The sequence below is a fragment of the Sceloporus occidentalis genome, unplaced genomic scaffold, assembly GCF_023333645.1.
Source record: "Sceloporus occidentalis isolate IW3139 unplaced genomic scaffold, rSceOcc1.0.p SCAF_145, whole genome shotgun sequence".
Classification (NCBI taxonomy): Eukaryota; Metazoa; Chordata; class Lepidosauria; order Squamata; family Phrynosomatidae; genus Sceloporus; species Sceloporus occidentalis.
In genome coordinates this window covers 276,427-348,515 of record NW_028317125.1, presented here as the reverse complement: position 1 = coordinate 348,515, position 72,089 = coordinate 276,427, and the positions used below count along the sequence as shown (strand labels likewise).

The following is a 72,089-nucleotide window of genomic DNA, read 5'->3' as shown; positions in this document are numbered from 1 at the left end:
TTTAAACGCTGTCTTTTTTTCTTGATGCGGAGGAGAGAGAGGGGCGCCTAGCAACCCCTCGGCGCCCCTCGTTCTCCCCCGCATCAAAAAAAAGACAGTGTTTAAAAGCCGCTCGCTGGTGCCCGCTGCTTCACTGCTGGGCGCCGAAATACGATATCATATTACGGCGCTCAGCAGCAGTGAAGCAGCGGGCCGTGCAGGAAGACAGAAGCCTTGTGCTCCCGTCGCTGGACCTCAAGGTGAGAGAACTACAAAGGGGGAGAGGGGTTAGACAGTGATAAGGGAGGGAGAGGGGTTAGAAAGGGATAAGGGAGGGAGAGGGGTTAGAAAGGGATAAGGGAGATAGAGGGGTTAGAAAGTGATAAGGGAGGGAGAGGGGTTAGAAAGTGATAAGGGAAGGAGAGGGATTAGAAAGTGATAAGAGAAGGAGAGGGGGGTAGATATAAGTAAAGAGTGTGAAATAATGTGTGGATGCATTGAGTGAATGAGGGAGAGCATGAGTTAATATGTGAATGTATTGTCTGAATGAGGCAGAGCATTAGTTGTCTGAATGAGGGAGAGCATGAGTTAATATGTGGATGAGTTGTCTGAATGAGGGAGAGCATGAGTTAATATGTGGATGAATTGTCTGAATGAGGAAGAGCATGAGTTAATGTGTGGATGAGTTGTCTGAATTAAAGTGTGAATTAGTGAGTGACTGTCAAAGTGTTTGTGTATCATAGATGTATAATTGTGGAAGGGCAAAGATGGCACTAGCAGGGGGTTTGAGCCTTGGGGACCAAGATGGCACAGGCAGGGTGTATATGGGACAAAGATGGCACAGGCCGGACTGTTTGGGGACAAAGTTGACTTGTGCTGGGCTATTTGGGGACAAAGATTGCAAATCTTATGTGTGTTATCTGGGTGCTGGTCAGGTTCTATGTGGGCAGTGTGGACGCCAGGGCTGACTTTGGGGTGTGCAACCTGTGATCTATGCCTGTAATTTAGGGGGTTTTAAATATACCTTTAATGCCGTGTTTTTATGTGAATTCCAATTGATCTATACCTGCAAAGCTGGGTTTTTGTGTTATTCTGTAGATCCATATCTGCTATGCTATGTTTCCATACATTATTTATGTGTACCTGCAAATACAGGGTTAATATGTCTTATTCAGTTGATTAATACCTGAAATGCGGTTTCCATGTACCGTATTTGCTCGATTATAAGACGACCCTGATTATAAGACGACCCCCCAAAATCTGAATATTAACTTAGGAAAAAAAGAAAAAGCCTGAATATAAGACGACCCTAAAGGAAAAAAGTTTTACCAGTAAATGTTAATTCATGTAAACTATTTTTTTTAATAAAAGCTATGATTGAGAAAAATATTTTTTTGTTTTTATTTCTTGTATTTTCCAACCTGTCCCCCAGTTACGCACATCTGCCCCCAGGCTTGCCACTCCAATATGGCACTGTGGCCCATGATATGCCTTTTAACCCTCTATATGCCACTGTGCCCCATGGTATGCCTTTTGACCCCCTATGTGCCACTCTGCCTCCAGAAATGCCTTATACCCCTATATGCCACTCTGCCTCCAGAAATGCCTTATACCCCTATATCCCATTCTGGCATTTAGGGGGTTAAAATGCATATTATGGGGCAGAGTGGCATATAGGGAGGTATAAGGCATTTCAGGAGGCAGAGTGGCATTAAGGGAGTTAAAAGGCATTGTATAGAGCACTCTGCCTCCAGAAATGCCTTATACCCCTATATGCCACTCTGGCATTTAGGGGGTTAAAATGCATATTATGGGGCAGAGTGGCATATAGGTGTATAAGGCATTTCAGGAGGCAGAGTGCTCTATTAAATGCCCCCTTAACGCCACTCCAGAAATGCCCTATGCCCCCATTTAACACACACACACACACACACACACACACACCCTATACCCCCATTTAACTAACACACACACACACTCTCCCCTCCCCTCCCCTCTCAGCCCTCTCTTACCGGTGCTTCCAGCCGGGGCAGCGGGTTGACGTCGCCTTCTGCTGCAGCCGGAAGGAGGTGGAGTTGGCAGCGGGGGTTTGTATCCGTCCGTCGCGTATACTTTCCCCGGCTGTCAGAGATCAGAGTTCCCCGCACCGGTGCGGGGAACTCTGATCTCTGACAGTCGGGGAAGGTTTGCGCGACGGACGCAGACAACCCCCGCTGCTAGCCACACCTCCTTCCGGCTGCAGCGGACGTTGTCTACGCGGATCGCGTAGACGTCAACCCGCTGCCCCGGCAATACAGCAGGAAGCACCGGTAAGTGTGTGTATGATGGGGGGGGGGGTGTGAGACAGGAGGATCCAGGTCCCCTGCAGCGGTGCGGGGGATCTGGATCTTAGTCTCCTAATCAGACTCTATTTGAGGTCTGATTAGAAGACGACCCCGATTAGAAGACGAGGGGTATTTTTCAGAGCATTTGCTCTGAAAAAAACCTCGTCTTATAATCGAGCAAATACGGTATTTATTTGATCTATACCTGCGATGCTACGTTTCATACATTATTATTGTATACCTGCAAATACAGGATTTGTATGTCTGATTCTGTTTATTTGATATATACCTTCAATCCTGAGATCACAAGTGAATTTCAATTGATCTGGGTTTGTGTGTTGATCTATACCTGCTATCGGCAGCAGGGACTAATATTTATATATATATGGGCAGCAGGGGCTAGTAAATTGGTTTTAGATATTTCAACAGGGGCGCAATTTCAGTGCTTGCCATAGGCGCTATTTTCAGTAGATACGCCTCTGTATTACAGATATCATTAAGTGCAGATTAGGGAAAGTTTCTAAAGGATCACATTTGTGCCAAGAAACCTTGCAGGGACCTGTAAAACCTCGAGGCCCCCCCCAAGGCTGCAGAGGCCTTAGCTACGTCTCTGAATTACACACTATAATATGTTGAACAAATAAACATTTGCAAATGTTTTTATTCTTTCCTGTTAAGGTTTAAACCCACAAAACACACCTGTTAAGAAGCCTTTTCAGTTTCTATGACAACAACCTATCATTGCCAGCTTTTGTGCCGCTTGTAAAAATCACGAATGAGACACCAGTGTCCGTGGCAAGGTTTGTCATTAAATTATCCACGACCATAGTACCGTATTTGCTCGATTATAACACAACCTGATTATAAGATGAGCCCCAAAATTTGAATATTAATTTAGGAAAAAAGAGAAAGCCTTAATATAAGACTACCCTATCGGAAAAAAGTTCTTATATGCCACTCTGCCCCCCAGATATGACTTATACCCCCCTATATACCACTCTGCCCCCCCAGACTTACCAATGCATCCCCCGCGATTCAGACTCCCTGGTGTCTACGTGCATCTGCACGATGCACCTAGACAACCTCTGCTGCTAGCCGGCACTTCCACCGGGGTTTCTATCACTGAGCACCGGAAGGTCATGTCACACCGGCAGGCAATCCGTCATAAAAGCCCTAGCAGAAGTGCTTAGGAGCAGTGGAGGTTGTCTGCGCGCATTGCCAGAGAGGAGAATCTAGGTGCCCTGCAGTGCTGCAGGGGATCTGGACCTTAGATTTATAGTCAGACCTGTATTTGAGGTCGTATTATAAGACGACCTCTAATATAAAACAAGAGTAATTTTTCAGAGGAATTGCTCTGAAAAGAACCTTGTTTTATATTTAAGCAAATACGGGAACTGCCCTCCATGAGCAATGTTGGTGCCGAGCTATGGCTAAGGTTAAAGTGCATTGACGTTGTCAGATAATAATATTAGTCCAACCAATCACACCTACAGGCACATGTTTAAGGTACCAAAGAATATTTGGAGGTCTGGTTAAATGCCCCTAAAAATTACTATTTGAATCATCTACCATTCCGAACATGGAATCAGAGCACTGAAATCTGTAGCCTTTTCCAGACAGATTAAAACCAACTTCTGTCTACTCAAGGTAGCTCTGATTCAGTTTGGGTGCGTTAAATTTGCAAGGTGTGTGGGGCAACAAGTCTCTTTACACCCCTGTGTATTTCATTGGGTACACATATTGGCCATAAGGCAGATGGCTCCCCTGACTAGGATTCCCTGCTCCGAGCTTGTAACATCTGCCGCAGGCAAAATAAGAGTCGATTCGTACGCTCGTAGCACACAAAGCACATTTGTACATCTGCCCAATTGTATCTAATTTTTAAAATCAACAGTTACCTTTTCAGAAAAATGCCGAGCGTCCCACAGCTATGTGATAATTAGATGAAGATGCTATTGTACATTCTCCTAAATTGCAAACGCTGTGCGTAAAGCTTGTAGTCATTTTAACAAATGTCTGATTAAATAATTGCATTGGATCCCTCTTCCTCCCCCTCCCCAGCCTCTTGCTTTGCCCTTAGTACTTCCCCGGAGATTACCTTCTGGAAGATAAAGTGACAGAAGATTCCAACCCCATGCAGTGTTCTGTGGCAGACTCCATTATACAGACCCCAGCACAAACGATACAGCTAATGGTATTTAAATTGGCGGCAATGGGGAGGTGGAAATAAATGGGAGTTTTATTGCGACATCTTGGCAGAAACCCTCCATTTTGGACATGCAATATTTTATCATTCAGTTGTCTGCAAATGTACCCGGTTCTACACAATTAACACTAACTAAAATGTATCTGCTAATTACAACTTATTCCATAGGTACCGTGTTGAGTGACAAGTGGTATATCTGGTGGGGGGGGGGGAGTGTAGGGCAGCATACATCCTGAAATATTTAGTATGGGATTGAATATAATTTAAAACTAAAAAACAAGGTATTGTAGGTATTTTCTGGTAGAAATTAATCACAGCAGAATAATATAAATCAGAAACACATATTATCAACTGTTTCCCTGTATTGTTCTACTACCCCAAAAGATTTTTGTGATAGATAGTGTCTTCTTTTATAATTCAGCCCATACCCAGCGAATACCATTCTAGAAACACCTATCTATGGCATAAATATTGGCAATTCCATCACACTATATGACCATATATTGCTTAGCCTGCAACTACGTGAAAGTACCCCAAGTTTGGTGAGCCTAATCTAATTTTTATAGCTATATTGCTTACCAAGCAGCTGAATCATTGGGACTACATTACATTTTAACCCAATGAGACTCTCATGCAGTTCTCTGGACAACATTAATGAGGCACCTGTGTGGTAGGTTGGGTTGCTAAACCCTAAGGTTTGGTCAGAACCTGCAAATATGCACGATACAAAAAAAACACTGAATGTTTATGCTTTTTATGGTTTTTTGGTTGCGCACTCCCCTTTCTGTATATAATATTTAATAATAATGGAGCCCTGGGCAAACTCTCCTTATTGTCCCTATCAGCCCAGTTTTCCTTGCCACATTGCGATAGAGGTGGAGGTCTGTGCAGATGTCAGTAAGGTCCTCTCCAAGAGAACCTCCTTGTAGTCTGTACACAGCCTGATGTTGGATTTCAAAATATAATGTCACAATACAACATCAGACCTCCACATCCATTGTAGCCTTCGCATGTCCTTGACAGCTGTCATGGATCCCCAAAATAGGCCTGGACCCATTTTGGCCATATAAGAGAAGATGTGAGATAAAGTAATTTTTACCTAGCCTCACCTTGGACTCCCCCTTTCTTGGTGCTCACTATAGGCTCTTTCGAAATATTGCTCTATATAACCTATCTCTGTAACCCTCATTATTCCATCACAAGCACCATTTCATGTATCCTATAATTTACATTCACATTCACATTGAATGTATAGTAGGACTGATTATTTTAACTCCAAAAACTCTGAATCAAAGTTCTGTGTGCCCTCGAGGAAAACCCTTGCAACCCTTTTATCCACTGATTGCATGGGATTCTTTAAACGGAAGCTGATTGTTAGTATTGTTCTTATGGAAATCAGCAGCCTATTTCAATCTTGAGAGATATGGGTCATAAATATGATTTATTTTTGAAATCCCTGTCTATCTGTGCTCCTAGCTTGGGTCTCAGCTGTTTTTCTGCGGCTACATAGAAATAATAACGATGAATGACATTTTACATTATTTTGTCAGCTTCTGTTAAATATGATGCCAGACTGGTCAGGTCAGACTTCAGTCGGGGATGAGGAGAGGGTTATTTCAGGGTCATGCAATGAATTCAAGACCTACATAATTAGGGTCTCGTGAGTTAGGTGTTAAAGCACAGTGAATTCATCGGTAGTGTTTTCTTAATGTGGGGGCTCGCCATACATGTCTATTCCCTAGCTAAGCAGTTATTCCTACCGGTGTAAAGTAATCTGCCCTAGACCCACTGACACCAGCTTGATCTGGGTCCTGTTCTATTTCTAGGCCGGAATGGAAGAGCTAGTTTATCCTTCTTCCTTCAAACCCTGCAGGTTACTGAAAAATTTTCTTTCCCATTTTTAATTCACGATGTGAATCTGCCTCAGCACCCACTGGCTGTAAAGTACCCCTTTAATCTTTGCCTGTGGATCTCTGTGCAATCTCATAATTATAATTGCTGGAACACTACCGATTCCAATGTTTTTTCAACGAATACTGGCAGCTCCAACAAAGCATATTCTCAGAACCATTTGTGGCATGTGCTTTTAATGCGACTGGCACAGACATATTTATGGGATGGTTCAATTTAAATGTCCTGTGAGCGCCAAAGATAATAGGGGATGCTTTGTGACATCTGGAGCTGTGATGTGCATTACTGAGAGAGAGAAAAATCTATAACCTCTTATCTTCTTCATATTATTAGTTCATATTACTTACCCCATACGTATCACATTTGTCAACACCGGGACAAGATTTTTATGTTTCAAAATAATTCTGTCCCGAGCATCATCCCGCGCTTTAAGCACATGTTTGTTTTTAATTGTTCAATGGCATATGCTGTGTTCAATGTTTGCTAGCTACTGAGTTGGCCCCAATACGCCTGAGTTTATAGCAAACTGATGATCATTATAATGGGTGTTTAGTTTGTTTTACCTTGACCTATGTATCTTCTCATTATAACCCTTTATGTTGCATTATTTGACCTCTTCCAATAACCAGAAATGTATTTATGGTGGTTCCTGCTCTAGGGTAGCACATAGAACACCCGAATGAGTGTACCCCAATGTCTCTCTTCCTTAAGGGTCCAGCATGGTGGTAATCTATTACCTCCTCCAGTCAGTGCTGACTTGTGCAGCAGCACAAGGGAAAAAGTGACAGAGGTGTGTGCAGCAGGAGCTCAGGGCATATAGGTCAAAATACATGAGGGCCCTTACAACTAGTGGTCATACCCTAACACTAGAACATACCCTCAACATTTCAGATGTCTAAATTGGGACACCTTTGGTAGGGGGAAGGATAGTGGCACAGTTGGAAGTGTGGTTACAGTTTGCCAGGCGGTGTTCAGCATTGATGGGTCATGAGGTGACCAGGTGGGAGGGGCAGTGGAGGTCTGTGACACTACAGACAGGGCATGACCAGCCTCCAACTGTACACTACCCATCGAGCCACCGGGCAGTGCTCAGCATCAATGCTCCACAAATTGGCCAGGTGGGACCTGCAGTTGAGGACTATGTTGCAAAATCATAACACCATTCATTTTACAGCTCCCTGGACCGGTTAGGGGAGATCAGGCAGACAGTGCCTGAAAAATGGGACAATTAAAAGGTATGTTTTGTTTCTCAATAAGTCATCCACCTGCATTGCTACACTTTTATTTTCTAACAATTATTTATTGTGTTCATGTGCTACAATAAAATTATATAAAAGAGAGTAGTATAATTTTTAAAGGAAATTATACACCTACTACTGCTTCTACCTCCCTTCTAATAAAAAGCATGCCTGTGATAGATACCTTTATAAATTCAGAAATAAAAGCCAGAGTATGTCAATTAGATCTCTATTTATGCAGTGCTTAACAAATAATATTATAATGGAAATGTAGTTGCTCAATAAATTGGGATTAATTCATTTACATTTAATTTCCCACTTTACTCTAAACAATACTACATTTAGTGTAATGGTGTGATAATCAATTAGAAGTCCACCCTTTGCATATAACACTGGAAGCAGTTTTGTTAGCTTTCTGTTTTCAGGGTTTCACATCTTAAGCAGTGCTGGATAATGGGATTTGTTGTCCCAAAACGCCTAACCATTTGTTTCCAGTCTACTTGCCCTCATTGTGCTGCGTGCCAGAATGTAATGTCATTTTCTGGCACAGAATCAGCATGTATGTGAGGAAATAGCTGCTGGAATATCGTTTTGTGGCACCTATGTTTATTCCAGGACAGCGTATTGTCTCAGGAGAGGTTTCCTGATCAGGTAGTCCGGGAACCTGTGGTCATCCTAGTGTGGTTGCCATAGTGCATAGTGGGCCTGTTAGAAAGACATGAGCCAGGATCTTCATCTGTGTCGGCCCTTATCTGATTCTGGTGTCTATTTTAACTCCCCATAATAAGGTTTCTGTCCCTTATTATTAAGTCTCTTGTTCTTGCTGATTGGTTCAGGCAGCCTTTGTAAGGGAAGTAGGGAATCTGAATAGATAACATACAATTTAACAGCAGATAAGTACCATTTTGCCCATCTAATCTGTCAATTTTTCCTGATGTAAGGGGTTGAAACCCCTATCAGTCTTTAATAATGGTAGCTTTTTGATTCAGATCTCAACCTATCTAATGTAGTCTATTTTTAAGACAATTATACAGTGTCGGAAAAAAAGATATAGGTAACTTATATGAATAATTTTATTTAGCTAAAAGCTGTAAAGCCAAGTTCCGCTTTAACATTGCAGAACCCCATGCCTTCTACCTGTAGTTTTTTTTAACATGAAGTCCAGGTAATTTTTTTTAATGCTGTATTACAGGAAAAGGAACAGGCATTATATACTCACTGGACACTTTATTAGGTACTCCTGTTCAATTGCTAGTTAACACAAATAGCTTATCAGCCAATCACATGGCAGCAACTTGTGTGGACGAAAATGCCTTGTTGATGTCAGAGGTCAGAGGAGAATGACAGAAAGGCAACAGTAACTCAAATAACCACTTGTGACAACCAAGGTATGCAGAATAACATCTCTGAACGCAAAACATGTCGAACCCTGAAGCAGATGGGCTACAGCAGCAAAAGACCACACCGGGTGCCACTCCTGTCAGCTAAGAACAGGAAACTGAGGCTACAATTCGCACAGGCTAACCAACATTGGACAATGGAAGACTGGAAGAACGTTACCTGGTCTGATGAGTCTCGATTCCAGCTGCGACATTCAGATGGCAGGGTCATCAGACTTTGCCATCCAGCAGGATAAACACATCATGTCACAAAGTTCACATCATCTCAAACTGGTTTCTTGAACATGACAATTAGTTCACTGAACTCCAATGGCCTCCACAGTCACCAGATCTCAATCCAATAGGGCACCTTTGGGATGTGGTGGAACGAGTGATTTGCATCATGGATGTACAGCCGACAAATCTGCAACAACTGCGTGATGCCATCATGTCCATAAGGACCAAAATCTCTTAGCAATGTTTCCAGGACCTTGTAGAAAGCATGAAGGCAGTTCTGAAGGCAAAAGGGTCAAACCTGGTACTAGTAAGGTGTACCTAATAAAGCGGCCAGTGAGTGTATACATTGTACCCATTGTACATTGTTACCAGCTTCTTGTTGCTGGAGGTTATTAACAAATAGTTTAAAAACAAAACTAATGTAAGCTTATGGCCTGATTCTATCTTTTGTTTTAGTCTTTAGGCTTTTTTGGTAATTTGGCAACCCTAAATCCTTACTCCCACTATGCATTGACTTAGATTTGCTAGATTTGGATGTAATCTACAAATTATCCCAAATAATAGTAAACTTTGAGATAAAAAAGGGTAATCTTGTCAAAGAAAAGCATTCTAGCCTTCTGTGTGCCCAGAAGGCATTGCTCGTTATAGTTAATCTGTAAATCCTTAGTACAGGTTAAGGACTTCACATAACACACATAGTCAGGAACTACATTTTCAGTTTCTGTATATCTTGCATGGATTAGGGAGAAAAGATTTAAGTGAAGCACTGTCTAATTCCTCTGTACCTGGGTCCTTTGCTATCGTAGCTGACACCAGATAGGGTAGGATTGTGTGACAGCTGGCTCAGTGACATCTAAGCAGCAGTAACCCAAGTAGGCATGCAAAGCATCAGGGAGATTCAGCTGATCATTCACTAAGAGATCAGTGTAAAATGAGTCATAATAATGCCTTTATCCCTGATGCCGATTCTTTATTTTTGTTCACTGCCTTTCCATCTTCCCTAGTCATTCCCCAGTCTCATTTAACTTTTTGTCACATCACATTTTCTAAAGTACACTGCGTGCTTATCTTTTATTCCTAGCCGTCTATCGTTCTGCCATTTTATGTTTAATTATTTAAAAATGACTTTTAATCCGCAAACATATGGATGATGGGAACCATATGGTTGGTTCATAACATTATTGAATTTTACAACTATATAATGGATAAGCAGGGCATAACAAAAAGTGCATCACTTAACAATTTAGGGTTACAGACCCAAAAAGTAAGGAGGACCCTACTCAAATGAACTTACTTAACAAGATATTGAGACCTGTTTCTCTCTCATGATTTGTGCAAATATAGTAATCCCTTTGTTTTGTCACACAAATCAAAACATACTTGGCAGACATTTGGCAAAGGGTTAGGTGTTTATCATGTCACAAGGTGGCCATACTTGACCTTATGTTATCCACATAGGACATAAGCAGAGAGATGGCAGCTACAGATGTTTCTTACTTGAGGTACCATTTGGTCTAGAACTGGACCCATATTTGTCTGTGCTTAATTATGTTATTTCGATTATTCCTTTGCAGCAGGATATACATGAATAGACTACCCATGCATCTCAGTCTATGGAGCACGTGAAATTAGGACATGTATCTAATGAGTATATACAGAACCAAGGTCTGTTACAACAGCCTCAAATGGTGGTAATATAAGCACACCCATGGTTAACAAAAATGTTTTGTGGATGCACTTAAGGTTAGCTGGAGTAATGCTGCTATTTTTATATATTATACGGTAATACATGGACTATTACTATTAATACAAATATTTTCATTATCCAGTTTTCCACTAAAATCATGGTACATAACTGCACATTTTTGTTTTGCTATTTTTGGTGATTTATTTTGTTTTTATTTTTCATTCTATCGAGTTCCTCTTGTGACGTCATTTTTTGGAGGTATAAAACTATCTCTGCCAAGTTGCTGATTTGATGACATGTACTGTGCCAGATTTCTGTTCCAGTCAGTAAGGAATATTAGCATTGCTGTCTCACTCAATAAGAAAACATGTGGGCTATTGCCACAAAGGATTTCTCTCATCCATAGTCACAGTTTTCTTAAATCACTTTAATGAAGGTATTATTCTGTACAATTGATGGTTCATTGGTGACATATGGCCCAGACCTGCTTGGAAAAAAAGACATACATTTTGTCCTATTACAATTACAATTAATGGTGATCTCTAGGTAATGGAATATGCTCCTTATCCAAATGTGTCTCCATTCCAACTGTTGGTAAACCCAACAAGTTAATGGGGTATCTGCTCATGACATAGAGGTTCACATAATGTGATGTCATGAGGATGTTATGAAGGAACTTGCATAGTGCAGTCTAATCACAGTCAAAGTCTGGTGCAAAACAAGTTTATATGCCACACGCAAAAAACTATTCTATTGCCATATTTGTGAAACTGGGAATGGACATTAATGGGCAGATTATTCAAAATGAATGAGGTCTTTCTCTCTTTGAATAGGAGATAGGGATGTGTATTAATGCGCTACGTTTTATTGGGATCTTCTATTTGTAATTAAATATTATACTGGGAATGTTTTTATAGTCTCAGAGATATTCAGTTGTATGGTGAACGAGCTCACAGCTAACTCAGCAAGATGAAACATTTTGCTAGAAACCAGCTCCGTGTACCATTTTCTCTGACCTGCTATCTCTCTGTCCTTTACTCTTCTTTCCCTTTATGACCCATATGCCATACTAGTTCATGTTTGCTATATATCACATTTCCCTTTCTCTCTTAAACTTCTTAGTTTTTTTTCTCTTTCACTTCTCTTGCTCTCATCTCCCCATATATTCCCTGTGACCCCCTTGACCATTCCTGCTTACCTTCCCACACCAGCTTCCACCTTTCTTTCTTTCTTTCTTTTCTTTCTCTCTCTCTCTCTCTCTCTCTCTCTCCACCACTCTCTCTACTCTATTATCTACTGACCTTTTGACCATCACCCACCCTCTTTTTTCAGATTAGCTTTCTCTTTGCTATACACTCTCTCTCTTTTCTTCCTTCTTTCACACATGGTGGTGAGGAGGGCAAATAAGGGAGCATTTGCCCCATGAGCCGCTCTGGTTCAAACATTTGGGTTAGTATCTGAAGCTACTGAAGCATCTGAATGTATCCACTACAGTAACAAGGACTTTAGGGCTGTAAATTTGAATATTTTTTTCTCCCTTGCCTCTTTCTACCCATATTTCTAGATTTAATTTATTGTTATCCTATCCTTACACAGCTATTCTGACCACTCTTATCACCTAAATCCTAATTCCCACCTTCTCCCTATTGACTCATACTCCATTTTACATTAGTTTTTAAATCTCCACCAGCTTGTGTTGTTGTACCCTTACCCATTTCAACCCTCTCCACACATGAACTGCCCTAGCTCTTCTAATCTAATGGTAAACCCACAAGCACCAGATCTTTTTCCCTCAGCTCATGTATTTGTGACAACAGAACGTCTCACAGGTCACCTTCATCCCTTGCACTCTCCTTACACTCAGACAGAAGAGCAGCAAGGGTTAAAAGCCCTAAAAAACCCCACACAGATCTACATGCACTGCAGGTGGTAGACTACCATTAGCAGAAATGGCAACTTCTTTTATATGACACACACTTTATTCTCATGGTAACATAATTTCTGCAGTGCAGCACCTGGGCTAAAATCCCATTACTTGCAAGAAAGGGTGCAGTTAAACCCCCCATTCACACGCATGCTCATACCAGACAGCCTCTCGTCTCCCCCACCTTCACTAAAGGACTGGAGAGAGAGCAGGGTCTTCCTCTCAGTCTCTCATCCAGGCTTTCCTGATGGTTCCTGTCTAAGATCAGCGGAGGTTCAAGGGTCTGATGAGTGCAGACCCTAACCCCAGGCATCCCCAGCACTGCAGGATGAAGGGGCAGTGAGGGAGCAGTGACGCCGGACCGATTTATTAGACACACACCCCTTGCAAGGACTTGTCCTCCTAGATCCTCTCTCTCCTCACTGGTACCCAAGTAGACCTGGATGCCCGGTGCACCGCTTGCCCGTGTTATGCCAATAATCATCAGGGTAGCTCGGTGATTCTAGTGCCAGCTTCTATTTCTCAGCCTGACTCACAACAGCTGCATCTTGGAGGGCTTTTATCAATGCAATCCTGAAGACTTTAGTCATGGATCGACAGCATCTAAGCAGGTAATATCTTATTATTTTCATTTCTGATCACATATGTGTGATCTGCTAGAGCCCACAGACTCGTATTTACTCTACATCAGAAGTGCTTTCAATTATCCTTCTAATAAACCTTTCCGTGTCCACCGAGGCTCTGCTTTTGGAAAGAAGAAACATTAATGGGATTTTTGTTGAATAGCCTGGCAATTGTATAAAACACAGTCTATTTCAGATTATGCCTTATCTGTTTCATTAGGGTGCTTGCTTTTAAACGAGATACTGTATGTTTTGGTTTTTAATTTCAATTTAACACCATGGGGGAAATAATAATGACTTAATTAAACATCGGTAATGGGATTGTATTGCTACACTGTTAAATAAAATAGCATTACTCTAATTTAATTACAATAAATAATGCCATTTTGTAACCATGCTTTTAAGACTGTGTTGCATATTATATTTACATCCATGTAATAATTTACTATTACATTATATATATATATATATATATATATATATATATATATTGCAGTTAACCCTTTGAGTATCAGTTTGGTAGAAAAAATGCATCAATTCCATGTAAAATAAATTTACAAATAAAAAAGTTCCCTTATTTTCATGGGATAATGAGCTAAAATTGTATTTGCCATAAAGCTGACCTGGCAAAAAAATAAAAATGATAACACATAAGATTCTGAAATGTTAGAACTTAACAGAGCCAGTATAGAAAATTGTGTTATACAATTAACTTATTCCTGCCAATGAGGGCTTTAATTAATTGAAATGTCTTGCTGGAATACAATATACTCTAGGTTTGAATCAAATTGTATTTTTGGCAAATGGTTCTTTATATTGCAGAACAACTTCAGACTTCTCAAGGGGAATGGACATAGATATACATGTTATTTCTTATGTATTCAGGGGCTGGAATGAAATCCATTGTGGCAATATAATTGTCATTTGTTACTCTTGACTTTGTGTGGAGCAGGTGTGCCATTAGAGTACTGTTGGCAGTTATGGGGAAATTAATAGGGGTGAAAAGAAATATGAGCAAGTGTGTGATATTACAAAATGAACTGGGTACTATTTGTCATTGTCACTCCCACTGTATGATTGGAGCTATGGGTACATGCTTCTGTATACATTTTCTATGTAACCAATGTAATCTATCTATAAATCACTCTATATACCTTTAATATGTTTTATAGTGACTAGATCATTTAATAGCCAATGTTTCAGCACATTAGGGTCATTTTTATTTGCACTGAAACATAAAAATATAATATATGTACACACATATACTAATATATGTATACAAAATACAGTTTTCTTTGAGGTGCCAAGTCATCTAATGATAGATAGATAGATAGATAAATAGATACCCATTATACACTTTTGGCACCATCCTCAACCTTACAAAAATGTATCCTATGTGATATATCATTGATATTTATGTTGAAATGTTCTCTTAAAACCTTTATGGCACTTGGGGATAAAAGCAGTAATAAATCCAACCCTTTAGATCATCTTTCTTCAATCCTGGTTTATCCTACCTGTCTGGTGAGCTATCTGTCACTTATGTCACATTAATGCAACATAAGGCAAAGTTACAAATGACCTTATGTTAAAATGAAGTGGTTATTTTTGGCACATCGTGCAGCCTTATAAATACCCCAAGTCTTGTATTTTGTAATTGTAACTGAGATCTTTCCTAACTGAGGTTGATAAATGAGAAGTAAGGAAAAAAGAAAGAAGAGCGAATTAATGTGAATGACCCTGGAGTATATTGGAAATGAACAGATAAGGGGCAGGGAAGGGTTCTGGGTGGATATGAGCCTCCAGGTTAATTTATCTAAAGAAAGGAAGACGAGACAAGGCTGTAGCATTATCAGCTGGAGAAAGAAAATATAGCAATTTGGCGCCTTCATTTCCATTATAGTCCTGCAGCGAGGAGCCTCTGTTTCATTGAATTCTTCCTTAGTATGTAGATAGGGCGATGACCATATTATGATTGATTGAACTCCACTTAGCTAGAGTTCTGCCCTTGGACTTGATAAATGTTGGTAGAATTCAGACATTTGCAAAACCAAGCCATTTTAATAATATGAAAGAGCTACATTTATATAGTTCAGAAAAAATGCTGAAAAACACCCTGTACTTGCAAAATCCCAATTGCTGAATACATTTCTTTGATCAAGAGAATTGCAGGATATTTAAAAAAAAAAATCCATTAGAGGCTGGTAGATAATTGGAACAGCCTCCATTTAGAAGTGGTAGAGGTTAGTACAATGAGGGACCATAAACATCCATGGGATAGGCATAAAGCTATCCTGAATCTAAGACAAGATCAAGGACTAAGTTCTGAGTCTCTATATGTTTTGTTTCTATATTAGAGTCTGAGAAATTATGAGAAATTATGCCCACAAGGGAAAGAGAAAGCCTGGCAGGGGGGCAAAGGACCCCTTATTTGATAAGTTACAGTGATTGCCAGTTCTTCCTCCTTGGATTGTACATGTGTTTTACTTACTTATACAGCGCTGCCTAGAGTGTTGAGCGACAAGGGTTTTAAGCAGTATTCACACAATAATACAGCAGTTTCTGGAATTAATACTAAGCAGTTTAAGGGAATTAAGGGAAGATATGCCTTTTTTTTTACAATATTGGTTCATTTACAGAAACCGGTCACCCCAACCCCTTTCCTGCAGTGTGTTTCCATGTGCAATGGGGGAGCCTAAGCCATATCATTGTGATGACCCATTGTGCTGGATGGAGACGATCAAGGGTAGCCACACTGACCCTTTTTCTCAGGACATACACTTTCTGAATGTTACGGACCAGTACATGCTAACTGCAGCATGTACTATGTATAAACCCTCAATGACATATTCCACATTGTGCGGGGTAGTTGTTTACACAGTCTGGCTGGCACCATGTGAAATATGAATGTGTCGTGAAAACATGGGTGATGTGGTAAAGCCAACCACTATTGAAGAATGCTTTGGGAGTGCACAGACGCGTGCAACCAATAACTTTACACGCGTACAGCATCACATGCACCCAAGGGTCAGTGAACCAGTGGGATTTCTTGAGCATTACCACACCTTTAATGCCCCCCCCCCTTGAGCTTAAAGTCACTTACCCTCCCCTTCATGATCAAACTGACAAGAAAATTATCTTAAAGGAATAGGTTAAATCATGTTTAGGCAATGTAGGAAATAGTGTCACCAGTGGATCAATTATATTACTATTACACAATATTACACAATATTACATTCCTAGATACTGATAATTATAACTTAGCTACCGTATATTTGACCGTTTGTAGATGCCTTGTGTTGGACTCCATTAGTGATGTAAGGTGTTAATGCATATCTAATATGCTGAAATGTTTTAGATGTTAAATATCACAAGATATGAGCTGGAATTTCCATGGCAACCGATCTATAGAAAGCAAATGATGTCTTGTTGCATGAGTCAGCCATGTAATATCACTTCAGCATTGCATGAGTTAAGATTCTCCCAAAGCTTTTTGTCAGGTTGAACTGATTCATGGCAGTCTGAAGGTTAACTCTATGTGTGCCTCGTGTTACCTCTCTTTTTTGGTCTCCATCATAACATCTTGATGGCAATAGGAGCCAAGAGTCTTTTTTGCTTATTTTATAATCCGTTTTCCTTACTGATCTCACGATTCGGCTGGGTGACTAACGCATGTAATAGACAGCTAACAGTTAAAACGCAGCAAAGTTAATTAAAAATACATGTTAGAAACAGATAAATTGAGATAATATAGACTCTGTCTACAAACTCGTGCAATGCAAGGGCTGATTGACCAATTAAGTCTGCTAGACTAAAATTATACCTCATTTTTTTACAGCAGCGCTACATAAATCAATACATAATACCATTTTTTAGGAAATCAGAATATGCAGTGTGTATGATGATGGTATCAGCTATAATACTTGCCATAATGTGAGTGGCTAAGTAAATACCCTCATGGGTCTTTTTAATGCTGGGACGCATGCTTAAAGAGAAATGTGTTTATCATTGGCACGTTCTTTTCATGCTCCCTGGTCTGACAGTGGTAGAAGTCATAGGAACACACAATTTGGTAAGAGACATTCGGCCACTACCAGCACCAGACTGGTGACCACAAGGCAGGCCTGGCAGTTTAAGGCCAGCGGCTGCCTAGTGCTGTAAATGTGGCTGAAGGCTAGCTATGCGCGTCTGCGCTCTACATTTTTATGCTCATGTAGTGTGTGGTTGGGTATATCCGCTGGCTGCACTTATGTCGTCAATTGGCAACTGGAGCAGCAGATGGGGTGCCGATGGCCAGCGGCCTACTGAGCAATTCTTATTACAGGTACTTTTCCCGGTTTGATAAATGACTCGCTGTGCAATGATACAACTCTGTGATTTTGACAGTTGGGGGTGCATTCAAGTTACACCACTACCTTGATCTGGATGTTATTCTATGAATACATAAAATGTTCTTCAAATTGGCATTCTTTTCTGTTTGCTGTCACAATCCAGGCAATAATATATTGTCTTACTGTACAGTTCCAAAAGACAATGATTTCCTATTGAGTCCCTTTACATGTTTTAGGTACATTTCTACTACTTGGTGAGCTCTAGCACAGACAAAGAAAAGGTTGGCACATCAGAGCCGTTGCAGTATAGCCATACTGGGGTTTATTCAATAAACTATCGGTTGTGGGCAAGTTGAGGTTGAGCCAAAACATTTTTATATCACTGACTTTGTTATAAATGACAGAGAGCCAACCTTGGCAACCTTATCCTTTGGGATAACATGTAATAGGGGGGCACACAGGTGACAGGCAACAAGAGGAGTAGTCGTCCTGTGTTACCTAATGTTTTATTCCTGAACGTTATACTTTGACTCCTGGCTTGTCTGACCATCCTCTGCCTCTGCGATTTTGTAACTTGCTGACCTGATCTGTGTATCCTACCTTGCTTGTCTTACTACTTGCTTCGTGTACCAACCTTAGCTTGTCTGTCTACCTGCTTAGTGTACCAAACCCAGTTTTGCTTCTGGATTTCTACGAGGAATCTGATGTTACCTTTCCTGGATATCTACCTGCAGTATTACCTATACAGGTATCCAGCTATTCCTACAGTGCTTTGCCATTTATACACAGTGCCTATTTATATCTGCCTACCACACGGTTGTGATCATCAAGGTTCCTGTCCCCTTATCTTGGGGCTCAACCCTTCCTAGGTGCACCAGGGCAAAAAACTGTGGCGTGTGCTCCTGAGTGATGGCAGTCGTGACAGAAACCGATCATCAGACACTTAGAAGTCAAAGCTGCGATAAGGGGGTAGGGTGATAAAATGGCTCTTTTAATGTGTGAGATGTGCAAATAACAGATAAGAGAAGTGTAAAATTTATTCTATCAAGCAATAATTACAGAAACATAATAAGAGTGTGTTTATCAGAGCAGAACCATTTATTAATTAGTAGAAGAAATCTAATAATGGTGTAATATATACAGTCTGCGCTGATTCCATTACCCTCTAAATTAAATGTGCGTGTTGGGTTTCTCATTATTATAACAAAACTGTGTGTCTTCTACTTGGAGCCCATGGATTACTGTAGCGTTAAAGGGACAGTCTAACACTCCTTCTATTGAAGAATGCATATTAATTACTCTTTAAGCAAGTGTGCAGCTCTGTGGTACCCTGAAATTTGAATTGAAGGGCTGCCATTGGCGTTTGTTGTGCCATTTGCTCCTTAGGAAGGGGCAAATGGAGCTCCTCCTCTCCTTCATTTGTGGTCCTGCTTGTGGTCAAACCTTAGTGCTCTTCTTCGTTCAGTGATGCAAAGACCGCAAAGGTGAGGGAGAGAACCGTAAACAGGGGTATTGTGGTTACAAGGTATGGGTCCAAGGCAGGATCCATACTTGCTCCTGCCTAAAAGACGGCACTGGTTATTCTCCTTTCATGATGAGGTTATCTTGATGTCTTCATGAGATACTGATAGCTACAAAACCCAATAATACTACTGGCACAATTTCATTGGCAAAAAGGCTCTAGTAATATATAAGAGATTTTTTTGGCTGTAATTTAATAAACTGGTCTCTGTACACATGGGCATTCATAAACATCTCACCCTTAACTTGAAGTACAGTACCCCCCCATACCTGCACATTGACCTCTTAAGGAAGGCCAGGCACATTTAGCAACCCCAAAACCATCTGTCCCCATTTTCCCTGGCTATGCCCCTCTTTTCTGTGAGAGTAACTATAACCAAAAATACATGATTATATATACAGGGAATAGACAGTATGTTGCTGCATAATGTTCCGAAGGTCTTGCCCAATCGGTTTAGAGTGTGACCCAGAATCTTTTTTGTGTTCCAATCTGTCAACTGAACAAACCCAAGCAGCTGTTGTAAGTTAAATCCACGTATGATTTCGCTTTCTATTGCAGATGATTTAGTAGTAATTCAAAGCGATACTGGGGGATGCAAAACATAGCATCCCTTTACTGCACACAAACAATTTGCATGCTAATGTCTTTCTTTCTTTACACTTGTGCATGACTATTAATGGGAAATTAATCAGTGTTCGCTGCCGTTGCATATCCTTAAACTACCGTATATTATTCATGAGCTGTCGTAGTGATAGATGTATTGCAAACTTGTATCGCACAGGAAGCTATTAACATACCTGCATCATAGGGGTGTTGGGAGGACATGGCTGCCAGCGTTATAGACTCTTAATTTAACTCTCTGTTATTGGCTCCTATTTTGGTTTTAAATATTCACCTGTTTTATACCATGCATTACGCGGATTCGAGTCCCTCGTAATGGACTGCATAGTGTATAATTCAACCGGTGAGATGAGATGTTTCAAATCCCATCTAAAACGAACAATTCCTAAAACTATTAGTCCTGTTGCTTCTTATTTTCCGGCAGCAATATTGAATTTCGGAGGCAGTTAAGATACATCTTTAGTAGTCGCAGCTGTAACTTGTCTGCCCAATATAAGGCCATTCGATGTTCGGCATAGGATTTAGCCATTATATCATAGCCTTAAGGTACTTACAAACACCACTATTTTCATAACTATATATAACAAAGTTACGTTTTCCCATATTTCTAATTGCAGCTACCTACTATATTACCATATTAGACAATTGGAGCGGTGTGGTGGCTTTTCATTATCATTATGTGACTCATGGCATTTATGCCTTAATTGTCACTTTTACACCTTGCCAAGTGCTTACGTCTCTAGTCTGTGAGTGGTCTGGGTATTTGTGGTATTTTATATTATTTATTACTTAATTAAAAGTTATGTTTTAGTTCTCCTATTTTTGTGCTGTCCTGTTGTTAGTATCATTTTCCACCACCATGAACCAATAGCTGTTCACATAGTATAGCTGAACAGAAGTTCACATATCAGATCCATAAATTACAAACATATATAAGTACGACCCAATATGATTTCCCATTTTACACTTTATTTTTTATTAATCCTGTGTAACGGTGTAGTCAGTTTTTAAGTTGCCAGTAGAAATCTGTTATCTTCCCATTTGCAGTGTCATTTCTTATTACTAATGTGTCCCATCCTTTTGGGTAGTATTTAGATTCAACCTATTGTAGAAGTATAAGGAACGGGTTTATGTAAGTATAGTTCTTGTCTGGCCTACCTAGTGAAACTTTAACTTCTTATCTGGGGGTCACCAGCATTCTAATCTGGGCTACCGCAATCTGGTTTTGGATCATCCTGGTGCTTTGGTTGCAGATAATAAAAGAGCATGATTAACGCAAAGTTGATATTAAAAGCTTCTACTTAATCAGAACGTATTAAATAACAAAAGCATTTTTCTAACCACAAACATATCTTAGCATCCTCATTCAATGTATTTTGGCTCTATGGAACCCCATCCATATAGATATATGACTCAACAGAGGACCATGACCAGCTGGTTGTTCCTTTCCATTCCTCCCTGTAAATTAAGCAAATTTGATAAAAATGATACTTCTATTTCTCAACTGATTTGGATTTGGTTACAAGCTTTGAAAACTAAAAGTTTATTCTTGCAGAAGAGCCATATGTAGTCTTGAGAGCTTGCAACAAAATGACATTTAGTAAGCAGTAAAGGTATCATCTTTACCAGCTTTGCTTATTTTCTTATTACAACTAACACGAAACACTCTATATCTCTGCAAATTGTTATTGTTCATATTGTTTCCTGAATGAGTTAAAATGTTTGTTCATTATCTGCCTCAAAACGTGTTAATTATATTTTGTAGACTGTCTTAATTGCCCTAAACTGCCATCTGTGAAGAATGTATGAACAGAAGCTCTGGATCCCTGCAGATCCGTGTTAGTTGAAGGCATTTATTACCCATGAAATGTTAGCTTTAACCATGTTACAAAACGTTGTGTGTGTATACACATATATATATATATATATATATATATATATATATATATATATATATATATATATATAGATATATACAGGCACAAACATAATATGTATATATTTTAATTATTTATTGGAAATGGTATATTCATGGTGAAGTGCATTGATGGGTATTGTAACTCACATTTAATGTGTAACTCATATTTTTTAGAAACATGTAAGTAAAAATTATATTTTACTTAAATATTTAATTGAATATATTTCATTAAAAAAAAAAACAACTCTTTTTGGTGTTATATATTTTTGTAAAGTGGACATCATAGTATCAGTTCTTTGAGAAATGAGTGTTTTTACAGCTCTCCATCTTTGTTTGTTTGTGAAGCACAAAATCCATCAATGATTTGGTAAATACACAGAAGAGGTGAGGATTCTGAAAGCATTTCCCTCATCAACACACAGGATTTTCCATGTATTCAGATTGGCATTCAAGTGCTTGCGTTATTATATTTTTGTTAGAACAAAGTATCACTGGATCAGCTACCGTGTGTACTTGAGTGCTTATGATCCATGTATGAATATATTCACATATAACGAGTATTGACTATATATACATATGGAATGCATATATACAATATATAACGTTTACGTGTACATGTAAGATAATACACAAACACACATATATATGTATGTATATATATATATATAGGGATAGATAGATATAGGTATATATACATTTATACATATGTATACACATTTATACATATATCTTTGTTCTTCCCCTGTTTTATTCATGTTGCCATCTTCTTTTATTTCCTTCTCTTTCTTCCTTGTTTAGCCACACAATGTTATTGTTGGTATACCCCCTCCTTCCATTTATACTTGTTCTCCCTACCTCCGGCAGTCCATGTAGTGAAAGATATTCTGGGCTAGGTGCCTGTTTTCAGTCTGTGATTTCTATCTAATTACTCTTTGTCTAGGTCCCAGACTCAATAACAAACAGCCAAATTGTGTCCTTCTGTGCCAGTAGCTCGGTCTGTTTTGATGTTGCTTACAGACGATTCTGTGGAAGTTGTGGGATACAGTGTGTCGCTTATGTCAAATTTACCTGAATATAACTTCCCACAATTCAATATGTATTTTCTTCAGGGCCACAATAGTAAAAACCAACAATAGAAAGCTCCAGATGTCAACATTGTGCAACACATTACATATTACATTAAACGTATTTATATACGCTATATATGCTAGCAGATTTCATGAAGCAGTATAATAATTTAAAATAACACACATTAACACATACTGGTGCAAAAAGAAAAGAGGGCTCTGCGCTTGCGAGCTTACAATCTAGTGGGTGGTTGAGGGGGAAATGAAACAGTAGGAGATGAGTTGATTAAATCAGATAGATGAGCCGTAGCAGTTTTTGATTGAATAAAGGATAAACTGTAGGGGATGTTGATAATTCAGATGAGTTGATTAGGGTGCTGGCTGAGCGTTAGGAGGAAAGATTGTATGTTTCTGGGTTTTTTGAAATTCGCATAAGAGGGTGAAAGTCTGATGGAACAGAGTAGGGAATTCCAGAGAGGTAATGGGATGCCATCCATGACTTATTCCAGAAAGACGCTCAGCAGTAGGAGTCGGTGGGAGTTCCCGGGGACGTCGGGGGCGTTCCCGCTGACATCAGCGGGAAACACACCCATTTAAAGGGAAAATGGGTGTGGAGCACGACCCGGAGGATTTGGGTCTCGACCCGGAGAACCGGAAAAGCGGTGCTTCACCTGGAGATCTCCGGGTCAAACCTGGAGAGTTCCCAGGTATGAGGATTAGTGATCCACCAATATTTTCCAGGTGCTTGTGTATGTGATAGCAAAGCAGAAAGTGGGGGCACAAAAGTGAGTTGGCTTTAACTAAAAGACCAGCCCAGAAAAAAATATATATATACAATATACACCTGAATTGTAGTAGTTGATGTTTTCAGGCCGTGTATCCTAATATTGTCAGACCTTATTTCAGTTTTATGTGTCCCTTAACATCTTACATAATGTTGTCATGACCTGTTATTCTTTTATTCCTTCACCAAAGTCTTCCTCTTAATGATGGCCCTTCATAATAAACCTTGAACAAAGGGTTAGAAGAAGTTAATAGAATAATGTATTCCCGAGTCCCCAGGCGAATCCTAATGGACAGTCTTATTCTTTTGACCCCTTGAACCTTGACCCTCTATTCTCTTCGGCTTACACTTTTGACCAGCCCTTCTGTCCCTGTTAAATTCAGTGAACAGCTGCCATGTTCCTTTTACAAATATACCCATAATGCACTAATGAAGTTTTATTGCTGCTATCCAGAAATAACTTTTTATTAAGAATAGCATAAGAAGCGTGTTCTTTGTTTCAGTATGGGGCCGGCTACCCCTGCTCTAGACATGACAGTAGGGAGTCAGTTTGTCATTCTTGTGTTGTTTATAATATGAATGTCTTCTGTGCTTTAAAAAACAGCTTCCTAAATAAACTCACAGTGGAAAGTCTTGGCAATGGTATGGGGGTCAAGCCACTTACTGATATTTCTTGTTCTAGATTGCCAGGAATCTGGAATCGAATTATTTTGTTGACACGTAGATTACAAGTTACAAAGTCATCTAAGAAGATTTTTATATTGACATGGTATAACTGAATATAACTACATGAGTACGTTTGACTTGGCTGTTGGGTTATATGCAAATTAACTGCTAAATTTGCATGTAATGGAACAAAACGAGCAGACCTCCACGCTGTATTGATAAAAAAAAAAAAACATTTGTATGAGAGAACACAATCTACATGTGTTACAAAATTGATCTTGCATATGTTGTAGCTATCCCCATATTCATTATGCAAATTATAAAACCATTAATGTATGATTTTTCTGTGAAATATAAAGGACGTAATTTAATGGACGGAGACTGAGGGAACAGTCCCATACATTAATACTCATGCGTTAAATAGCATGCCAAATTCTAGTTCTTGAAGGGTTTTAGGATGATAATCAATTTCTTAGTGAGGGCAAATGTTAGTGGATTATGTCATAGTGAAGGTCTTGTATCTATGTTCCCTTGAGCAACAGGTTGGCCACTCTGGATTGTGATTGCATCTATCAAAAAAAGTCTATTAGCCAAATTCAGTAAAACTATGATTTGCTTGTTTGGAGTCTGGAGATAGTTCTTGGAACGCTGAAGGAAACTTTCAGGTGCGAGTGGTGATACTGTTCTGTGAACTTCTGATATGCTCTGCTTTTTAATAGTTTGGCCCACCAGATTACATTTCTTTTTTACTGTGTGTTTGCTTGAAGTTCTACATATAGCCCCAGGGTATCTAGTGTAAAAATTGCTTGAGGCATCATTTACCTGATTGCTGAATCCTTTATGTGATCTTCTCATGGGGTTTCTGTGAATCTATTTTCTTGTATATGCTTTATTATTTGAGCCACTTGAAGGGATCTTCTCCCAATAGCATTTTGACTTGACAGTGAAGCCTGGCAAGCGGAGCAATTACCCAACTGGGTTGCTCTGATGCAAAGCTGTTTTTTGTGTTTTACTTACAGTTCTACACATGGTCACCAGTGTGTTCACTGAGACAATTACTTTGTACCATCACTGTATCCTTTCTGAGAATGTGTTTTAGACAGAACTGGATTGTACACACAGTGTCTGCCAAATATGTTTTTTTAACCATTTTATTAGTGGACCACTTGACTAGACTTGCCTCCCATGCTGAATGATCCCACTCCTCCTCTGCCCTACTTTTATGTCATTAAAGGGACATTCCAGCCATCATATGCACATTTATGTCTTTTATGTACATGCATGGAGGGATCCATGGCTTGTAGGAGATGTATTTGGCTGGACACATTTTAGCTTCAGATATGGGCACCAAACATGGACAGCAGAGATGGTGGTATGCTGCAGGGCTTGAGAGTGTCTTACAAGTATGGGATGCATATTAAAGTACCTTCAACAAACTGTAATATGCTTTATTTATTTTTATAAATGTGCTGTCCTGGAAGTTCTTAGGTATACACATATACAAGCTGTTATTTTTAGAATTCTATAGACCACTGTATGTGAATCCATTGGCTGTAGGTTGGCTTATTTGTTAGTGTATTGCAAGCTCTAAGAAACTGAATAAATAAATAAATATACAGGGATACTGTGTAACAAAACAGCAATATGTCAATTTTTTTAATCCTGTCTCCAATTAACCGAGGACTACATTACAAAAGGAATCAATTAGGTGGATTTCTGAACCAGTGTCTGACTGGTGATGCTTTGTGGTATTAACCAGCCTGGCTTACATGTAACAGAATAAAAAGTCACAGAAAGCTTTAATGTCAGCCTTTTGAATTGAGCTAATTAGCAAATATATCCCCAATATCCTGCCCTTCAGAGGTTTCATTCTTCTGCAAACGCCCACCACGCAGCTCAGAAGCTACACAATCATGCTGTTTTACTGCCCTCTATGATATCTTTTGTTGACGTAAAATGCACACGCTCTCCATAACAACATCTTATCGCTGAGCCATGTGTGTTATTGCAGCAGTTGTATTCTTTCCTCAGTCCCACTTTTCTGTCAACTCTAATAGAAGATGCCTTCTCACCCTATTCAGGAGCTCCATACCCCCAATATGTTAGGTGTCTAAAGAGGGGCACTTTTGTCGGGGTGTTGGAAGCAGGGTGTGGTGTAGTTACAGGTGGGAATAGAGGCAGGACCATCCATCAACCTCACCTGTCCACCCACCTTGCAATGTATTAAAGAAGAACGCTAGGGTATGACATCACATTGCTTCTCTCAATTGAGGTCTGTTCTGTAAAAGCTCTATGAGGGGTCAGTGGAGATCCTCTGATCTCCCTAACTTGCCTATGATTGGTGAGTATTTAGGAGGTATAGAGCTCTCAGAATGTGTCCATGAGTCTCAAAGTTTTTGCTCCAAACTTAAGTTCTCAGGGTGAATGAACTGAATTCCAGGGCCATACACACTGGAGCTGATTCCTTCATAAGTTACAATTCCAAATGGCGTCTTGAATAGAGGTGACATATTAATTATATATTTTTTATGTTGTTTAACACTGCCATCCATAGTGCTATACAAATATTAGGGATTGAACGTCGAATTCAGCATCGTTAGTTACAAATAATAGATACACATGGAATATTGCAATATGTTGTACTTTTGAACTAATAATGTACCCGTTTTTCATTTAAGGTTAACAATGCTTGGAATGTGGCTCGTTGTCTCTGGGACCATCAGCATAGCATCTGCTGCAGGTAAATATTACTTTTACAAGTACCTGGGAGTCTGTATATATAAAATTTAAGAAAAAGTAGATGCTTATGTATGTACTCTACTCCATGTTGTTAAACTAGAATATTGAAGACAAAGGTGAGAGTAGACCATACACAGGATAGAGATATGATATGGGTTCATAGCCCGAGGTCCTTATGGATACAATAGCGATGCAAGCAGATGGACTATATGTTTTATAATTAAAAATAGAGAAGAACAGCTAAACTGAGTGGTCAGTCTGGGAGTTTAGGAGTAAAGGCCTCCAAAACACATCACAGAGGCATCCTCACATTTGCCACATTGCAATTTAATGTGTTGACACAGTACTTGTGTTATTTAGTTTGAAGGGGTCCCTTTGCAACCTGTATCAATAGTAAAACATGTAACAAGTAGCAAGTACGTATCACATTTATTAAACATACACAAAATAAACGGAAGCTGCTATAAAGATCTCGATAAAGTCAGCCATGGTTGGCCAATATTTATCTATGCATAAATGCATTCCCACTATACTGCGATCTCTATAACACTATAAGAAACAAATTCAGCTGCGGTGTATTACTTAACCCTTATTTAGTTAAAAATGGGGTCAGAGTTAGCAAGGGATCTGGGTAATTAAACGAAGGTTTCATCTTGGGAGCCCTTTTCAGATCATCATAGGTGACAGTACCAATGGGAGCAGGTTAAAGAAAATGCCAAAGCCTAATTGTATTTTATATTATGCCTTTAGCAGTGAATTGGTTAATTTTTATGTGACAGAAGTCAATCCTTGGCGGTGTTGTGACAAGAGCAGATCCCATACACAGATTATAATTACCAGATGCAAAGAAACAGATCATCAGTTGCGCAGTTTGGGAAGCAGTCTCATCAGGAGTGCAGAATAAATACATCCTTGAAAAATCATTCATAATTACTGTGAATTGTTGTAACCCTTCAATTGCTAGTAACTAGTAAGTAATTGACAACCAAATGTGAACTGGAAGGGGTGCATGCATGTTAAAAAAAGAAGAAGCCAAGTAAAGAGCATCCCATTACCATAGAGTTAATATTTATATTATTAGCATGTTATAAAGTAATATACTCTTATGTAAATGCGAATTTTATATATATATATATATATATATATATATATATTCATTCTCTCTCACTCCCTTTTTCTCATGCTCATCTCATTCTCCCTCCCTGACCTGGGTCCGAAATATCTAAAAAAACATAATGTAGTAGAGACATATGGTCACCCAGTTGTAGACCTAAATTAAGACTGAAAGTCTTACATAAAAAATGGCCTGGAGAGATATGTAGCTTTAGGCAGAAAAAATTAAGGGAGTAAATAAAATGAAAATGGGGAGGGTAAGAGGATGCTAGCAGTTCGTTTAAAAGAACAAGCCTTGAGAGAAAATTCCCTGTGCAATGTAATACAGCTTATCTGCATACATTTTTCATGAGCATTATCCCTTACAAGGAGAAATGAAGCCACCTTAGGACATTGCAAATGTAAAAGAAAAAAAATGACACAAATAAACAATGTAAAGAAAGACTATAATGATAAAGAAGAGTGATTGGGAAGCATGTTAAATAATGAACAGGTCAGAGGTCACACAAGTAAAAGTGAAAGAGTTAACAAAGAAAGGAAAAAAGACCGTAATGTAAGTGGATCTAATTATGTTTTTGTGTGGTTAGAATGGGCCTCGGGGGACCTGTTTGATACCTTGCTCCTCATCTAAGTGTATTCATAGTTTAGAACAATGGCCATGCTCGGAATGGAGACAGCCGCACACAATGGTGTTCTCACTACAGATGTATGTCTGTCCCCAGCTACTTTCCCCTCCCTAGGCTGCAGGGCACAGCTCGTCCCGTTGATACGTATCGCTGGCAGGCAGAATAATAAATCCTTGCTGGATGGATCACACCACTGACAAGAACAAAATTGGCTCTAATCTCAGCTGTGATCAGGTGGAATAGCTTCCATTACCACTGCAGGGCACGATCCAGACCTGACATTGTGGAATGTATATGGCCCTGTAGAGACCGCATTTATTGGACTGGAAGATGCAGGAATGATCAGCCAGTTATACCCAACCAGTATAGTGGTAGCTGCGGAAGGCACCTGATTTGGTCCGGATGCCATAGGAACAAGAAAACTGGCAGTATCTGCTGTTAAAAATACAATAGGAGAGCTGCATAAATAACGGTGTTAATTTGAATGCTAAGCATGCTTGATATTTAGGACACATCACGTTCAGACGATAGAGGAGGAAATAGACCCCGTACAACAAAACAACTACCCGCAGCTCACTACTTGGTTCTAACGAGCATTGCTTATGTATAAAACCAGAGAAGTGAAATTATTTTGTCTCAACTGAGCCTCCATCCTTTCAGTGTGATATTAGTGGGTGTTTGTGAAAAAGCAATATGGCAAAAGCTGAGAACGCATGTAACTACATAACACTAAACTACTGGTTGTTTAGGTGTAAATTGGGATTTATTTACATAAAATTTGCAAAACAGCACAAGCTATTTAATTTACTAAGCAGATGGAGCCAATTTGTAGAAACTCCCGTTATATCGCTTCTCGAGTTTCCAAAATGTATTAAAGTGGGGCCTTCAAGCGTCCAGGTTAAAGGAACATTGTGAAGTCAGTCGAATCATATAGTAACATAACATAGTAATTTAGGTTGAAAAAAGACACAGGTCCATCAAGTTCAACCTTGTTGTTGATCCAATTCATTTGACACAATTGTTGTCCTAATTTGAAGGCACAATGCAGCCCTCAAAGACTACATCTTTATGGTAGCGCTTAGGTTGGAAGCCAGCTTGTCTCAAAACACACAGGTTCTTTTACCTTACCATGGGTGTCAACAGTTGGAGCCAAAAGGAGGCCCTTGCTTCCCCTCAAAATACCTGCATAATGCCAATGTATTATGCGTACCCCTTACCCCTTGGAGATTGGCCCCTGTGTACTTTCCATAATTAAATCAGTGAGTAAAATATTCTAAATCTTGGAGGTCCTACATTATACAGTGTGATTGAGCTCCTTTGCATTTACACATCTACTTACTGGAGCAACTGTTGCTTTGTGGAAAATGTTACTTTGGAACGTTGGAGCAAAAATTATTTTTCTTGTGTTTGCACCTGAGACATATAAATCATCCTGTTTGTGTCACCTGAATACGTAAAGCTGTTCATTCAGTGTGAATGAGACAGTGGTGCAGTCTAAACATTGAACTTGTATTTAAGTCTAGATGATGTCACATGTTTGTTTTACTGCAGGCTCAGAAGAAAGTGTGAAGCCTCTGCATATCCACAGACACCAGACCGGTCTAGTCAAATGTGGGCTGGCCCAATCAGTGGCTCTTCCTTGCCTTTTCCAGCTGCGTTCTTCTCAATCCCAGCAAGGCCTGGATGCCAGTCTAGAGTCCCCACGTATTAAGTGGAGTCGTATGCAGCCTGGGTCAGACCAGAAAGAGGTGGCTGTGTTGGTTGCACGTGAAAATGTGGTTAAGGTGGCTCGTGGTTATGAGGGAAGAGTATCACTCCCTGGATACCCTCACAACCGCTTCAATGCCACATTGGTTTTGTCCTCTGCTCGCTCCAGTGACTCAGGAATATACCGTTGCGAGGTGGTCCTCGGGATAGATGATGAGCAAGATACAGTGCCTTTGGAAGTAACTGGTAAGTTGCAAGGAAGGGCTCGAACAATGACCAGTTTCTGACCCCTTATTCTGAGGACCAAGCAGCGCTGAACTACATTACCCAGTATAGATTGTTGACGTAATACAGTAAGGGGGTTTAAACTTACATGGGTTATTTTAAGAATCAGGCAAAGGTCAAGGTCAATTATTTAATTAATTTTTGTAGCGGATAAAAAAGAACATGATGGATCTTATCTACTAATAGATTCAACATTTCCATGTTTCTATCACCCTCAGTTCCCTTTCTGAATTCCTGATGGTGGTAAAAACATTATAATGACAGATAATAACCAACGGATCTATTTTGTCTGTCTGGTTTCCTATCTTCTTAAGCATATCATATTCTTCTTTAGGCTAACATTTTGCTTATGACAAGCACTTTGGAAATTATTGGCAGCATCTACCATAACCATGTACTGTAAACCTATTGCAGGTTTTTGCAATGTTATCAGTAATAGACTTCCAGTAGAAATGGTTGCATGACTGGCGTTGTCATCCCATATCTCTGGCTCATGTCATATGTCTCTTCGTTTCAGTTGACAAATCTCTCTATTTCTGTATCATTTCTGTTTGTTTGCCACTAGCTTTCTTATTCAATTTCATCTTTCTCATTCCCCGAGTTCACCAGCACTCGCCATGCCGCTTCCGATTCAACTCTTGTTCTTTATACACTGGCTGTGTGTTTCCCTTCTTCACTTCACATTCTCTTTCCTTCCACGCTCTCTTTTATCTCTGCCATTTATTCAGGCCTCTCAAAGACGTGTTCATGCAGTCTCTTTATCTCAGCACATTTCCATTTTTTGCATCTCTTTTTTTGTCTTTCTTTATCTCTGTTTATTTTCAGTGTATCTGTACTTTAACCTTTCACACAACTCCCTCGGTTACATACTCTTCCACAGAGAACTATTATGGCACACGTGTACCATCTTTATCAGTCTAGTGTTATTCATGCACCAACTTCATTCAAAGTCCCTGGTTCCTGCCTCACTATCCTAACTACGATTCTGGCTCCCCTCTTCTAAGAACATTTGTGTGCCAGCATAAGTTTAAGCACCACCTCATCATGGTTGCCCACATCCCCTCTCATTTCTGATCACCTTCATGTCCACTGCTTATAATATCCATCACTAAATTGGTATTCAATCCTTTCCATCAATCCATCAATCCATCAATTAAATGCCCACCCTCCAAAAATGTCTCCCTTTCTACATGTATGTCATTAAACTTTAGCACACTGATAGCGTTCAATTTAGATATTTCTTGAATCGAGCAGTAATTGCACATTTCTGATTCGCGACATCCCCTCCCCATCTTGTTTCACCAGCTTCCTCTCTCTTTCCATCTGTTCACACCTCCTCCCTGTCGCACCCCATCTCTGGTGCTTGGCCATGCTCTTTGCGTTGTTCCTTGCCTCCTATCCAAGTGTGCCTGTTTCACAGCTTGCCTGTGCTGATAATTAATATCAATTATGTAAATCTGCGGGACTGTACTTGAGAGAAACTGCTCTGCTTTATTGGACAATACATATACAGATATTTTTCTTGTTGTGCTGTCGTATGTAAGAGGAACAACTACCGTTCATTCACCTATTGTAATTATTACAGAGAGTAATATTAAAGGACAGAGCCATTTTGAAGGCCTACACAGTATACATAGGTATGTCTTCATTTACCTTGTTATTTTAACATAAAAAACACAATTTGTTGAGCAGAAGTGACCTATCCACTTTAAGACGGTTTAACCTTAGAAATATGCCTGAATGTAGCTTTTGTATTGGTAGAAGAAATGCCAAAGAAAAATTCAGCACTGCTGCTACTTAGTGACAGGTGGTAGAGTATAGTTTGGTTTACAAGACAGAATCCCATGAAAGAGCTAGCAGCTGTATCCAACAATCAGACGTTGTCAGTAGGACCAGCCAGATGGTTCTTGATCTCCCCCTAAGCTGTGATTTTTATGTTCCCTGCTTCCCCATGGCTGTTTTTACACTCCAGATGCCCCTGGTAACAAAGAGCACCAGAGTCCCCATATGTAAAAAAAAAGCTTTGTAGGAGGATCGTGTGCATAGAATGAATGGGGCAGAAAAGAATAGATGAATTTAAGGAATACCTAAGACTGAGTGGGCGAGTTATTATTTACTCCCTCTCCTTGCACTCAGCTCTCTTACCCAACATTGTGATCTAGACGCTTCCTTAGTTTTGCCTAATGTGTGAGATCTATCATTCCTTTTCCATCCAAGTGCAGTGGGTGGTCCTGCATGATACGTACATAATACAGTAATATTTCTTAAGTATCTGCCCAGTGAAATGTGCATTTTCAAGGCCAAATTTGCTTTTTGCATAGTAGAATCTTGTCAGGGTTGGATGTTCCTAATGCATAATGAAGACGTCTCTCTTGCAAACTCAACTGTTCACTTTGGTGAATGAGCCTCATTAAATGAAACATGCTTAGGTCAAGGTTGTAACGGGTTCACCAAGAGAGCTGTACTAACTCCCAGAGATCACCCAGTATCCTCCTGTTGTCCCTGGAATAACTTCCAGCACCAGCCAGCATGCACACCTTGGAACCCTGCTATGCGTACCCAATAAGTAGACACAACTACCTTCAATTGAGTACAGCAGAAATGAACCGTTTATTGTTGTAAAACATAGACTCATATATCCACAGAACTTCATTAACATAAATTAACATTGATAAACAGGTACATGTAGACAACCCAACCTTTAATCTCCTTTAGCTACTGAATCTCCACCTGGCAGCAATCCTGTTAATGGGATTAGTCAACACAATGGAGTTCCTGCCTGTGCAATCTTTGTTTGGCAGCCAGGCTGGAGCCATCTCTGACTACCTTGGGGCCTTGTATGACAGGTCATTCTGTCACAAAGGTCACACAATTTGCAGATTGAACGTCTGGGTACCTGGCTGGGTTAACCTATATATGCCAGCCATTTTATTCTTTCTTACCTATCCTACAAGGGTGACCATACTGGCATACTGTTTTTCTAGGAGACATATAATGTTAAAGTATTGTTGACCAGCACATGTAAAGTGTTGCCCTTCATGTCATACAAAACCCTGCCATGTCTCTTATCATAATCCCTAAAACAAGTGTCACTCTTTTGCAATTTACAATGTTGGGAGGTATGCTAACACAATACGCTACTGAACAAAAATCACTGCAGAACCGTGGTCATTATTCTTGAGATGAAACACAACTAGTACTTCGATTACATTGACAGTCATTTTATTCTAGTATGGCAAATCTGACAGATCAGACTATTGAACTGTCAACAGAAGAAAAGGGTTTAGTGATTAAATTGCCCCAGTTTAGCTTAGATAAATATAGCTCTGTGGCTGCTGTTTGCTAGTGCTTTATGTGAGTTTTAGATAGTATACAATACAGGACGGCATGGCAAATATTACGGTATATATATGAATCAAAATAAGATTTAACATAAAATGATTAAAAAGCGTATTTTGGACACCTGTGAGAACAGAGCATTGACTTCTCTGGTTCCTTAACTCCTGGACAGAGCCCAGGAATCAACTAGAGCTACATCATTTGGAAAAAAACTGACATATGGAATCATGGGTATTTTATGTAAAAAAAACGGTTTTGGTGCAAAGTTTGAAAGGTGGTCTTATTTTGCAACAGCTATTAAAATGGTTTAAACAACAGGAATTTTCTACTGGTTGCTATAACAATAGGACCAAAAGCATATTCCCGTCTAGGCCCAGTCTTACTAGGGGCCAATGGCCAGCAAGAGCAATGCATCGATGATGCTATGGAAAGGAATTTCTTCAATAAGTTTTATGAAGGTTATATATAACCATACCTGGGAACTTCTGAGCTCCGGCTACCCGGAGCCTTCTCTTGTGGGATGCGGCCAGAACTGTCCACTGATGACGGGGGTGTTCCCGCTGACGTCAGCGGGAAACAACTCCCAAATAAAGGGAAAATTGGCGGGGAGCAGGGTGTGTCAAGACCCCGCTCCCGTGCCCGGAGGATTCGGGTCTTGACCTGGAGAACCAGTGAAGTGGTGCTTCACCCGGAGATCTCCAGGTCAAACCAGGAGAGTTCCCAGGTATGTATATAACCATCCCTTAAAATTACAAATTGCATTTAAAAGTTTATTGAGATACAAGGGTTGTTTAGAAGCAGTCCTGTCTTTCTTCTGAAGCCCTCCTCTATGTATTACATCACAACAGTCTGACCTCCTCTAACCATTCCCAGTCCCCTTTAAACTAATGACCTCTAAGCGAATGCCACATCTGTGATGTCAGAAATGAGAGAGAGACGCAGCACAGGGGGGACAAATTACAACTATTTTAAAACAGGACATTATTTTAAAAAGTTAATGCTGGTTCTGATAGAAAGGCATCAGAACACAAAGTGCACCGCAGTTTGTTGCGCAGGGGGCTGGATAGCTGCAGACCAGTCACGTTGCCCACTCTGACCCTTGTTCACTGCCAAAAGCGCCAACAATGAGCAAGTGAGCATAACAACTGGACCATGGAGCAATGGAAGAAGGTGGTCTGGTCTGAGGAATCACGTGAATGGCTCGGTGCACATGCATTGATTACCTGGAGAACACATGGCACCAGGATGCATTCATGGTGGCCCCACCTCGCAACTCACAGGAGTTAAAGCATCTGCTGCTAACGTACTTGGTGCCAGATACATAATTACATAGTTCAGTGATCGGTTATAATAGCCACGTAACATTATGAAAGGTCTATGTTGCACTTACAGTTCCCCTCATCATTTCTTAACCAGGCCACTAAAAGCTATGGGATGTCTAAGCAGCTCCATATTTTAGCCCACTGGTACTGCCTAACTCTTAAACCAGGCAATTTAATAACATGCGCTTTCTCCTCTGTAGGACTCGTTTTCCATTATCGTGCCGCCAGCAACAGGTATGCTCTAACATTCCCGGAGGCTGTGCTTTCCTGCCAAGAGAACTCTGCTTTTATTGCCACTCCAGAACAGCTGCAAGCCGCGTTCGAAGATGGTTTGGACAACTGCGATGCGGGCTGGCTATCAGATAAAACCGTAAGGTACTGGCAAAGGACATAATAAATTATTGCTCATACAGCAGTGACAGAGTTAATGTAATTATTTTTGCAACTCCAAACGAAACATGCTTTAATATGAAGTTCTAAGGAAACGATCATCGTATTACGGCATATGTTAACTAAATCAAGCATGGCAAGAAATTTAAGTTCAGATCAGTGCTTCACTGGATGTTCCCAATAGGCGTTTTAACTGCATGCATGACTGAATTGATATATTCAGCTAATTATGCGGTAACACAATTGTTTGGTTTAATAATATGCATGCCTGTGTGTTGGAACTGCATGCAGCAAAGGAAGTCTGCAGAGGAATAATCTTATTAACAACAGAATGCTGAATTTAGTTTTAACCTATACTTTTTGTTTAAATATTTAATTACCCCTATTAAACAGCTTATGACAGTTACCAGCATGTGAAATGCCCACTAACTGCAATGGTTCAGGTGTCCAAAATGGCACACCTTTGTTGGAGGGCAAGGTTAGAGGTGGTTGGGGTATTCTAAAGGCAAGGTTGAGACCTGGCACTACTTACCTTACCACCTGAAGGAGAATACTAGGGTTTGATACAGCTTCTTTGTACCATGTAGAAATTAGTACCTAGGTCTGTACTGTGAAGACACAGATTTCAATCAATGCCACAGCTTGTAGGCTGGTCAGAGAAAATCCTCTGATGACCACATTTTCTAACTGTGGGGCAGGACTGTAGCTTCACATGCTAAACTTGAAGCACCCTATTAGTGGCAAAAAACTCAGAGTACTTTATCATGTATTCTTCTTTAGAGGGAGTGTCAGGGACATTAGGCTGTCCCTTTAAACATGGTTGTGTTTGCAATGCCTTTTAACTTAGTGCCGTAACAGTGGATATTTGTTGCTGGAAAATGCAGCTTTGCGAAAAACGTGTGGTATGCTTTACTAGGAGACTTGACATTTTCAAGATATGTTGGAATAACTGGATTCTTTTATTGTGGAACATTTGGAGGAAATTAGGTAATATTTCCTCATCTCCTCCCTGTCTCACAACCCTAAGGGACTCTTTTATACTTTCAATTCCTTGCTTCCACCGACCCCTACTATGTGCACAGTCACCACCCTGCCCACACCCTCCTTCTGACTATGCGCCCCCTACCCACTGACCTCTTCTCCCTTCACTACATTAACTCATTTCTCTGCTGTCACTGAAGAGGATGTACATGCTCTTCTTCTTTCCTCTTGTCCAACCACATGCCCCCTTGACCCGATCCCTTCCCATCTCACCCAGTCTCTTTCATCTGCCATTGTCCCTACTCTAGCTTATATCTTCAACCTCTCCCTCACTGCTGGATCTGGCCCATCCTTCTTCAAGCATGCTACCATTACTCCTATCTTGTCAGGGAGGCTTACAAGAGGCCTACTGCAACATTAAAGGGACGGCAGGAATGTCTGGCAAGTACTGGCTGTGTGCTACATGTGACAACAATCTCCCGTATTCTTCATATGAATGGGCTATGGGGTAGGGTGGCAAGACGGAAGCCTTTTCTTATAAAGAAAAACATCCAAGCCTGGCTGAAGTTTGCAAAGACAAACATCAAGTCCCCCAAAAGCATGTGGGAAAATGTGTTATGGTCTGATGAAACCAAGGTTGAACTTTTTGGCCATAATTCCATAAGGTATGTTTGCCGCAAAAACAACACTGCACATTACCCAAAGAACACCATACCCACAGTGAAGTATGGTGGTGGCAGCATCATGCTTTGGGGCTGTTTTTCGTCAGCTGGAACTCGGACCTTAGTCAGGGTGGAGGGAATTATGAACAGTTCCAAATACCAGGCAATTGTGGCACAAACCCTTCAAGCGTCCGTTAGGAATTTGAAGATGAAGAGGAAGTTCACCTTTCAGCACAACGACCCAAAGCACACATCCAAATCCACAAAAGCATGGCTTTACCAGAAGAAGATTAACGTTTTGGAATGGCCCAGGCAGAGCCCAGACCTGAATCCAATTGTGGGGTGATCTGCAGAGGGCTGTGCACAGGAGACGTCCTCGCAATCTGACAGATTTGGTGCGCTTTTTCAAAGAAGAGTGGGCAAATAGACTCCTACCCAAAAAGACTGATTGCTATAATAAAATCAAAAGGTGCTTCAAGAAAGTATTAGTTTATAGGTGTGCACACTTATGCAACCAGGTTATTGTGAGTTTTTTTTTCCTCTGAAAGATTGCAGCTTGTTTTGCAATTGAATTGTTCACGTTATATCATTGTTCAACGATCACTTTCTTCGCTTAAGCGGCGTTACTGTAATGCCTCGATGTCGAGGCATTCAGCAAGGCCGAGATCGGCATCGGGGGCCATGTCTGGCCCCTCCCGGAGGCGTCAACAGCCGCCATACATTGTATGGCGGCGGACGCCCGTTTTAAAAGCGTTTAGGAGGCGATCAACGATCGCCTCCTAAACTTAAATGGTGTCGCTGGAATGCCTCGATCAGGAGGCATCCAGCGACACCAAACACTTACCTCTGGGTAAGTAAATAAATATGGAAAAAAAAATTAAAAAAAAATGTGCTAACATTTAAAAATTATTATGCAGTGATGTCACTAGATGAACCATCCAGTACCAGAAAAATGTGTAAAAAAAAATATAAAAAAAGTATTAAAAAAATAAAATAAAATTAAAAAATAAAGTTTATTATTTTGAGCAAGTGCTAAAATTTCTCAAAAATCTCAACAAAGAGTTAAAAAAAAAGCACTTCAAATACCCAAGGGGTGTCTAATATATAAAAAAAATGGCTGATGGGGTAAATTGGAGTGGCCTAGCTCAAAGATAGGGCATAGGTACAGACTGACCAAAATGGAGAAAAAAAGCGCACTTCCCAAATGTGGCATTTTAAATCTGAAACAACCCGACAAACCCATGCATGTCGGGTATCACTGCACTCAGGAGATGTTCCTGAACACACATTGGGGTGTTGTTTGACAGTGGCATATACCAGGACCTGTATATCTATAACTAAAGTACAATTTGTGTGAAAAAAAAATAAAAAAAATTACTATTACAAAGTTTGACAAAGTGTAGTTCTATAATTGGTGCATGGAAAGGGTTAAAATAACAGCATTTGGAATACCCTGGGGTGTCTAGTTTTCAAAAATATATGGTTTGAATGGGTTAAATTGAGTTAACCGGCTTCAAAGATATTCCAAAGAGGAGAGGGAGGCACAATGACCAAATGACCACCTGAATTACGCATGCCCCAAAAGTAGCCTTTTACCAGCCAAACAATCTGACAAACCCATGCATGTGGGGTATCGCTGTACTCAGGAGATATTGCTGAACACACATTGGGGTGTTGTTTGAAAGTGACATATACCAGCACCTGTATATCTATAACTAAAGTACAATTTGTGTGAAAAAAAAAAAAAAAAAATTACTATTACAAAGTTTGACAAAGTGTAGTTGTATAATTGGTGCATGGAAAGGGTTAAAATAACAGCATTTGGAATACCCTGGGGTGTCTAGTTTTCAAAAATATATGGTTTGAATGGGTTAAATTGAGTTAACCGGCTTCAAAGATGTTCCAAAGAGGAGATGGAGGCAGACTGACCAGATTTGTTAAAAAAGATTTGGAAATCATAAAACGCTGCTTGTACTTATTGCCCTATAACTTACAAAAAACAGCAAAAAAACATAAAAACATTGGGTATTTCTAAACTCAGGACAAGTAGTAGAATCTATTCAGCTAGTTTTTCTACTTGCTTTTTTAGGTGAGTAAAAGATTTTTCAAATAAAAGTCATAAAATGTGTTTTTTTTTCAATTTTTCACCATGTTTTTTTAATTTTTTTTATAGTAAATAAGATGATACGATCAAAATAATGGTATCTGAAGAAAGCCCATCTTGTCCTGAAAAAAACAATATATAACTTATGTGGGTACACTAAATGGGTGAGGAGAAAATTACAGCTGAACACAAGCACCACAAAAGTGTCAAAACAGCCTCGGTCCCACAGGGTACAAAACGAAAAATGAGCCCGGTCCTTAAGGGGTTAATAAAAGCTATGATTGAGAAAAATATTTTGTTTTGATTTCCTTTTTTTTTTTACAACCTGCCCCCCAGTTATGCACATCTGCCCCCAGGCTTGCCACTCTGCCCCAGAAATGCCTTATACCCCATATATGCCACTGTGCCCCATGATATGCCTTTTAACCCTCTAAATGCCACTGTGCCCCATGATACACCTTTTAACCCTCTATATGCCACTGTTCCCCATGATATGCCTTTTGACCCCCTATGTGCCACTCTACCTCCAGAAATGCCTTATACCCCTATATGCCACTCTGGCACTCATCCTCCAGAAATGCCTTATGCCCCCCATTTAACACTCCCTCCCCCTCCCTCCTCCAAACTTACCAGTGCTTCTGAGTCCCCCGGTGCTTAGTCCGGGCAGTGTGTAGAGCTCTACGCGATTCGCGTAGACAACTTCCGCTCTACGCGAGTCGCGTAGAGCTCTACACGCTGCCCGGACTAAGCACCGGGGACTCAGAAGCACCGGTAAGTTGAGGGGGGGGGCATAGCACAGGAGGATCCAGGTCCCCTGTATCTGAGTCGCCAGTGCTTAGTCCGGGCAGCGTGTAGAGCTCTACGCGAATCGCGTAGAGCTCTATATGCTGCCCGGACTAAGCACCAGGGACTCAGATGCACCGGTAGGTTGGGGGGGGCATACACAGGAGGATCCAGGATCCATTGCTGCAGGGGATCTGGATCTTAGTCTCATAGTCAGACCTATTTGAGGTCTGATTATAAAACGACCCAGATTATAAGACGATGGGTATTTTTCAGAGCATTTGCTCTGGAAAAAACCTTGTCTTATAATCGAGCAAATACGGTATATGTATATATATATATATATATATATAAATATATATATATATATGAGCATGGATATGTAATTGTGTGTGTGTGAGAGCATGGACGTCTAATTGTGTGTGTGTATAAGCATGGATGTGTAATTGTGTGTGAGCATGGATGTGCAATTGTGTGCGAGGGGATTGGTGTGTAATTGTGTCTGAGAATGGATGTGTAAGTGGGGTGACATGGAATGTGTGTTAGAATTAATGTGTACTTGTGTGCTAGTGAGTGTGTGAATTTGAGTAAGTGTGTTTACGTATGTGTGCCGGAGTGTATGTTGGAGGGGGGTGTGGTAAAGTGTATGGGAGAGTGGTTGATGGGATATATATCTCACCTGGTTTCCTCAGCCAGGCACGGTAGCAAACCCAGGAGCCCTCAGGTGAGGCTTCCTAAGCTCATTACTGAGGAGGATGCCTTAAAAGAGAGGGCTGTTAGGTTTGAAGGGGGAGGAGAAACTGAGTGAAGGAGCAGCTACAGCCAGCGCTGCAGCCCACCAGGTATGAAGCTTTACCTATGGAAAACCTGTTACTTTGCTTTGTGCCAGACCTTAGGCTTGTAGAGAGGTATCCGGATGTTTAGTTAGAGCTGGACAGGCTTAGAGTTTGTTTTGTTTACAAGGTGCTCTGTGCCTACAGCATCCAAATAAACACGCTTTACGTTTGAAACCTGTGTGAATATTTTCATTGCCGCCCCATGCGTGAGCTGTTCCCTACAGGGGGCAAATATGGCACAGACCAGTTGTTGAAGTTGAGGGGCCCTGGGGCAGTTGGTAGTTATGCCCCTGACTTTAGTTTAGCCTAATATCCCTTTGTGTGTCTATTTACAGGTACCCGATCAAAACACCTAGACCTGGCTGTTATGGTGATAGGAATAACCTTCCAGGTGTTAGAACGTATGGAGAACGGGATCCACAGGAAACATATGATGTATATTGTTATACTAAGAACTCCCAAGGTAAGATTTCTGATTGAGAGAGGGTCAACTACATTATGAGAAACAACACATCTTATACCCATTCAGTGGCTCAAGGTAATGATGATTTATTGTGTTATGTGATATTTAAACTATAGGTGATGTATATTATGTTCCTGAGAGACGCTCCCTTGGTGGCGCCAGAACGTTGTGTCTGCAAGACGGGGCATCACTGGCAACTGTGGGACAGCTATACTCAGCTTGGAGGAAGGGTTTTGACCAGTGTGACCCAGGATGGCTGGCAGACAGCAGTGTACGCTACCCAATAAGGAACCCTCGAAGAAATTGTGGTGGAGAGGAACCTGGTGTGCGGACCCTTTACCAGTACCCAAATCGGACAGGATTCCCAAATCCAACCAGGAAGTTTGGAGCATACTGCTACAGAGGTATTGCTATAATAAGAACTGGGCCCCTAGGTATTTGCTTTAAAAAGTGTACCGTATGAAGGCATAGTTGAAGAAATTATTGGTATCAGTTTACTACACCAGCACCCAACATTGCATTGTGGACATTGCTTTGTAGTATCAGCCACTGATTCTCTGCACTAGCACAGAGGTAAGATACACAGTAAGAGGTGAGCATTGGAAGGGAAGGGTTTTAAAAAAAAAAAAAGTTTAGGCTAATGAATAGTGTAACACGCGCCACATAGTATTTTTATGCTTCCAAAACATCATAAGTTGCTTGCATAGGCAGATTTTTTATGTCAAGTTGCTTCCTCCAGATCTAGTGCTGATTGCCTACTTTACAGTTCTTCATCACTGCTTATGTATAGATGTGTCTGTTAGAAACACTCTGAACTCACTTTCTTAATACAGATACCACAACATGAATATCTTAAAAAGACCATTTGACTATGAAAATCAGTAGTTAAAAGATCCATATAATCTGTTGCTTCAAATATTTTTCAGTCTAAGATTTGGTATAATATTTGGTATTAATAATCAGTTGGTTTGATAAAAGAGCTTTATTATTGTTAATTGATTTATGTAGCACCACCACATTCCATAGCAGTGTATAATTTGACATAACAAGTAGTGCACCACACTAACAAAACAAAAAGGTGACAAAAAGTTAAGGCTTACCCTGCTCAAGATTACAATCTAGCAGGGGGTGGGGGTATTTATATTTCGATAAATTCTAGCCTAACATCTATATTCCAGCAGAAACATTTTTAAATAAATGACATTACTAGACATAGGTACAGACTTGTCAAAGAGTAAGAAGGCATGTTGTGAGACACTACATAGCAAGAATGAGGCTAGGAAGGGCAGTGGTAGGTAGAAGCAGTTGATAGACTTTGCTAAAGAAGCCATTTGTTTTCCACTAGCAGTCACAATGTTTTCCAGCCATACAAGTTACACATACCAACTGTGTAGGGCTTCAGAAGGTTACCTGGAGATGAAAAAGTTCAAATTAATGAAGAAAGGCCAGAAATATTGATTCAGTTGAATCAATACGTTTGTCCTGACTAATCTTTTCCAATGAATATTTAATGTAAGTCTTAATCAGATAACTGATTATGCCCTTATGGAATAATGTTCTGCATGAAGCCTGCAAGTTCTCTTGTTTATTCAGGGTTGGAGGCAAGGATTTGGAGAACAAGCAATAAATTAGATACCAGTAAGGTAGAAAGCTTGTCAATAATTTATATATATAACAGCCAAAGATGTTTGACCAACATAGCAGGAATGTTCTCATGTATCAAAGTACTAGAACTGGATTTAGGGCTTTGCTAGGTATAAAACCTATGGAAAGCTCTTCAAAAAATCTGTTCATGGCATAGGTTATTTGAGATGAGGTTTGGCCTGTATCCCGGGAATGCACATGCCCATCGGCTCTTGTTAGCTGAGCTTTAAAAACTTGTCTGTAGAGTACAAGGTGAATGCTTTCAAAATGTACCTCTCGTCAGGGGCGTAACTAGACGCCTCAGGGCCCGGGTGCGACAATCTGTTAAGGGCCCCCCCACCCCCTCACCCCCCCCCCAAAAAACATGATTTTTACCCAACAATTTTTTTTCAACAAATTTAATTTACATATTGAATCATATCTGTAAAAAAATCAAAGAAAAAGGGGCGCATGTACAAAGGGCCCCTTTTGTACATGCGCCCCTTTTTCTTTGAATACATAAGCATAGATCACAGGTTGCACACCCCAAAACCAGCCCTGGTCTCCACACTGCCCACATAGAACCTGACCAGCACCCAGATAACACACGTAGGGTTTGCCATCTTTGTCCCCAAACAGCCCATCCTGTGCCTGGCTGGATGGGGACAAAGGTGACACTGGGGAGCTGAACTTGTGTGTCTAATCTATATATAAGTGTTTATATATGTGTCTAGACAATTATATCTATATAAAAATAAATCTAGGAATCTCCATTTTTTTTAAGAATTTAAAAAAAAAAACTTTATGCGTTTTGTCCCCCTCCACAGACACACACAGATTTATTTTTATGTTTATAATTTAAATAATATTTAAATAATAATTTAATGCCATATACACACATACAATTTTTTTTTTAAAATACATTATTGTACTGACCTAACTATTCTCCAGTGGCAGCAGCAACATTCTGACCTAGGTCGACTGGGCCCATGTCTAGATTGTCAAGTCTATGGGGGCAGCGTTCCTCACGTGCAAAACTGGGGAACAGGTCGTCCTCTTGGGCAATCTGGCCCCCAGTGTCCTGCTGCTCAATGGCCCAGTTACAAAGCCGGCACCTCCCCAATACACTGTTTTAAAAGGTGCTTTGTGCAGGGATATGACGTCAAATGCCGGCACTCACCAGTGAAGATGACATTCATGGAAGAGGCTGATAGGAGCGCTGCCTAAATTAACTCAACTCAATAATTAAGAGGCCCCCTCATATTGTTGTTAGATAGTGTAGCTAATATAAATATATACAACATTATGGGCATCCAAAATTGAAGATATTTCCATATGCACAGCCCATCTTATATTAACCTGCCTTTGTTTGTATTTTTACTCAATGACAGGCTGAAATAATGGAATGGATGCTAATCCGGTTAGAGTTCTCAGTGTGGTTGTTGACAAAAATTAAACACATAATTCTAGGGCTCCCAGTTCCTACGAATTGGCTGTTGAATGAAGCGCAGCTTCTTGCTATATTTCATAGCTTCTCTCTTCGTTCAGCTTGATTGGATTCTAATTTATCTTTCTGACATGTTTCCTCCTAACAGCTCTTCAAGAAACAGCCCCAACCCTATTGGGGAATGAACCACAAGGGCCAGCCTTCATGCCACAAGAGGACCTCGGGCTGATAAACCAAGAGCTTCAAAGTCAAAAGACTGGACAGGAAATACAATTGAAATTTAATAATGCTCTTCCTGCCATCGTCAAGCTAATGTCTACTACAAGTCATGGGTTATTTCAAATGGAAAGCAGTGATCCAGTAACACCCAGGGACTCAAAGGGAATTGAAAAGGAGATCAATGTCTTATCTTCACAGCTGCTTCTCCAGGCATCAGACACAGAAAATAAACAACAGACTGTGACCAGTGGACCACTTGAAGGAGGTTATTTCCATAACGTAGAGTCAGAAACATTGGCTGTAACAGAAATGTTAGTGTTAAAAGGAACAGCCATACATAAAATACAAGATATAAAACCAACTATAGTCTCTGTTAAAAAGAAAGGAAGACAATCAGCTGCTCCTAGGGGGAGGGAGGAGGACTGGTCATTAAATTTGGTGGATAGGGAGTCCAAGTCACAACAGAACTCTTGGCAATTTGTCAAACACTCAGAGACAGATTCATCAGAACAGTCTCCAGGCATTGGACAGTCATTAGAAAGGCATCCTTTGGTCAAACATACCAATGTAATATCTGAGGATGTCCGAAATTCACCTCAGTTTCCTTCGTTGTTAGATCATATGAGGAACCTGCCTACAGAACCATCTCCATCTAAAGTCTTTGAACTTACAACACTTCCAGAAAATGAGGCGCAAAGAACAGAGGTTTATACTGTGTCAAACCAAGGTTCATTTGAGAAACCTAAATTTCATAGAGAAGCAGATTCTTCTAATCACACCTATATAGATCTCCACCAGCACAATACACAAAATCAGTTCAGTAAATCACAGTCGAATCTCCATACTGAGGATGAGAAGGAGCTGCTGCAAACACATCACGAGAAAAGCAACCTGCTAGAAAACAGTGTGGAACTCACTACAGATATTCATCACAGCACTGTCCACTTTAATCACAGACATTTTGCACCATTGTCCAATGAAGTAAAAGTGGATAGAAATCAAAGTAAGCTTGCGTTTACATTTACATTACAACTTAAAGGGTAGTTCTGCATTTCAAAAAGTAGATAATATACCAAAAGCGTTATAATGCTTTCTGGTTTTTTTAAACCGATTTGTTCTAAGGGGAACATTAACACTAGCTGGGGTACAGTTTAATCTGTGGTCCAGTAGTGTTCTTTGTTCAACTAAATCGCTTTGACAGAAAACCAATTTGTACCTGGGCAGGCGTTATCGTTGGTGGCGAATTTTATGAAGCATTAAGACACGTTACTTCGGGAGACAAAAATAATAACAGGAACAGATGGTGCAATTAACAATTATAGATTCTGTTCATACAGCTCTACAGGTAGATGGAGTAGAAGGAAGATTTATAGGGATGTGCTACATGGACAAGGAAGGTGTTTTGGGACGTTACATGTAGTTTGCTTTTCTTCTAGGATCGCAACTGAAGTGAAGAAAAGCGGATATGAAAAATAGAGTTATAGAAGGATTATTGAGGAATCCAGTTGAAAAATTAATTGCATAATAACATTACTTGTCTCCCATGGAAAAAGTTAGCCAACATATAGACCAGGATGACGTGGCATAATTGATCTGCTTGGATTTCACAAATGTTTTTGGTGCTGTACCATAGAACAGGTTCCTGTATACTTGGAAACACACAGAAACAAGGATTTTAATTTAGAATTTACACCATTTACACCTTTCTGTGGTGCTATGGTGGGATCACCTATTGGTAAATGTATGTTATATCCATACCTGGGAACTCTCCGGGTTTGACCCGGAGATTGCCGGGTGAAGCACCGCTTCTCCAGTTCAAGACCCGAATCCTCCGGGTCGCGGGAGCGGGGTCTTGACACGCCCCGTTCCGCACCCATTTGCCCTTGAAACAGGGTTGTTTCCAGCAGACGTCAGAGGACCTCCCCCTGACATCAGCGGGACCTCCCCTTGATGTCAGGGGACCGCCAACTGACATCAGTGGAACTGCCCACCAACTACAGTGGTCAGTCCTGGCCGCGTCCCGCAAGGGAAGGCTCCGGGTAGCCAGAGGCCAAAAGTTCCCAGGTATGGTTATATCCCAAAAATGTTATAGCATGCTGTGTTAATGGAGTTTCCTTTGGGATAAGTGATGCCAGCCCTGCCATGGAGCCAATGCAATTCCTTCGGAGTCTTGAAGAGAGCAGAGGAAGTGCCTTTATCTATTGTTACAAGCTTCATTTAGCAATAAAATTACATCCTTGGGTACATAGCTTCACAATAATGAACTTTCCACATCTCAGTCTTTACCAAATGATACAAACATCCCTCTGCTTCTAGCCTAGCTCATGCTGTTGGCTTTACACTGGTTACATCAGCCCTAAGATGGGAAGGAAACCGATCCTGCACAGCAGTGGTCTGCATTGCTTCACAGGGGATTACATTTTTTTAACTTAGAGCTGTCAAAAATATTATTGCATTCAGTGGTGTGTGTTAACTTGTTACGCTGAGTGCTCCTAATGTTCAGCATGGATTACTGTTAGGCCCTGGCATAATGGAGGTGCACTAACATAAGCACTTTAATGATCCAGTGGCTGAGACACATTTGAGTTTATATTTTTACAAGCCACATTAGCCCAGGAGATACAAAATTAGTGATTATCGGTATTAAGCACAAACATCATCACAACATGCCTGTAAATTGTTAGTTTTTCCGCATATGCCTCATTGTTCATTAGATATTTGTATGTGTAGATCATTGATAAACAGGGTATATAAACAATTAATATGTTTTTTTCTAGAATATGGTTATGGATAAATTGGGTTTTAGGGGCAAAATGGTAGGTTTTTAAAAACAAGAGTAAATACATACATAAATACTTAAATGCTTTCGACTGGGAGGGAGGATTTACAGTCCCTGAGGAACATCTAGCTGTGAACAGAAACATTGACGGATCCAACTAATCTCTTTGTTGTTGTGGATTGGTCATTGTTTTAAGAAGTCCCATTCATCAGCCGGAGAATAGTAGTCTGGATATCGAAGAAAGGGACTGAGGCAACCATGCTTGAAATTAGTGTCAAGAAGATGTACTCATTCACATTTATATAAGAACACAGTGTGTGTGTTCATACATCTGGCCTTAACTTTCATCACTCAGGGCTGCAGATATATATACATGTGTATATATATATATATATATATATGTGTGTGTGTGTTTGTGTCTGTAATAACCCCAGAGCAGATTGAACTGGACATGTGCATCAATACAAAATAATAGTAGAATTGGCTGTATACATCTGTAGGCACTGTTAAGTTAACAATACAAATAAAATAACCATTTGTATAACATAATCAACTACTTTTCAACATCTCCGGTGCATGCACTGGAGATAAGACACAAATTCTATTTGCCAGAATGCACTAGATATGCTCCATACCTTTTCTTATCCAATGCTAATATTCACAAGGGAATATTTGTGCATGCGTTCAGTATAAAATAATACTAGTTAGCTCTATTTGTAAAATGCAGGATTACAAAACATGATCTTTGATATTTGGTACAGCTCAGCGAAATTAGTTAGCCATTGAAATATCTCAGATTACTCTAACATTTAACTTTTAATAATAAGTTTAAACATTTCATCCAAAACACCAAGCTATGATAGAGAGCTGCCAAAGGATCTCTCAAGATGAAGAAAATAAATACAAAAAGGGTTCAGTGGACCTAAAGATCAAAAAATGACTTGAATAGAAAACTAATGTCGCCTTAATTAGCTGCTATAAAATATAGTATATTCCTCAAATGAGCCAAAAACTAAACAAAAAAATTGTCCGAAATTACTTTGGTCCTCATGCACCAAAGTATTTGCAAGTATTTGGTGTCAAGATGTGCGTATTAGTGCAAGTGTGTGTCAGATTATGTTGCTAGAATGTTAGGGGTGAGCCTAGGGTTAGTGGTAAAAGGGAGAGGTGGAAGGGAGAATGTATGTATATTTGTGTGAGTGTATGGCATTAGAGTGAGTTAGAGCAAGTGTCATGATGCCAGAACCCAGGAGCACACCTGCAGGAGTTATTCACCTAGATTAACCTACTAAAGGGTAGATGGGAGACCTGGGACTTTGAGGATCCCAATAGTATGAAGTCTCATGTAGAGGCAAATACTATAGGTACTGAGTAGTAGATAGCAAAGCACTTGCTGGAGGGCCAGATATCTGTATATAGAAGATACAGGTAGTTGCTCAGGACAGATGGCCCCAGGATGCCAGGTCAGGTACGCAAGGCAGGTAGTTAGCCAAAGCCGGGTTCTGTACACTAAGCAGCATCAGGATACAGATTTGCCAGGAAACAATCAAAATGCCACACTAGAGTGCTTCTGCACAGCCCTCATTGGGGGAAGTGATGTCACCAAAAGCCTGAACTAAAGGCAATGTAGTAGAGCTTGCCTCTTTTCACGTGAGGGCAAAATGGCTTTGCTTACGCTGATGTCTTCTCCCCAATTGGAGAGTCAAAGAGATGATGTTACCGCAGGCGCCTCCATATTGCCCTCAGTTCACTTGAGGACAAAATGGTGGTGTTTGCGGTGATGTCCTCTTCCTGATTGGAGGATCGGGAAGAGCATGTCACCACTGGCAGTGCCATATTGCTCTCAGTTGGAGCTTTCGGTGACGTCCTCTTCCACGATAGGAGGATTGGTGAGAGGATGAGGAGAAGAGAAGGGAGAAGATAAAAGATGAAGAAGATGTGGAAGTGGTCAGAGAAAGTGGGGAAACATTTAGAGAGCGTGAGAGAAAGAGTCAATGAGAGTGAATGTGGGCACCGGGCAACAAATTTTGTTCCTGAATCAATAATGCCCTCAAATTTTTGCCGAACAGAATGGGCAGGGAACAAAGTTTGTTGCCTGAAAACGAAAAATGTGTCCAAGTTGATTTTGGTCCATTTGCACATGTCTACAAACAACTGTGGTGATCTGTCCTGCATCGTTCTGTTCCTGTACTGTAAGGGTTTCCACTGTTACCATATAGTTTGCTGTAATTCTATGTCACACATCTACCTGTTCTGATTTGAAGATTCTGACTTTCCAGGTCTTCTAACATACTGTCTCTCTAGACTTTCTGTTCCAAACATCTTTGACATTTTAGATATTTTTTTAACCTGCAGATAATAGCTATTCTGCCTTGTCTAAAGCATAAAGAATGTGTCTCAGTAGAAGACATAAATCATTGCTGATTGCAAAGGTGTAAAATACTGAGCAGATAGCTATATTGTCAGTTGTGCCATCACATTAAGCAGAACTGCTTGGAATCTGCAAATATGACTAGGAACTGAAATGATTTTTTTTTACTGTTTATTTGCTAGCGAAAATATACCATCTGATTTGATTAATATAAGATGTTCTCTGTGTGACAGTGAGGAATACTTTTTATCCTAGTTATTTACCCTCCATAGCTCGGTTATTTACAATAACATTTGTACAATCTAAAACAATGGAGGACTAGTAATGGAGAAAGAGTGGCAATCGCCATAGGTTATGGTTCTTATTTTGAGGACTTCCGTGTGTTTCAGCAAGCAATTCTTAATATGGCAGCAGTGCATATCTAAAATAATGAAGCCACATCTACAGGCTTGATTTTCCAATGGGACCAGTCTCTTTTGTTCTTACTTTTTATACAGGCTTTGTGAGGGCTAGACTGGGGAATAAAAGTCACCCTGGTACTTTAATGCTGCACACTAAAGGTCCACATTGTGCCTCTCTTGTCTTACACACTCTAACTTATTTTTGTCCTTGAGAGCCACCAAATCTGATTGCAACTCTTTCCTACTCAATCCAAGTGAAACTGACAATATTTGGTTTGGGATATTTTGTGTCCATAATGGAAAAAAATTACCAACCTGGTTCAGAACTGCTAATACAGTTATTTTGAGCCAAGTGGGCGAAGAGAGAAGAAAAGACAGAATTGTGGAGCTATATTGCTTCACAAGAGTAGGCAGAACAAAGTGGCCAGTTTAGTCAAATAAATAAAATAACCAGAACAGTCATTTTTTCTGTTAGGGAAAAAAGCATTTGGAACACTGGTCTGTCTGTGTCACATGGCTGCAGGCTAGAATAATGAAATCTCTGGATTTATGTTACTATTGTATTTATAAACAGCCAGTATATTCCATAGAAGAGCAATATATTAAAATGACACAATTTGTTGTGGCTTACGAAATATATGTTATATGTTAGAATTACATTATATACAGTAGAGAAGGCAAAGTAGCCCACATGTTTCCCAGGAACCTCAGACAGAGTATGTTTGCTTCTTAAATCATGTCATTTTTATCTTGATGTTAAAATGGAGTGTTATTATAAGGTGAAGTAAGTGATTGCTCTTCCTGCTGTTTATACCTTATTGACAACTGAGAGATAATGTAATGTTTCCATCTGAGTTTAATCATAGTGTGCTTGCTATCACAGGACTGACAAACCTGGGGGATCAGGAGAAAACAGACAACTTGACATCTACTGCAATTTATCCAGACACGGGTGGTGTTGATGACAATAAACACCAAGAACAGACATCAGTTCCAGATACATTCAGCTCCATTACATCAACTACAAGCTACCTCCTAGGTAATGGAATGGTGGATGCTTATCATCCAGCAGTATGGGATAGGAAAACAGAATTCTCCAGTGAAGACAAAGAACAGCCATCGACTGTGACAGTATCAATGACAGAAGAGGAAATTGGCAGACAGATTGACAGATTGGCATTAGGAACAAGTCAAAAAAATCCTAAACGTCTTGAAAATGTAAAACAGAGGGATGAAGAATCTGTTTCATCTTTCAGCGAAAGATCTAAGATAACATTGGAGAAGTCTCACAAGAACCTAGCAGTACAGAATAGGGAAGATGCTGAGGGGGTTTCAGGGGATACCAATGCTAGCAACAGCATGGCTGAAGCTCAGGCAAAAATATCACAATTCTCTAGCACTCCTACTCCAACTCTGGGAGCCCAGTATTCAGATGACTTTTTCTTTCCAAGTATGGATATTTCCAGAACAGAAGCAAGTATGAATAAAGTGAAATTAGATGAAAGAGAGGATGAACCGTATGTTAATTTTCAGGAAAGGCAAGGAAAAGAGATTACTTTCTCTGAAAAACTGGCTTCTGCTGTAAAAAAAGTCACAGAAAAGTCAGATGTCTATGAGGCCACTACTTCTCCACATTCAGGTTTTGATAACCCTACCCAAAACATAAAAGGTGAAATTGCCAGCAAGAAAGATCAGGATTTGGTTACAAAAGCAAGTGGTCAGAATCCAGAGACAGTAGGTTTTAGTAGAGCAGACACATTACCATCTTTGTTCCTTCCCTCTGCTACAGAAATTACAAAAAACACAGACTTCCTACATGTACAAAGTTATAGCTCTTACACTGAGAAGGCAAATCATGTCTTAAGTACCCAAACATCATCTGGCATCAAAAACTATGAAACTCCAGAGGAAACAAGACTATTGGCTGCTCAGGTCACTCTGACAGAGCCAACCCATATTTTGTCTTTGACAAATCAATACAACCAGGACACAGTCACTGAAGCCTTACACTCAACCAGTAAAGATTCTCAGAGAGTTGCTGCAGAGGCTCAAATCTGGTCCGCAACAACACCCATTATTATTACGCACATACTTGAAACTATTGATAACTTGCCGGTATCTGACTCCATAACTGAGAGCTACAAATTGTCATCAGAATATGGAAAAATTGAAGCTGCCCATGGGACATCAATACCCATTACTGAGTTTGAACTTTATGGACCAAAAGCAGATTCAAAATTATTTAGGCAGAATTATAGAAATGGTCAGCCAGAAGTTCCCAGTAGAGAATCAGAAAACATGGTGAAGCAAGTTGTCACACCAAGATCATTGCAAAAACCCATCCATCTACCACTACAAGCCACTGTGGGTTCCAGTGAAGAACAAGAGCTCAGTGTCCTGGGTTCTTCTGTCCGTCCTTCCAATGCACTTATCACTCATTCTATCAGCTCTGTTCTACGTCCAGTCTTGTCTGTACCAGAAAACACAAAAAGGTCACAGATTGAAGCGGTATGGTCTAAGGACAAAGGTGAAGACCTAGGTAGTGGAGGAGAAGAGGACAGTGAACAGTGGCTGATGGAGGATCGTACAAGTGCTCAGGGTTAGTTCCAGTTTAGTTAGACCATTACTAATTGTTGTGGCTTACTAGTACAAGCAATGCTCTCTTTCATGTTATTACTTGTAATGCATAACAATGCGCAGTAACAATACAAAAACATACAGAAAGATGTACATAAAAGAAGGTGAGACACACATTACCGTCAGTTGCAAACATGACCTTTTACATACTGCTCATAAATTGGTAATTAATCTCAGTAATGATGGTGATTAATCAGAAACAGAAACATTTTGTTGTTATTGTTGGAGAGAATAATCCACAAAAGAATGTTAGATATTAGATTCACACATAGAGTGAATCATGGCCTGAGATATTCTAAAGGGAATCATTATAGAACCAACATATTTCTTTTACTTGATAGCTCAGAAGAAGACCTACATAACATGCAAATTCATTGGGGGGTAGTAAATTAAAACATATTTGGAATTAAATGTTAAAGACAGGCAGGGGCACTTGGGTAATATAACTGTGGATGATGCCCTGCCACCCATTTGTGTGCCAACCATAATATTACTTTATGATGATAAATATAAAAGGCCATGTATACAGATGACCACAGATGTTCAGTTTCCATGACAACTATACATATTCTGTGCCCTCTGCCAGGCAGTTAGGGGGGGGGAGATTTCAGCAGTGTTCTGCTAATGAGGCCCAGCGAGCCCATTCTGAGACGGACGTAGATTTAATAGGGAAACACACAGCATTTTCATCCTGAGAGTTTTGGCATTCATAAACCCATAACGGCAGATTATTCAAAAGGGAGCATCTCGGAATTTAAAGGTGCCTTCCCACTACACAACAAGGAGCTTAGAAATATGACAAATGCGTGTCAGAGGTTTTTTCATAAAATTGTAATTCTCATCAGTTTCCCAGCTGCTTTGCATTTTCTACTTTCTCCTTCTCCCCATCTATCCCTTCCCTTGTTCCTTATTCTTGTCTTGTCTCCTCGCTGCGAATCCCTTTGTCCTCTCCTTTTCACTGTGTGGTCCTTATTTCTCACTGTGCCTTTGTTCCTGGAGACAATAATTGGGATGGGGGGTAGTAACAAAACAACAAAGGTTGCAGAGCCTTTTAATTGCTTTACGAGCAGCCTGCAATTCGGTAGCTTTTCTATTGAAACACTTTATAGTTTTGTGGAGTTTTATAGGGAAAAATCACTTCATTTTATTTCCAGCAACCCCCGTTCTTTACAAATTGTAAAGCAAAAACTATGCTCATTTGCAAATGGAATATAAGATTGGATGGATAAATAAGCCCATAGTTGCTCTGGAGTAGGGGTACTCATCTTCCGTTTTAGTGCTGTGAAGCCTTGCAGCTGGATGGATTTAGCGTTATCTGGATGATGTCACAGATAGGCTATAAAATGGTTTTAGTCGTTCTAAGGTGAAATAGTATAAAGTAGAAGTCACGCTAATTTCTTTCTCAGTTATCAGGAAAGCCAACTGTAGCAAGCAGCACTAACAGGTCTAATGCCCATGCCCACAGTGCTTGCACAGGCACAGATACTTTCCTTTTGTGGTTGGCTTCAGTATTGATCTCAACCACTCAACAAGCCAAGGTGTTATCAAAAAAAAAGACACGGTGCTATGCAGAAACATTGCAGAACATGAGGATGTTGGGCACTTCAGTATCTATAGAATAAACGAGCAGTCATAGTCATCGCAATGAAGTGGGGTTACAACCCATGAGCTTCACTACTAACATAAAATGGTAAGCACAAAGCAAGCGTTTTACTCTACCTTTATATAGAATTGCATTCTCTCACCCCTGGATGTGTTGTCAATAGATTTTTGACACAGTTGTTATGTGAACGCATTTAGTGTAAGACACTTGTGTACTCTTCACCCTATGTTATCTTTCTTTTCTTGCTGTGTTTTATATGCATTATGATTGCAGGGCTCTTGAAAGATTCCAGCTCTTATTATGCTACCGAGTCATCATGAATATGTCGTAATCTATTTGTTTCTCCATATACAATGACAAAAAAAAAAAGATGTAAACACAGATCATATATTTGTATTTGCAGAGGTCTGCTGAACAGCCAATAAAGTCAGATTGTCTATCAGTGAGAAATATCACATTATTATTACGATGCGGCTGGATTAGAATACCAAGCCCATCAGCCAGATACACCTTTTGACGTTCAGTGAATGTCTGTCAGTCTGTGCACCACTTCTGGCAATGTGATGTCTGCTTTATAAATCACTTTTGACGAATAATATATCACAACGGAAAATATGTGAAGCAATGCCTTTTATTTATTCCCAACATAAGCCTGTCATAGTTGAAGTTGAGAGGGATTGTTTAACCTTTAAGTCTGTATTTTGATTGTGTTTCAGGGGAGCCGCAGCCTTGTTCACACAATCCTTGCCTACACATGGGGAGCTGTCACTCTAATGGGAGCACATACAGCTGCATCTGCCACAAAGGTTACACAGGGGAGAACTGCGAAATAGGTACGTTACAGCACACGGGCTGTATTATGAGGGGGGGCATTATATTACATTTAATAGGTTTCATGTGGGAGGATTCAGAGAGTTCTGTGGCATAAAAGCCATTAATTATAAAGAGCTATCGGCAGGGCAGTGTAGGAGTTTATTAGCGATGTGGCTGGAAAAATAAAATCACTGTTTATCAGCTTACCAGCAATGTACAGTATAAACCATGTCCACAAACCACTTTTTTGTAAATAAATAAAAATACATTTAAAAAAATTATAATATATATATCATAAATATATATAAAAAATACAAATACCCTTATAGGGAAATGATGCTGCAATACCGGCTTTTTTCAGCAGCTATATAATATTATAAACCATAAAATTTCCCCAAAACAAGCGAGTACCTAAAAGCCAGGACCCATGAATAAGTGAATATTTCACAGAATAACAGCGTGCAAACATTCTTTTAGATGATTTCCAGCAAAGCCAATAACATGTCTCACATACTCTCTGCCATTCCGTAATCTCCGTCATGTGATCCAATGGATGATATGATATTTATTTTAAATGTGTATGTCCCTCCACCATTGTGCCACAAACCATTTTTACCTCTAAGTTTAAGATATACTGAAATAAGCTTACCATGGCATGCCCCACCGGTTAGTAGTATAGTATACCCCACAATAACAAGGTAGGTTAATCATAGCAGTAATCATGGCAACTTCTAGTTTATTTTTTTGATGTGTGTGTGTATTTAACAAGGGGGGAGTGTTAAAAGAATGTGACAGAGGAGACTGGAACCCCTACCAACCCCGCTGATCATTAGGGGGTGCTTATTAATGAGTACCTGCTTTTCATTTTTTTATCTGCACGGGGGTATTGGGAGTGCTTGTTGACGTGGCTAGCTGAAAATCCTGCTTAATCTTGATCCAATTATTTTGTTGTGGCTAATAAGATGTGCCGATCAGTATAACAGCCTCTCCATTATGCTGCTAAACATTGATGAAAGTCTTAATGTACCTGTATTTCAAATGTACTTTTCTTCAACAGCAGGCATCAGTAGTTAATGGCTAAAGAAATGTTTTACAGGCTAAAGTCCTCTGCAAAGGCTACGTATTCATTCACTATTAGAAGTCCAGTTACACACTCATACATGGAAGCCCAACATAGCACATCATAGATCACACTGCTTGCCGTAGGTTTCTAATTCTACTTGCACTGATAACAGTAAATGCTTGCCTGTTGTTTACAGACATTGATGAATGCTTATCCAACCCCTGTCAGAACGGAGGAACCTGCATTGACGAAATCAATTCCTTCCTATGTCTATGTCTGCCAAGTTACGGAGGGAGCACATGTGGCAAAGGTATGAAGAACCAGAGGACACATCACAAAAAGTTAACTTCCTAATATACTAGGATAGACATAAAAGGAAGGAGAAAAAATATGAAAAGGAGAAGACGGCTGTTTGGAGGAAGAAGAAAGGGAAGATAGATAGATAGATAAATATGGAGCCAGTGTGTACCATTTATCTCGGGTATTTTAGTATATGGTGTGACGTGCAACTTCCTGGCCAATGCAAATAAGAGAGCCTTTGTAACAATGAGACATACCTTGTCTATATATTTGCCCAGCAAAAGATAAATAAAAACAGGAGTGAGTGCATTTAGAGGAGCACAATTAAGATACAAAGATCGGTATGGAAGGTGCAAAAGGCAAGCAAATATTGAATAGCAAGACAGTGAGATGTCTCTAAGCACCACAGATCGGTCTCTCACTCCTGATAATTCACCAGAACAGCATTCTCAGATCAATACTTCAGCGAGGAAGAGTGCTCAGGAATACAAATAGAATTCCACCAGACAATTACATTGTCATCGGCGCTTTGTGACAGCCCCCTCCTCCAGCTCCTTTGGCCTTAAATCTGCTTTCGGCCGTCACATCTGTCATTCTCTGTCCGATCTTCACATCCATTTATTTGTCTATGTCCTTTCCATGTATGTGTGCATTTAGTCAAATTATAGGCTGCTGGTTTTATTTGCTTTATTCAGAATAACAGAAAACCAGGTCCTACGTGTATTTGCTGGGTACGCGTTGAATTCTTGCTTTGTTTAATGGTTACATTTACACTTTGGTTAAGAAGTTTCTGATCCATCATTCTATAGATTTCTTATGAATGAGTGTCTAATTAATTTGTTGTTTTTTTTTTGTAATACCATATGTTTAAATGAGGAGCTTGTTACGTTAAAGCAACTGGCAGCATAAAATTGTATGTTATTAATGATAATATGGTCTAACAATTTTAGTGTATCGTGTAAACCCAGCACCAGCCTCCTTGGCTATGTGGCAAGGGGGGGTTAAGAACCAGGCTTGAGGGCAAGCCAGATAAAGAATCTTGGGGCCCGGGAGCCCTTATACACAAAGGGACCCCTCTTTTCTTTTGCCCATGTCCACATAAATAAAACATTTAATGTAAAATGAACCAAAAACAGTATATTGCAGATTCCTTTATAATATCACACCAAGCAAACGCTAAGCATTGGCATTATAACCTAAGGCTTGGCCACTTCACATGTGCAAACTCTGTTTCACCGTAAAATAGGCACTACGCATGCACGGCCAATTCATTACCAGTCTGTTCTGATAAAAATAATTATTTCAATGTTATTGTTTCTTAATATCTCTAACTTCTCATTTATCCCCTGTCTTGTTTTCTCATAACATTAGTTTGTCTTGTTTTATTTTTTTCCTCTACTTTATTTTTCTTATTTATTTGACGCATTATTTCCTTGCATTTTTTTGGCTGAGACTGAAGTGAATGGACCTTCATGTACACTCGGAACACTAGTCTGGTCTAGATTTTACACAGACCGACCTGTCTCGTGCTCCATTACATCCTTATCTTTACTGATTAGCACAGGTAATGGGAAGGGACAAATAAGATGCTGTCATCCTACAGCTTCATAGATTACAATTATAATTGTTTCACAGTCTTTGCTGTTAGCTTAGTTTAGATTCCTTGAGGGAAGCCAATTAGACATACTGGAGGTATTGCAGCAGTTAGGTCAGCAGTTCGGGGTGGGTTGGGGGGTGTTTGTGCTGAGTCAGCTCCCCGCAGTGAAACATTACCTATGTCAGCAGTTGCCGCCACATGTCAGTGTCCACCCTTCTCGCCTCCTAATGTGTTTTCCTCCATCTGTACCAGAAACAAGACAGATGTGCAAGGAGAAAGAGAAGAGAGGAGAAGGGAAGTCAAGGTGAAGAATAATGAGAAGAGAGAGGAAATTGTGCTCTGTGTGGAGCATATGATGTCACTGGCTTTCCTCTTCCTCTTTGTTCTTCTTCATAGATAGATGTCAGGATGGCCCTCAGTCAATTATCATTTTTTACCTTTCCTAGTGGTCAGTTGATCGCAATTTACAGATGCGTCATGGGCAGGGATACGCACAGACATGTTTCACAGAATACATTTTCTAAATTAACTGGATTAGTGGAGAACACTATCTTTTTTTTATTCATTTAAAATAATCCTTAATAGTTTCCATTAGTTAAAGATGTATTAATTAACCAAGTGCTTTTAATATCATCACTCAATCCTCTTTAAAAAAAAAAGTCCAGAACCAAAATAGTAATGAACATGCTGTAAAGCTAATAATGACACCATTAAAACACTAAGTGACTAGGTATTCACAAATTACCAGAATGTTAACTCATTAAGTCCCAGTTCTAAATCTTGAGAAAAGGACAAAATCTTTACACTGATAAACAAAATGCATATACACAGTTAAGTAATAAAATTTTCTAAATAGTAGACTTTAAAAAAAAAAAATCTGTCATGTTGTGTTGAATGGGTTAACACCATCATGACTATAGGTAATTGGTGTTTCCAATACATAAAACATTTACACATAATACATTTAAACCTGGGCTCTCAAGGCCACAATTATCACAGAAAGTATATATTTTTTACTCTTGCTGATCTCCATTATTCTTGCTTTTCCTTTGTTACATCCAGTTCTATCCAATATTAACAATTTCCTTTAACCCCAACCCCCTTCCCAGAAAAAGCCAACATAGCCAAGGAGTCAGCTATCTCCCTGATCTGGTACCGCGGCATGGTCTTTTTAAAGGCTGTCTTCTCTCTACACTGCGTGCCGGAAAGTCATGTCATTTCTAGCGCCCATAGAAGACTGCCATTAAAGAGACCAGATCAGGTCGCCACGACGTGGCAGTGTTTGATTTTGCGGTGGTCCCAGAGGTGGACACCGGAATTCTTTGTGGACAGACACCTTGCCCATCACTGATCATGGGACAGATTAAAAGGGATGTGTACTGTCCCAGACATAGGCAGTAAGAGAGTGCGTCGATTGCTTGCTCTCTCCTGACCATTAATTGCTCACCGACATTGAAAAGACTGTACATTAATGAACCAAATATGCAGGAGTCTATATATTCTCCATATAGTTATGTTAGTGTTTTTTATTGAAACACACGTGATTATTTGTTGTTTTATTACATTTTAAACCCACCCATAACATAACACCCATAGTCACTTTGGGTGCTATGTATAAAAAGTGATTCTCAGGCAAAAGTTTGTCTTACCCAGCAAAGTAGAATGGCATAGGCTGAAATCCTAGGTTTAGGACTAGGCCAGCATCTGGCGCAAATCACATGGCCTTGGGTTAGGCCTAAATACATTGGTGGTTTTACCACATAAAGCAACGGAAGTGAATGTAATGCTCACTGGATTATTATATCGGTCACTTTATACATAGTCTGCTATTTATCAAGCATGTGGTATTGGTAGAACCAAAATCTAAACACCACATGCTCTGAGCTAAAATAACATACACAGGAAGGAATTGTTAATGGGATTGAAAAACAAAAAGATTACTAATTCCCCGGTGGGATGCGCTATGTTGTAATAGACTGTCATTGAGTATTAAGGGTGGGTTGTTAGATGGCTGTCCACAGAGGAGCAGAAGAAGATTTGCACAGTGTTGCACAGTGAGGTGTGTGTTTTGTTGACGGTGATCTGTGGTGCTAAGAGTGGTGTGTGCGCATGGTAGAATGTGGTATGTGTGTAAATTCACTTATATAAGCACACACAGTGAATGTACAAACACACACAGCACACATACAGTGAACAGTTTAATTGGAATAGTAAAATGCATTTCATACATTTTCCTCTAATCCTCTTTATAACTTGAAAGTGGAAATTTTTGTGTTAAAGGCAGTTTTAAACTATTGTGCTTTTTTCTTTTTATTAAATCAGCTGAAGTTTTTGTATAATATAATATTTTGGGTCAGCTGCATGTTAGCTATTTGTATGTGTCCTAGCTCTACTAGACAAACACTCTGAGTCCTTATCATCATACCTGGGAACTTCTGGGCTCCGGCTACCCGGAGCCTTCCCTTGCGGGACGCACCTAGGACTGCACGTGATGTTGGTGGGCGGTCCCGCTGACATTACTGGGAGTTCCCGCTGATGTCGAGGGCGTTCCCGCTGACGTTGGGGGCGTTCCTGCTGACAGCAGCGGGAAACACCCCCATTTAAAGGGAAAATGGGCGGGGAGCGGGGCGGAGAGTTCCAAGGTATGCTTATCATGCTGCAGTGTGGTAAACAGTAGAATGTCTCAGTCTTTATCACCCAGCCAGATACTCTGACTAACAAAAGTTGCCATAAAGAATCAGCTCAGTGTGTTGTCTGAGCAAGGAAAGTCACCCAAAAATATCATGTGGCGGACAACAATGGTAGCCTCTGGGTTTATTGGGTGGGTATAAAACCAAGCTTTTTTCTACGCTAAGCTACTTTACTATATACATCACTGTATGTTATGCTGAAAGAAAGGTTATTTTTTTCCATGACTACCCCATTATCTTGTTTTGTCTGCTATGTCTAAAAAATATTATCTGTTCGTTTTAGACACTGAGGGCTGTGACCACAACTGGCACAAGTTTCAGGGTTCCTGCTATCGTTACTTCCCCCAGCGGAGGCCATGGGAGGAGGCAGAGAGGGATTGCCGCCGACGGGCTGGGCACTTGACCAGCATTCATTCCCCAGAGGAGCAGGCATTCATTAACAGTAAGCATCACTGCATGTGCACATACATTAAGGAGCATGTCCAGATTAACTAGTGGACAGTGGCGGCACATGTCTGGAGTCCATCTACCTTAAAGAAGCCATGTCTTATAGAGAAAATGTTGATATGTATCCAATGTGGATCTGTGTATGCACAAACTGGTCTTTTCACCAAACTGTGAGTCCGTTCAAATTCCCAAATAATTTTAATGTTCTCCTGCTTAGGAGTAATCAGATATACTTCAGACCACAACGTGAAGAACCTAACTGCTTCAACTACTTTTAACTCTGTTCAACTCTGGAACTGCAATAGAACTGCTATAGCAGTGTATCTGTATAAAAAAACTAATAATACCCATTCATTATTGTTATTGGTTGCAGGTATGCTGTCTTTCTTTCTACTAAAGTAAATACAGATTAATACAGAAGGTGTCTTCCTTCATCAGGCCTTTTCCACATTTCCTGTTCTCTTTAACACACTTTCCTTTCATACCTATTATTTTGTCCCTTCTTTATCGCCAATCCGTCTTGGTCATTTTTTTTGTCTTTGTTTCTATTTTGCTTCTATGGAGATTGTTTTTCACGATCCCATACTCTATTTGACCCAGTTCGCCCTCTTCCACTTTTCATCTGTTGAGGTCTTCTGTCCATTAGATAACAACAGCTAGGTTCCCCACTCCCTGGCCTTTCCTTAGACGTCTATGAAGAATGTCATTGAAGAACATACAGCTTAATATTAACGGAAACCTGTATTGATCTGAAAATGATTTTACAGCGTGTGACGCTTTATCCAATTAAAGGACATAATAAATACCCATGGCTTTATTTTTTTACATATTTGCAGAATCATTACTGTTATACATGTATAGTATTATTATTATTGTGCCAATTCAATAACAGCATAAAAAGACAGTGTTAGGATGTATCTCCCATCTTGCTCTGGCTAGCAACAGAAATGCAAGTGGATGTCCCTTTGGCTCTTGTGGGAGCCACTCATATGATACTGTGTTTCTCCAAAGACTTTGGCCGTGAAAATACCTGGATTGGTTTGAACGACAGGACAGTGGAACGAGATTTCCAGTGGACTGATAATACAGCACTGGTGAGTAAACCTCAGACAAGTGATACTAGCGATCTTGTGATGTGCATGTCTCTGCATAACTAAATTGTAACATGTTATCATTTACATGTTTTATTCATCTGTATTATCCCTCATTCGAGCCGAAGATTTTGTGCACATGTATTGTGACATGACATTTGCACATTTGAAGTGATGTTGGGACTGGGAGCAGTCTAGGATACTCAAAATGTCCTAGATGTGTTAAGTGTTTTGACATGGCACTTTCCTTGCTCTCCCAAGGCGGTAGCTGCATTTATAGCAGGTGTAAATCTTTCAGGTAGATTACTTACCTTGTAGTTTATAACGGCTTGGAATGACATGGTGTGTACTGTCTCCACATGTTACAGCAATATGACAGCTGGCAGAGCCATCAACCAGATAATTTCTTTGCTGGAGGAGAGGACTGTGTGGTTATGGTTTCACACGAAGAGGGCAAGTGGAATGATGTGCCGTGTAATTACAAATTACCTTATATCTGCAAGAAAGGAACAGGTAAATCGTCAATATTCAAATAGTTACTCAGAGACCAGATAGGATTTTAAAAAACGCCAACAGGTTAAGGGCATCCAATCCCAATCTTACAAAATAATACATTAACTAATTTTGAAACAAAATACTTTAGTCTGACTAAAGCACAAAAGCTCATGCCAAGTCACCAGACTTACCATTTGTGTTTTCCCATTAAAAATAAAGTATGGAAGTCAGATGGTGTGTTTTGGACAGGGACATTGAACACTGTAAGACACAAATGTTGTAATCAGATTGTTAATTTCTATTCTTTATAACAGTTCTTTGTAGTTCACCTCCTGTGGTGAGAGATGCGTATCTAATTGGCAAGAGAAGGGAGAAGTATAGCATCCATTCTACCGTACGTTACCAGTGCCAAGAGGGATTTGTCCAAAGGCACATACCAACTATCAAGTGTCACCGGAACGGGAGATGGGACAGACCAAGGATTCTTTGTGTTAAACGTAAGCCTCGGAATACACTACCTGGAGAAGGTGCAACAGTGAAGGGGAATTCCATCCCTGAAATAAATACAAAGATCCTAGTGACTTGAGACTACCGTTAGCAATAAAATCTATAGAACACAGTAAAAATTTAATCTATAGCTTAAAGAGCTAGTGTCAGATGCCTGCGTAAAAGGTGGAATTTAAAAGAAAGAATGGTCCTTTCACATCGCCAGTATTATTGGTCATTCAACAAAGGCCAAACGTATCTCCGAAGATTCACAAAAATCGCATGTAAAGAAATATACATTTAATCCATTTTTTAGGCAGTACTCTGCTTTTTTCTTTACTTTGAATAAGGTTGCACTCGGTTGTGTTACACTTGTGTGAAAACATATCAGTGCATTACTCTTGTTTGTTGCTTAAAATGAGGGTTCTCTTAAAGCTATAGATTTTATACTCTAAATAAAAGTTAAGTACTCGGATACAAACCTTTAGGTTTAAAGTAAGTCTTCCCTTAATTAACCAGCCCAAGAGCAAATCTTATTTACCAAGCAGTTAGAGGAATATTTTAACCCCTTAACACAATACTATAATATATTATTATTTTAAGCACATTTTTTTTGATATTTAAGGTATGTTTTGAAAAAGATAATATATTAATAATAATAACAAGGAAACAAATGTCACAAGTACCTTCATCTTCTAACAGCTAGTAGAAAATACTACATCATTATTATTGATAATAAAATGTGCCCCCCGCATTGCTGATCCTGTTGCCCACTTTTGAAAACATTTGGCCACCCCTGTACTTTTCTCACTGCTGTACTAGAGCTAAAATCTCTGCTTGAATAGAGGTGACTTACCTCATGACAACTAGTGGTTTTTATGAGAACTGTAGTTTGGAACTTTTGGTTGGCGGCATTACAATAGAATCTTTAAGTGGGGAATATTAAAGTTTGAGGATTAGTTCATTTAAAAAGTCTCCATGTACATTATGATCTGAATAATTCAGAGATGTAAAAAAATCAATGTCATTGAAATACAGATAAAACACTATACAAAACACATGTATTCATGTTTATTTGTCTTAATTGGACAGCAAGAAGACATCACAGGACAAGGAGACACCACCACCAGCATTGGCATCACCCACACAAGCTGCATCGCCACCACAACCATCACCACAATCACCACAATCACCACCAACACCAGCACAAATCTCACCGGGAGAGGAGGAAAGAGGATCGACACCCACACCAGCGGAACAAGGACACCTACTATTAGTCCAAATCTCCAGTTCCCTATCACCCATGCATTCCACCTCCTGCTAATAAAATACAACATTTTGTGGTGCCATCCAGTGCTGGGAGAAACGACACATTTATGTCCAGATTCATTTAAGGCTCATTTTTTTTTATAAATACATTTCTTGTTCAAAAACAAGGTTGGATATAATGCAGAACCAATTTCCTTCTTAAATCTGATGGTGTCCTACTTATGTCCTGGTTCCCTGTAACATAATTCTGTAGCCAGACTACTCTGAAAGGACAGAAATCCGACTTAAAAAAAGCTGTGTAATTAAGAACGTGTAATATGTTGTCATATGGACCTCTAGAAAACTGATGGTATATTCTACATGTATTGTTTTGTGGACCCATAATTCCAATTGGCTTTAATTTTGAAGAAGCCATGAAAATATTTCATATTGGTCTTTTTTGTGATTTACCACTGGAAAAAAACTAAATCAGTGATGCAGAGAGCTCTACATGGTAAGCAGGAAGATCACTTGAACCTAATCTACAACATTGGTTGAATTCTACACTTCAACTCCAGTATTTAGTATCTTATAATTTTACTTAAATCTTGAAAAAAAATAGTTATTCTCAACCTGATGGCGTACAAACAATGTAAGATGGTGGCTATAGTATACATTTTTCTCTTGTTATTTTTTTTAAAGTGCGAAGTATAACAATACTGAGTAAATGTATACACTTCCAGTGCTTAAATATTGTCCAGTGTATGTGCCACAACTAGAGGTCCACATTGTACTTGCTTTTGCCCAAAGTGTGAAGTTTGTGTTAGAACAGGAATAACAGGCTTATGGTTCTGTTGAACATGGCCCCCATTATTCTCTGCCACTCATTGGTCAGTCAAACATGATGGAGGATCCAGGAAGCTGTACTGGAACAATAGCTGTCAAGTGTCAAGGGTGCTGTGCTGGTAGGGCCACCACCATGACGTTCCTTCAAACTAGCCCGGGTTAGAATACCTTCTCACAACTAAATTGCACAGCCAAGCTGTGGAACATTGTGGTGGAATACATCATGTGATTAAAGAAAAGTAATAAAAAAATATGAATGTGTTTTATATGGTAGTGCATTTATGTCAGAAGGGTGTTTCAGTTAGGCCTCAATAAAGCAGAACTATTGTTACATTTTGTCAGTGACAAAACAGTGACAAGGGGGGAGGGATACGTCTTTGTTTCTGGTTTTCATGTTTGCTTACAAGTGAAATGTAGTGTGGTGGTAGGAGTTTTTGCCCCTTGCTCTTGCTTATCTATTTTAATAATCGTTTATTGTCTTTAGCTGTGTGCGCGTGCATACAAATGTGTATGGGTGACTGGGGTGTGGGACTCAAAGACTGAACGAGAAATTCCTGCATTTTTGTGAATATCCTTTTATACTTGAACATGTAGCCAGATCTCTTGCTCCCTCTGGCCAATTCAGGCTCATAAAGCTTTGTTCTTGGGTGGGATTAGAAAGTACAGATATATAAATTGTGCGATGTAGTTGTAGGAGCAGTTACAAGAGATGTCGCAGGCAGGAAACAGTTTTCACTGGGGGATTTAGAGGTAGAGTTATTGTTGTTAGAGGTTGTAGACCCCATTCTAGAGAAAAAGGTTGTAGTAGTATTAAGCAGAACAATCAGGAGACCCTGAGTTTCTATGGGGCCTTGAAGTGCTAGTATTATAAATTAAAATTAATTTAGAGAAGTGTTCCCGAAGTTCTGAGACAGAAGCTTGATGGTGATCAAGTGCCCAACAATTAATTACTCTGACTTGCATCTAGTCATGGCTGATTGGCTTAGACACAAATCAGCATGTGCCTGCTGCCCAACGAGTGTATAAAGCCTAAGGGACGTAATACAAATGAAACAATATAAAGTGATGGAACATTATTAGAAATCTGTGCCATACTTTTAGATGGCTCAGCCCTTCATTCTCTGATGAAGAGCCCTGTAGTTGAATGCTGGCACCTGATGAATCTTGATCTACGGCTATAATTATGGCAAAGCATTATAAGATAATTAGGAACAGTCTTGGGATGCATCCTTGTGTGGAGCAACAAAGGTAGAGCTACAGGGAGAGGCTTTAGGGGCAGATGTGAACAAGGCTTGAAGGAAACCTTTTCAGCGTTCTTAGGTGCAAAATTATAAAGGCATTCTATGTAGTCGTGAAGTTAAATCTTGACAGAAAAACTATTCAAAAGCTGATATAAAAAAGGCCCATTTTGATTTGTGTGATAAGAAAATTAAGGTAAAAGTTTATTGTTTAATTAACATACTCACAAAATTAAAGTTTAATATTCCTTTTTTCCCTAGCCACTAATATTTTTGATGTCCACAGTTGTAATCATCATGCTATATAAACAGGATTATTATTGCTTTTATATTAGATGTTACATTTCCTAGTAACTTTTTTAGGAAGAAACATTTATGACAGTATTGCTTGTAAAGTTCTATATAAATTGGCTGATTGTTGGCATTCCTGAGATTTCCAGAACTTTGCAGAATATGCCCTGAATGCTCCCAGAATATCAATGCTCCAGGAATACCAGGCCTTCAGGACATCCCTTAATCTCCGGGTGGGAGGAGTGACATATAGATCCCACCCTTTTCCTAACATTGCCCTGCCCATATATATCTGTCCCCCACCTTATTCCTGCCATCCCATGTCATGCCTGGCTATGATGGGGGGGGGTAAAAACTGGGAAAGAACATCTAGTGCCCCTGGTTTCCATTTATAATCACAGGGACAATGGTCACAAAAAGATTATTAATTAAAAAGTTAGATATTGCATAAGTAAGACCAACACTACTCTTGTAGCCTTCTAGAAGAAGCAAAATGGCTGACCCCCTGTGATGTTACTTTACTGCTGTATCTCTTAAATTATAGATAGGTGGGTTAAATACATAAACATCTTTTGCAATCATTGGTTATCAGTAGGAAATAATATTTGAAGGTGGCTTATGCTTTAGTTTTGGTTTTACTTCATGGAGTTTTTTTAAAGGCGGACATTCTGGAAGGACTTGATCGGATGGATAGCAGTGTGAGTTGGACGGCTGTGTAGAAATGCTTCATCTTGTACTTTTGTTGGCTTTACTTAATTTTTTGCCATGTAGAAAGTTGTAAACAATGAAACAGAATGTGCTGTTGAAACACTGTGCATTGATGTCAATTTGGAATTTTTAATAAACTTTTTTAACAGTACAATTATATATTTAACGTAAATAAACATTGCCACCATTATACATATATATATATATATATATATATACACAAAATGAGTTGAGTCCTAAAATTTAGATTGTCACCATACAGCTTTCCTATAAATATTGTTCTGATGCCCAAACTTGTCATAACTTATGAAACTCCCATGATCACTGCACTAGATACATTGTGGGTCCTGGTGTTACTGTTAACATTGATAACAAACTCTTAAAATAAAGACAGACAACCGAATGGATTTAGAATCAAATCACTGTGACACATAAAACTTTATCAAACTTCCAAACATATATTTTATTGTAAACTCTGTAACCTCCAAGATTTAATGTTGCACCACCCCGATTACAAATCTTCACGCCATGGAGGTTACTACAACACCCCTCGCGACAACCTTAGGGCTTAACCAACGGTTCCACGTCCCCTCCGGGAACTCTCGCAAACTTGCTTCCACGTACGTCAACCACGAGCCGTAAACTGCACTAGCACATGGTGTAAGCACAACGGACCCCTCTTTCCCTTGGGACCCTGCCCGTGTGAAAAGGCCCACGAAACTTCACAGTAACCTCGGTTTCCATACCTCGGATGAGAAACCACGAATAACTTGAATAACCATGTAACTTGAATAAACCCTCCATGAAACATGACCGGAACCTCGGTTCCTCACATTAAAACTGCAATACTGAAAAAAAAAGAAAACCCACGGCGGGCGAGAGGGAAACTCTCCTGAGCAAAATCACATCCTTATCTTGACAGAAAAAGGAAGGCCCCTACATCCTGACCCTACTTATAAAGGCGTTTAACCCCATGCCCCCTATTAACCCTAACCTACTAAACTCTCCAAAGGATGAGCATGCCCCTAACATGACCCAGGCGGAATCATGCCGCCCCCCCCCCTCTAATTTGTCTGTCCGGGCCCACTTTGTCTGCTGACCTCGATCTCATCATTGTATGATACTGCACACACATATCATGTTCCTGCTTGCTCTGTGGAAGAAACCTGTATTGTCTTTTAACGCTTTGCCAACCCCTCTGCTGCCGCCATCTTCACTACAGGGTGCCATGACATAACATCATATCCACACACTCTGTGTCTCAAGGTGCACAGCCTCCATAGTGTAAATGTGCTGGTGTCATTTAGCAGCAGCACACTGGGGTAGTCACCAACATTGCTCATGGTGGACATTTACTGGGGTCTGTGGTGGACAATTTAAGGATCTTCTACAGACCTTCATAAACCTTGCCACAGACATTGATGTCCTTGTACAGACACTTTGCCTACCCCTAGGCCTAATTATCCAAGAAGGTGATCTGCCCCCAGGTTTTGCAGCAACGGTCTGCTGTCCTCTTTGACCTGCCGCCCTATGCCAGGATACATCACTGACTGGTAGGTTGTTGCCATAGAAACTGAAAAAACATGTTGCTTGCATGTGACTAAAACCATTAGGGGAAAGAATTTAATGCCAGACCTGCTAAGGTTTATTTGGGTAGCATGCGAGAGAACATAGTTAAGATTTTGTATCCTTAATGTCTTCTCTGTAGTCTTTATTACCCAACTGATCATGTAAGGAGAACAAGGTTCATATATAATGCAGAATGATAAGAACAGCTGAATTTTATCTACAAGGCTGGGATGAGATTAACGTGTTATATTGTAAGTAACTAAACCAGAAATTCAAAAAATGGTAAAATAAGCTGCTTTATAACAGAATGAATTAGAAGCTGCTGCCAATAAAAAGAAGACCGATACAGCTGTACTTCCACTTTAAGGTGGTTTTATGTACACCTATGGACTGCTAAATGACTTGCTGAGTAGATGAGGCCTGCAGGATTTATCCATGTCTGGAATATGCAAGATTCTCCCAGCGGGAGCTCTGTTTAATGCGCTACAGTCTGCTGCTTTCTTAGCTTCTACCTTATTTACATGGAAATGATTGGAATCTCAGCAGTCTTTTAATGTCAGTTGTTATTAAAGAAAGCCAGATCTGTCCACTATCAGTATACACACCTAAATCAACTGAAAGGTTTCTGCTCATTGTAAAGGCTAAATAGTCATACTAAGGGGAACGGTTTTAAAGATGTATGAAATCTGTTTTGCCCACTGTAAGCCATTCTTATCGATCTAAGGTTTGTCTTGACCCACCTGTCCATCACCACGCCATAACACTAGCTATGAAGCTTAATTGCTGCTAAAAAACATTGCCAGATTGTGTGGTCTGTGTTATTTGGTCAAGCCATTGCCATGAGAAATAGGTAAATTACCATATAATCGAAGTATGGGTAAGTGGAGGTGCGGGCTTTTATTTAGCTTTTCTGCCAATGACTCATCTGTCTGATTGAAAATTTGGCCCTGGCGCCGTATTATCACATGATAACTTACAGCAATTTGTCACAGGCAAATAGATAAGACAAGCATATGGGGAAATATGAGTCTACTCTACATAACATGTATTTATATAGCACCAGCAGATTCCATAGCGCTTTACAATCAGAGTCGGTAGGATACATTTTAAATCACAATCAATCTACCCTGCATTTAATTTTCAAATGAGAAATTTTGCCATCTTGCCATAAATTTATATCTTTAATCAGTACTTAATCATGCCCATGGCGTGTCCAATTACAGAGCAATTCATTAAAGGATTACATAAGCAGACCCAATCAGATCCCTTCCCTTGCATTTGGATGTTTTGGTAAAGCATCTCACATGTCACATTAATATTAGGAATCTGTAATCATTAGCTCTTAGTTATACAGGATTGTGTGTAAAGCAGACTATGCCTGTCAAGATTTTATTTTTTATTTTAGGGCTAATGCGGCCTAATTTTACATTTTCATTACCAACTTTTCTAAAGCCATACACACTTCATTAATTTATTGCCCTTCTTTGCTCATGCTCTGTCCTCTTTTTTTTCTTTTTATACAAAACGGGTGGGTCTAGGCTTTTGGGGTCCCTAAGCAAAAAAAATTAAGCCCCATCTTTAATCCAAGTTATAAGATAATTATCATATATGTACTAAGCATCACAATATTAACAATCACAAATGTATTTGAATTGAAAATGCATAACGGTGATGTACATTTACATAGAATGTCCCAATCTTGTATAGGTCTCTCCCCTTCAACATGTAAGAGGTCCCTGAGATCAACAGGACCATAAGCAGCTGCTTAATGAGCTTCTGTGGTAGCACCACCGCTACCAATACCCTGCAGGAGAGTGCCAATATACCGTACTTTTTTTTAACAATACAACCCTGGCTGTAATCGTTTTCTGTTGCTAAATTCATTTTTATGGTTTGGGATTAAGTCTTGTTGTTAGAATGTAACTTAATTGTCACACGTTATTATTTTGAAAAAAGTGTGACAGACATACACATAGAAATAGCTCAGGCTGAGGGATTTTCTTGTTGAAAACAACTTGCATCTTATACACGTGTAGTTTTAATTACTTGGGTTGTGTGAGATTCCATCTCCATGGAAACGTTCATACCAATATCTTCAAGGTTGCTATGGAGCACCAGTGAGACTCACTGCCCCACGGAGAAAATGTTTCTGAGTAAGACATTTAACTGGAAGCCACCTTTGTTTGTGTTATCACAGATGTGCAGCCCACGACATCAACTTTTCAGAATGTATTATATGGAAAGGAATTGAGATAGGTAGATAGCCCACTTTATTTAGAAAGTGTGTGTCAACTATTAGATTTGCTGCATCAAAGTGCCAGCTCTCCTAATTGCGGCATTGCAATGTTGTGTAGGCTTAA

General features: G+C 39.8%; 1 protein-coding gene across 1 annotated transcript; it reads left to right on the top strand.

Moving 5' to 3' along the window:
* Positions 1–25,770: 25,770 nt before the first annotated feature.
* Positions 25,771–65,106, top strand: LOC149280837 (neurocan core protein-like). Its single transcript, XM_089500023.1, has 15 exons — positions 25,771–25,820; positions 27,096–27,157; positions 30,447–30,848; positions 35,749–35,923; positions 41,640–41,767; positions 41,884–42,171; positions 44,986–46,059; positions 51,491–53,206; positions 55,564–55,680; positions 56,920–57,033; positions 61,594–61,752; positions 62,769–62,851; positions 63,217–63,361; positions 63,658–63,840; positions 64,922–65,106. Exons 1-15 carry the CDS (start codon positions 25,771–25,773, stop codon positions 65,104–65,106), a joined length of 4,881 nt encoding a protein of 1,626 aa, XP_089356149.1.
* The last annotated feature ends 6,983 nt before the right edge of the window (positions 65,107–72,089 follow it).

Excerpts from the sequence above, each read along its gene's own strand:
- LOC149280837 (XM_089500023.1), top strand. The coding sequence starts at position 25,771 with ATGGACAGCAGAGATGGTGGTATGCTGCAGGGCTTGAGAGTGTCTTAC. Across the intron at positions 27,158-30,446 it reads CAGCATAGCATCTGCTGCAG|GCTCAGAAGAAAGTGTGAAG; the intron begins GTAAATATTACT and ends GTTTTACTGCAG. Across the intron at positions 63,841-64,921 it reads AAGGATTCTTTGTGTTAAAC|CAAGAAGACATCACAGGACA; the intron begins GTAAGCCTCGGA and ends TTAATTGGACAG.